Raw genomic sequence first — 69769 nt, 5'->3', positions numbered from 1 at the left:
GAGATGATGAAAAATATTAACAGTGAAAGGACAGCAAACACACAGTTATTAACAACCACACCTAAAACAAAAGCAAACCAAGAGGACAGCTAGATCAGGAGTGGAACCATAGAAATGAAGAACACATGGAGGGTTAGAAACAGGGGGGTGGGAGGAGGAGAAGGGGGGAGAAGGCACAGAAAATAGCATAGATGGTAGGTAGAAAATAGATAGGGGGAGGGCGAGAATAGTGGGGGAAATATAGAATCTAAAGATCTTGAGACACGTGGTTATAAACTAAGGGGGGGGAATGGTGAGGGAGAGAGTGTGCGGGTGGAGGGGAATGAAGGGGGGAATAAAACAACTGTAATGGTATAATCAATAAAGTATATTTTTAAAAAAACACCTTCCCCACAGACAATAATCAGGGTTCAATGATGGACTGCACACAGCATTTGATGAGCTGAAAAGGGCTTCAGCTATGTGTAAAGAAATGTCAGTGAAGGTGTGGGAGGGCCACACAGAAGTGCAGAGTCTGCGTGCAGCCCTTTGGCTCAGAAATAAGGGGGAAGAAGAGAGAGTGCAAAGGAGGCACAGAGGAAAAGGGAGGGAATGAAGGAGGGAGGGAGAGAGAGGGAGAGAGAAAGAGAGGGAGATCAGACCTTGGTCCAGATACCATCCATGGTGCTGAGGGTGCAGCAGTGAACAAAACCTAGTCGCTGTCCTGGTGGTACTGGGGAGAGGGGGAGTAGGGGAGAACAACCAGAAAAAGGGACAGGAAAAAATGAAACTACAAACCCCAGACAATGAACTTGGGCTTGTGGAAGAGACAGGTGCTGAAAACAAACCACAGAACCAAGACAGAGAAAAATGAACCAAGGTAGGAAAGGATTGGGGAGGAGCTTCAGGTGACTGTGGATCAGGAGTGGTGGTTGACGGCAAAGTGTTTCAATGGCAGACACTGGGACAGGAGATTTTTCCTTGAGAACACCCACCTCAAACTCAGAAGGGCAGCTCCCCACCCTTCCTCCCCCACAACCTGCCCTATTCTCAGAACCTGTAGCGATTGCCAGGTGTGCACATACCTGGACCACTTCAGGGAAGCACATGTATGGCACCAGAAAGACGAGCACCAGACACATGGCATTCTGGAAACTGGTCACCCCCACCTGGTTCCTGCTAACCTCCCTCTGAGCTTTCTCAGAGTGACCCTCCCCACTTTATTCCAACACCTGTGCAATAATGATGAGTTTCTGGGAAAACCAAAGGGAGGACAGAGATAGCAGTGTGACAAAACAAAGAGAGCGCCATCACTTGGGAATAAAAGCATGGTGTGTACTGCAGGCAGGACTGGCGGCTCAAAGGCTTTCCTCTCCCTTTCCTTCTTCGTGCACTGAGGTCTGCTGCTAATTCAGCAAATGTTCAAAGTCTGTGGTTCTCTGGGCACAATGTGCCAAGGGATGCACATAAGGGAGGATGTAAAGGCATCCTTGGCTTCCAAAAAGCTTGACTTCCTGGGGAAGGAAAGATAAGCATAGACAAAATCACACTCTGTTTCAAAGGGTGCTCAACCTCACTTGGCCCTGGTACCAACTTCCTGGACCTCACCTTCCCTCCTGCCACAGGTGCCATGTCAATTACTCCTGCTGCCCCTCCTCCCCTGGTCAGATTCCAGGACAATTCTGGAACCAGCTCTCCCACCTGGCCAGGTGAAACCATGAGGCTCGACCCCCAAATACCTGGGCTTTGATCCTTTGCAAAGAATGGGAATAGCAACAGAGAATCTGGAGGTCCCTAGAGAGACTTGGTGATGGCTGGAAAATGGGAATGGACAAAACTCACTTCAGTTTGCACTCAAAAGCAAAGACACTGCAAAAGAGCAGATTCAAGAACTGCTTGTGTTTTGTTGGTGACCTGCATGGGGGTGCAGGGGCAGCAGAAAGCGGAGGAGCTATGGACACTCACCAACTGAATGTTGACTTAGGTCACACTACAAGGCAAGGGAGCAGGGCCCCCTCTCTGACTTCCGCCTTGGAGCTTGCCACTGCCATTCCCCTCACCCCACAGTGACCCAGGGTTTTGAGACTTGGGGAAGCCAGCTGGGATTTTCCCAAAAGAGCCAGGAGGATGGTGAACTCTTGGAGAAAATTGATTATTAAAGCCTGGGTGTAGATGAATATTCCCCCAACTGGTGCCAGGATACCGATTACTATTCCCCTAGCTAGTACCTAGATACTGATTAATATTTCCCCAGCTACTACCTGGATACCAATCAGTATTTCCCCAGTTAGTACTTGGGCATTGACTATTGATACCCCAGATTCCCACAGGGTGTGGCATAGGCTTGGTTCCTCATCCAGTTCTAGGACCTGAACTTCCCCAGGACACAGTGGGAATCATTGTCCTCCAGAGGTGACATGGCAGAAGTTGCTGTTGAATCCTGTTGATGAGAGACCAGCGTGGGTGTTAGGCAAGGATTTCTCCCTAGGCTCCCAGCACATTAGAATGAGGTGGCCATCTAGAATCAGAGTCCTGGTGAAAGACTGAAGCCACAGGTGAGGGTCCTGCAGAGTGTGCCAAGGACCCCACAGGCAAAGGACTGTCCCCCACAGGGAGGGCAGTTGCACTGGAAGGAAAAGAGGGTTCTTTGGGCAGCACTTCCCCCAGGTGGTTCTCAGCAGCAGCATCCATGATCTGATAAGGATCCTCAAAGGGCCAGGAATCCATGCAGGGCAGCCACCAAGATGGGGGCCACCTCTGAATCTCAGGACCTCCTGGTTGGGAGTGCTATTCTGATGGAATAGCATTGGACTCCAGAAGAACCCTTGCTAAAAATCATTAGGCACAGGATCTGATTTGGTCTGATGATGTTCGGGTTTGAAGAGCCTGGTCAAGGAAGGTTGTCCAAGCAGAGGCAAGTTGGTCCCCAAGTCTTGGGGAACTTTTCTCCTCCACTCTACAGATGCTCCAGGCAGAAGGACATTGGGGGAAAGGAAGAGGAGACAGCCGGTGACCCAAAGCCCTCCTCCACTGACTCCTTGATTCCCTTGACTTTGAATGTGTTCAGTTCGCCAAAGCCAACCCTTACTCTCCCACAGGGACCCAAGCCATCCAAGTGTCCACTGTGTTGCCCTAACCATGCCCTTAATTCCAGTTTCCCAGGCCCCCAGACACCCAATGCCCTCCTCCTTGAGTGCTGGGCCCAGCCTATGTACCTGAGAAGTAAAGGCAGATCAGGAAGGAGCAGACCCAGCAGAGCCCAGCACCTACCACAGCCCTGCACCATGCTCCACTCTAGCATCTGCCTAGGCCCCAAAACAGCTAGCCCTATATCTTAGTAGTGGGGCAGGGGCAGCAAAAACAGGCGGGGCTACTGGTTGTGGGGAAAATAAATCTCCACACTCCATCCTCATTCCTAATGTGGTGTGTGTCAACAGGTGCTACTTGAATGTCCCAGGGAAGCTGGTGTTCCCACCTGGTTCCTTTTCCCCAAATCCCTACTCCTTTCTGGCCCAGTTGTCCTGACTCACAGCTTATCACTGGTTGCCAGCTCTACTCTTCCCTGGCTCCATGCACCAAGCACACCAGGACCTTCTCCTTGGGGTCTCAGCCTCTTCATTGCTGTCTCACAATAGAAGCACTTGGTTCTCTTCTCTTTCTCTTTGGGATCATTCTCTCCCAGCACCCCTTTCTCATGTGTCCACATAACATAGCTCCTTTGCCTTAATCCAAGACTTCAGGAGGCTCTGAGGTGCGGAAGTGGACCCCATTTGAGGGGCTGTCCTACATGAGACCCTGTGTCTAGAGAAACAAGTCTCATTCCCATCTTTAAGAGATAGTGGTGTGATAATTTCCTACCACTGCTGTAACAAATAAAAACAAACATGACTTACAACAACACAAATTTAGTATCTTATGATTTTGAAGATCAGAAGTCTGACACAGGCCTCAATGGGTTAAAACCAAGGTGTTGACAGGGCCAGTTCCTTTCTGGAGACTACAGGGGAGAATCCGTTTGATATATTCTCCAGCTTCTATCAATAGAAGGCACCTGCAGTCTTGGGCTCACAGTCCCTTCCTCCATGTTCAGTGGCAGAAACAGCAGGATCTCCTCAGATAGCATCATTCTCATCTCTTCTTCCTCTTCCCTTTCCACATTCAACGACCCTATGATGACATTGAGCCCATCCAAATCATCCATGATAATCTGTCTACTTGAAGGTCAGCTGAACTAAAAACCTTAAATCCATCTTCAATCTTAATTTCCTTTGCTATGTTACCTAATACATTCACAGGTTCTGGGGATTACGATGTGGACAATGTTGGGGGTTGGGGGCACCCTCCTGCCTACCACAGATATGGTCAAATGTGTCCACAGAATATGAGACACTGAGAAAGAGAGCAGTCATTTTCAACTAACAGTAGAGGAGGGTGATATAATGCTATTCTCAAATGACCACAATTTGGTCATTGTTAAGGCTGGGTGATGGGAGCATAGGAATTATTTAACTATTTTGTCTATTCTTAAATAAATTAGAAATTTTTACAACAAAAAGAGTATAAATGCCTGTATTCTTTCTGTGGCTGCCACGTCTCACCCAGAGTAGACTTTCCTGGTTGCATGAAGTCTAAATTTTACTGCTAAATTTTATCATTCTGTCCCCATCTCAGCTCCTGCTGGCCAGTTACCAGAAGAGTGAAGAACTTCTCTCTAGAATTGGCCACTGGGTGTGTTACAGAAAACAACTCAGCTGCTTTTGGGTGTATGGAGTGGAACTTTATTTACACACGAGGACCCAGAGGAGGCAGTCTCCAGATTCTGGACCCCGAGCTCAGGCAGGGGCTTGTTTATATAGTGTGGCATGCAGAAGCAATTTTGCTAAGCCTACATGGCAGAAGCAGGTTTACAGAAGCAAGAAAGCAGGGATGCTGATAGGGTCATACAATGTTCTTTTGTTCTTATTTCTTAGTTACTTAGTTGCTCACCCCTCCTTATCTTAGTGGCTCAGCAAAGGGACCATGTCCTTCTGACTTGTCTGGACTTGTCTAGGCAGGTTTCCTGCTACATCTCCCCCCTTTTGATGCTTGACAGTACTGTTAACTAGTCTAGCATCACTACAAGGCTGGCCTATATGTCTTTTGGTATCTTCTGATAATGATGCACCTGGAGGGACAGGATCTTGGCAGTTGTTCTGCAAGTTACTGTAGCTTCTAGATTCTGGATTATAGTCTGTAGTATGCAGGGGCTGAAGCTTAAACCTAAGAAAAGTATGATTAGTGGCCCAAGGCAGGGTAGTATCTACTGGAGCCAGGCCTGGGGATTTAGTCCCTAATTTTTCTATTCTAACTTTCTGTTTCTTTGGTGTGGCAGTTTATATTCTTTGATTTCTTTAACTTTCTTTGCTATGATCCCTGACTGATTTACATAGTAGCAATATTCTTCTCTTAGGAATGTACAGCCCCCCGGCCCTGGATTCAGAGCATTAATGAGGTTTCTTTCCTCATCATTTTTCTCCTTTTGTGATTTATTATTAGGGAGGGCTTCTGAGACTCCTTTCTCCTTCTGGAATTATGGACAATGGACAAAGTTCTCATCTTGTAACTACTTCTGGCTAGACATGCACATCGTCCTACCTACCCTTGGGTCAGAGGTACCCTGAAAGAGGAGGGGGTGTGCAGCACAGAGAGAGTCCTTCCTGCAAGGGGAAGGACCTTACAGGGTCCTAGTCAGTTGGCTGTCACCAGGAAGTCGCAGGCTTGGTGTCCAAAGGCTGGCGTTACTAGACTGTTGGCCTTCTGGTCAGGTCATATTCTGGAGGTGACAGATTAGGCAAGAAATTGAAAGCACAATTAAATCATAACTATTAAATGACAAAGGCAGGGACTTCAGTAAAGAATGGCTTATCTGGAGGAAGGTGTACAAGGCATGCTACACCTATCCAAGACTCTTGTGGACTGCTATACTTCACTTGGGCTGAGGGGAATACATTAGGATTTCCCTCCTTTTAGATTTCTGAGCCCTCACTATCCAAGCTATCAAAACAGAAAAGGGAAGATCTGTTCTAAAGTGAGGCCCACAGACCACCCTAACCCTTTATCAACCTAACTACTTAGTTCAATCAAACCATTGAGTCTCAGGGGGCAATGACAAAGATGGGCTCCTTAAGTGAGGCCTATATTGTAACTAATCATCCATAGGCATAGGCAGGTCATAAGCATACACCCTATGAAAACAGAAGAACATATAGGTTAATTCACACAATAATCCCCAAACCAGTCTCTGTGCCTGTGAGACTGTCTTTTGGGAAGACATTCCATTGCAAGGTCCTTCCTGCAATGACACTTAACAATGGCAATTTGATGGGTCCTTTGCACCTGTAAATTGTACATCTTTGGTGACATCACAAACCTGGTTTCAACTCTTAAATGAAAACAAATTTTCAAAACAGCTGTGCCATTCTGATGTCCAATACTGAGCATACAGATTTTCCTTGAACTATAATTTTTGTCCTTAAGATCATCCTCACTGTTATTACAGGGACTACTTTGGGTCCCGCTTTTGATTTTGACTGTTCATTTGCATAAACACACCAAGAACAGCCTGGATCACTTATGATCCTTAAATCCACTTTGCTGGAACTCACACAGGAAACCTTCAGATTGACTTCTCAGTCCGCCCCTCAGGGCACAGAAGCAGAGCCACACATCCGCCATCTGGCTTCGCCTGTACCAGTTGTTTCACTCAAATCCTTGAGCCTCCATTGTGCCTACAGGTTCCTTTTAGCCATCTTTCAGGAAGGCAACCTTCGTTCCTTCCATGGGAAGACTGGCTTGAACCGCACAACCAACCAAAGTACCAGGCTTTTCTCGTGGGCTTTCACTAGCTTCACAGGTCAATCCCAGTTCCTCTGAGCTCTCTGGTAACAACCAAAACCCATACACACCTCCTTCAGGCATGACATTCCAGTCAAAGTCCTGGTTAACAAAACCACTATTAATGACTGGTCTTATTGGTTTTATGCGAAGAAATGTTATATCATCATTCATTCCTTCAGAATGCCAAATTCTGGAGGGATCAGGTAGGGAGAAAAACACAAAGCTTGAAGGAAAAATCTTTCTCCTTCTAATACCCATCAAGATGCATCTCCATGCCTTATACCTTCTATCACTAACACCACATAATTTCTTCTCAAAACTTTCACATTTCCATTTATTTTTATAACTTCCCACAGACTTCCTGCAATATTCACAAACCTTCTATAGCCCTTTCACCTGTCCAGATTTATCCATAATTCACTTTTAATCTCTGTTCCTTTCCCACACTGAGAAGGATTGTACTTAAAGTCAGTATCTGGCAGCCAGAAGTCCCTAGCACTACAGACATCTTCTACTAAAAGTCCCTAGATTCCCAGGGACATTTTGCACCTTTTTGAAGCTTACAAACACCCTATAAATCAGATGGTCAGCCTTTGACCTCAGTTCATGACCTTCAAAACCAGAGCCACTCCTATCAGAACCAGTTACACAGAGAACCTGACTGCTGCAGTGTCCACCACACAGCAGCAGCATACAGCTCATAATCTGAAGAGAAGCCTTAGCCAGTTCTAAGATGGCGGCACCCATGCACGCAGGATTGTCCAAGGTGGCAATGCCCATGAATGCTCTGTCCTCCATGGTGGAACACTCACATGGCTCATCCATTTTACCCAAAATGGCAGCACTCAGACTCTGGTTCTGCCCACCTGCGTTGGCAGCCCTGAGGCTCTGGCTCCAGTCTCCAGAGCTAAGAAGGCCCTGGAGGCCCCCAAGGCCCCTTCCACCTGTGGGCATGGGGGCACCTCAGAACCACCCTCCACCCATTGGGGGTGGTGCGCTGAGTCTGCAGTCACCGATGCAGGTAGAGAGCAGGCTCCACCTGCCTGTGAAGGTGGGGGCCCTGTGGCTCCATTTTTGGGAGCCAAAGAGGCCCCTGCCAACCCCTGGCGCAGCAGGTGAGCAGAGCCCAGTTGCAGAGGCTACGAATCCATGGTGGAGACTTCTCCCACTTGCAGGGCAGGAAAAGCCATAGTGGGCCTCGCCTCCCGAGAAAGCAATGTCACCACGGGAGGTCTGGGGGCCCCCCTTTATTTATTCTGAGGATGGGAGGAGGTCTCCCAAAGACTAACTCATATGGGGTATAGCCTGAAGGGTTAGGGGCATCCCTAAGCCTAAGTAGTGCCAGCAGCAGCAAATCAGTCCAAGGTAGTCCAGTCTCCTGGTGGAACTTAGCTAGAGTTTCCTTGAGAGTCCGGTTCATGCACTCTACTTTTCCCAAGCTCTGGGGTCCATATGCAGTGTGCAATTTCCATGCGATTTCCATAGAGGAGCCTTGTTACCTCCTGTATTATGTTTGAGATGAAAGCCGGACCGTTGTCACTCCCAATAGTCAGGGGCAATCCGTACCTTGGGATGATTTCCCTCATCAGGGCCTGGGTGACTTCTCGGCTTTTCTCAGTCCTCATGGGGAAGGCTTCTACCCACCCAGAAAAGGTGCAGCTGAAGACTAAGAGGTACTTATACCCCCAGCTGGGTCTGACTTCAGTAAAGTCCACTTGCAAGTCCTCAAAGGGCTGCCTCCCTGAGTGCTGCATTCCTGGCTGTATCCCTGGGTGCCCTGCTGCATTGTTCCGGGCACACGTAACACACTGCCCTGCTGCAGAGGCGCAGAGCACAGCCAGGTTAGGGAAGTAAAGGTACCTTTTTAACAGGTTTTCCAGGAACGTCTTGCCCACATGAGTGAGGCTTTGGCACTGCCTCACTAGATTGCTGGCTTGCCCCTGGGGGACATATATTTTCCCATCTGGCAACTTCCAATTCTCCTCGGCAGTTTCCTGTCCTCCACCTTGTCGTGCTCACTCTGTTTTGATTTGTGCCCCTTCTTTAAGGACGCCCAGTACCCTGTCTTGGTTAGCAGTTCAAACAGCTGGCAAGGGCCCTCCCAGCACTGGTCTCGGGTTGGTGCAGCTGAAAGGAGGTCATCTATACACCGCAGTAACACTGGGTCAGTCTCTTTCTCTGTGAATGATTTTAGATCTGTGGCCAGGGCCTCTCCGAGGGTAGTGGGAGAGTTTCTGAAGCCCTGTGGCAGCTTGGTCTGGGTCTAAGCCAGCTAGGCTGAGGACTGTAGGCACCTGTAACCCTGGTCTTTGTCTCCTGAGGTGGGCTTTTCCTTTTTCCTTGTTTACTTTCCTACAGAGTATGAAGTTTCTATCTTTTCTGGAATCCTCAATTTCCCTTTCAGAGCAGATACAGAGCAAAATCTGAAACACAGAGTTCCAAAACAATACACAGGTAAAGGCATTCTCTTGCACCAATGCATCCACTGGTGCCTCACAGAGACATGCTCCTTCAGGCCCGGGCTCATGGCAGAGACATGCTGCTTTGCCTCAGGCTGATACACTCATCAGCCCCAAGTGACCCTTCCTGGGTTCCAGGTGGCAAAAGCATTCTCCCCAACTGGCTACAGTGATCCTCACTAGGTCTTACAATTCAGGTTTCTGGTCAGAAAAAGAACCACATGTGAGAAATTTGCTTTTTCCATGAAACCAGAAAACAAGTAGGTGAGGTTTCCTTTACTCCAGGTTTAAAACTTTCACATCCTTTATACATATTTCTACTTATCTAGATTTATCTATCATTCTTTCTACTCTTGGTTCCTGGTCCGGGAATGGGTCAGAGTGCTGCAGCCTTCAGTCTAACACAGTGGAAGGTCCTCCGCCCATGGTGACCCTCCCAGAATGGCACAGACAAACAAAGGAATGGGGTTTTCGGTTTCGCCTGCCTGGCCTCTCTTCTCGTGAGGTACTTGGGTCTGTCTTAGCTAAGGCTGCCCACGTAGAATCCGGGTTAAACTCCCAGCCGTTATGCCATATGACGGACTCAGGAACTGCAGGTTGGGGCCCACCCTTGATCCGTACGTTTTTCACCCGTGGAGCCACAAACACAGTCACTCACACACAAACACACAGACAAACATCCAAGAGTTTATACAGTCCCGCCCGAGTAGGACTGCCCAGGTGGGGATATGTTTCCCTTTCCAGATGGCCAATTGGCCTCCAGAGGACTTATGGCTAATTGCCTGCCTGAGAGGTGATCAGTCTCTCCTGCCACCGCAAGGGTGGGCCTGGTCTCAGGCTCTGGTCCCCAGGGCACTTACCAATCAGCCCCTTCTCAGGTCTGGATAGTTCCAGTCCGCACCCCACTTGCCTGGGTCAAAGAGCAGTCTGGAGGATGACTTCCATGGAGCCTGGGGTGTCTGGGACCCGAAATCAACGGGGCATGCACTTCCCTTTGGCCGCCAGGCTCCCTCTCAGTCACTCCCCCCGCCACCTTCACCAGAGGCAAAAAAGGCCTGCTCGCATGAGTCAGTTCCCAATCAGGGAACCAAAATATTACAGAAAACAACTCAGCCGCTTTCAGGTATATGGAGTGGAACTTTATTTACACATGAGGACCCAGAGGAGGCAGTCTCCAAATTCTGGGCCCCAGGCTCAGGCTGGGGCTTGTGTATATAGCGTGGCATGTGGAAGCGATTTTACTACTAAGCCTACGTGGCAGAAGCAGGTTTACAGAAGCAAGAAACAGGGCTGCTGATAGGGTCATACAATGTTCTTTTGTTCTTATTTCTTAGTTACTTAGTTGCTCACCCTTCCTTATCTTAGTGGCTCAGCAAAGGGACCGTGTCCTTCTGACTTGTCTGGGCGTGTCTAGGCAGGTTTCCTGTTACAGGTGGAGGGGCAGCAGACTTTCAGTGTGATATCCACCAGTTTTGCAAATGCTTTTGACCTGGACCAAACCAGAGACTAGAGGAATCCCTGCATCACAGGCTGTACCTCTCCTGCAATTGCCATCCATAGCCTTGTGGGGCCTTGATTCCTGTCACTGATGGCAGTCCAGGGACCAGATGCCAAGGGCGAGTCAACAGTGACAACAGAAACAGGACTGTTCTGGAGTCACCCCCATGTTCGCTCAACCCTACAGGTTGGCTCAGATGCCCCAGATCATTTCTGATCAATGCAACATATTTCTGCTGGTTTGGGACTGGGAATTTCAACAGTAGTCCTAAATTCGGGAGCAGATGACACCATCCCAATAGGAGGGAATGGTTATATTGTAGGGTAGGGTAAATTCCTTTGCAACCAAGCAGAGGTTGTAAGAGGTGGCATGTGCTTTGAGGTGAGGCTCTTCCCATGCGCACAAGCATGCTCCCTCTTCCCTCTTTGGGATATGAGAGCTTCCTGGGCTTCCTTGTTTCCAGGTCTGTCTCCAGGACATGGTCACATGACCTCAACCACCCTCTCCACTTTCTCTCCCCTTCCAGGGAGGCAACCCCTCTCCTCCACTACAGTGCTCTGTCCTCTCCCCTCCCACAGCTCTCACTGTAGAACCACACAGCAGAGGCAGCAAGAATGTAGAGGTGAGGGGCACTGTTGGCTGTGCTTGCCCACTGGCTGGGACACTTTCATGCAGGCCAGTGAGTCACCATGTGTGGCTGCACACCTGTCATGTTGTCATCCTCACTGTCTTTTACTCCCTCCACCCCCAACTCCCAGAACAACACCTGCCTAGACTCCTACTTAGTCACCAAGAATCTGGTCTGTCTTTATGACCTAACCTTCCCAAGTTTCCAGCTGTCCCAGAAACCCAGGAAATCCATGCGTGGGGCTCCCAGATGGGATGGTATCTAGAAGGGGAGGTAACCTAATGGCAGAGGAGAAGGAGCTTGGGTGGAGAGGGGAATAGGAGGAACCAGGTGAGTGGGGAGTGAGAAAATGGACTTCTTAGAGCAATGGCAGAGGAGAGATGTGAGAAGAGGATCTGGGAGACCAGGCAACCTCCGCTTTCAGTACAAGTAATATTCATCATTGTCCTTTGTGGGAGGACCTATAGGCATAAGAGAAATAGTGGGACCACTTATGAATGGAAATGGGGCACATGGGACCTCCAGAGGCATAGGAGAGCACCACCCAGGTCCTACGGGAACCCAGGACTCCAAGAAAGCAAAAAGTAAACTTCTAGTTTGCACAGTTTATTGAGATATCTGTCCAGAATCTAGAGAGCAAGGAGCCTGCTTTGGTCTCCTCATAGGCCCTGCACCTCCCTTTCACAGAACAACAACTAAAAGTAAGGGAAGTGGCAGCCAGGTCAGGGATTGAGATGGAGACCTTGTGAGGCAAGTGGGTGTTGGAATTCACAGAGGATGTAGGGAGCTTGAAAATGGAGGGCACGAGTGGAATGGGAGTGGGGGTGAGATCCCAGAGCAGATCTCGCTGGTTGACCAGATGACAAAGAGAGGTCAGTGAAAAGTGGTAATTATTTTCAGATGGTTTGGACAGTGCTTTATCCATCACAGGGAGAGAAGAGAAGATGACTTTCCCAGGCACTAGAGTTACTTTGGGACATTTCAGGGTTTCCCAGTCAACAATCTGAATGGGCAGGATTAGCCAATGAACTGTCTGTCATGTCTCAAAGAAATGTCAGAGAAAATTTTAGGGAGTGGATATGGGGCAGGGAGGGCACTGGAGGAAGCTGGGGTTCCACACAGCTGGAGAGAATAAGGGAAGGGATTTGGCACCCACAGTCTGGGAAGGTGAAGAAAGAAGACGAGATAAAGGGGCATGTGCCACACTGGGCAGAGGAGGAAGCAGAGCAGCTCTCTGGGGAGCGTCTCCCGTGTGTGTGTGTGTGTGTGTGTGTGTGTGTGTGTGCACATGCCACAAATGCATGCTGCGAAAGTGACTTACGAACTGTCATGTAACTGTCCCTGGGGTAGGAAGACTTTAGGGTCAGCTAGCTGGGGCCCCAGGGGATTCACCTGGGCCAGGATGTCCCGGATGGAGCGGCAGGGCATCTTTCCAGAGCTGCCACAGGGCTGGGAAACAGCTGAGGGACCAGACTGGGGAGAGCCATTGTGACCCCCATTCAATACCGAGGAAGCGACAGAAATGCAAGGGTGACCAGCAGAGCTGGACTTGCTACCACAGGGCTGAAGAATGATTTTGCTGCTGGATTGGGAGGTGGAGCTGTGGCTGAGGGAGCCTGTGCCAGGTGGGGAACAGGGCCCCTGGGAAACACTGCCACAGGGGTGGGAGTGTGACCCAGAACTGCCGGAGACACTGGGGCTGCTGTGGACTCCAGAACTGGAGAGGGAGCAGGGCCCCCTTGAGCCTAAGGAACCACCTGCACAGGGCTGCACCCCACCCGAGCCCGCTGGCTGGAACACAACAGCCGAGGAAGCGATGCTGGCACTGGAAGAGCTGTGGCTGGGGATGATGGGGTTGCTGGAGAAGTATTTTCCCTCAGAGATGGGGGCCCCAGCTGCAAAGGAGGGCACTCCTGGGGAGCCTCTGACAGGGTTATCTTTGGTGAAGTATCCCACTGGGTAGATTTTGCCCCTACTGTAAGTCATGCCTGGGGCCAGATAACTATTAGAGGAGCCACCCACCACTTCATAGCTGCCATAGGAGTCGACTACAGAGGTGATGGGGGGACAGGGCTTGCCCGAAGGGCCACCATTGCTACAGGGGGCACCCTGAACCACTCCAGGACCACCAGAGCCATGCTGCTCCACCACCACCACCACTGGCCTTTGACCCCCTGACACAGAGTGAGAGCTGGAGATGTAGGGGCTGGAGTGTGAGACAACAGGCCCCCCACTGCAGGGAGAGTCGGGGACATCTGAACTACAGGGGCGTAAGTTAGAGTTGACCCTTTGGCCACCATTGCTTGATATCCAGGAAGCTTGGGAAACAGAGGAGCTTGAGCCTCCTCCAGACGGGGAAGAGTTTATCTCGAAGTGAGAAGAACCACCATTGGTTAGTAGAGCTGGTCCAGACACTGACTGGAAGCTGCTGCCTGACTGGGAGGAACTCGAGGCACTGTGTAGACTAGAGCCAGATCCATAGGAGTAGCTGCCCTGGGAATACCCCGTCCCTGGCTTAAATAACACAGATCCTGAAGAACCACTCTGGGCAACACTGGATCCACTGGAGCCACCACTGTAGTCACTGCTGAAGCCACTCGAGCCACTGGAGATGCTGGAACCACTGGAGCCACCACTGGAGCCACCACTGGAGCCACCACTGGAGCCACCGCTGGAGCCACTGCTGGAGCCACTGGAGCCACTGCTGTAGTCATTGCTGAAGCCACTTGAGCTACTCGAGATGCTGGAACCACTGGAGCCACCACTGGAGCCACTGCTGGAGCCACTGCTGGAGCCACTGGAACCACTGGAGCCACCGCCGGAGCCACCAGAACTGGATATGAAGTTGCTGGAGCCACCCTTTCCAACAAGACAGGGGTCATTGGGGGAGGTGATACGCGTGGGGTCCTTACAGGGGTCTGAGAAGGTCCCAATGCTTTTAGCCAAAGTCCCTGGTGAGGAAAGTCATAGTTAGTAAGGGCCTGGGAGACTTGGCTTTCTCCCTCACCTTTCAGGCCCGTCTCTGTCACCTGCCACTTTGATTTCTTCTTTGATTTCTCCTTTTTTCTCCCAGACTCTCCCTGGTCTGGGAGAGTCTGGGGCAGAAAAGGGAGGGAGAGGCTGTTGTCTCTAAAAAAAAAGTGAGGTGATAGAATAAGGACATTTCCATTATTCTAGGAGGGAGAGAGGAGGAGCCAAATATCTGACAGAAAAGAAAAGGAGACTGCAAAGAGGGAGGCCCACAAGGAGGGTGCAGTAAGACAAATAGCCTACAGGACCAGCCCCAGAGACAGCAGGGCGGGGTGGGGAGACTGAGACCAGAGGTGGGCGTAGATCCCCAGGAAGGAACCCCATGAGAGATCCTGGGGCCACATGGGCTGGGAAGACACAGGCAGAACAATAGAGGGCCAAGAGAGGAAGAACAAACAACAAAAGAGACACTGAGAAAAGAGAAGGCCGGTCGGTCGTGGAGGGGCTTAAGTAGAGAGCAGGGCACTTAGGAACATGGTCAGCAGTTTCTTTGTTAGAAGCCAGGCTTAGATGAAGGATGGGAATTTTGCTCCAAGCCAATGCTGCCCTGCAGAAAAGCTGGGTGGGGGTCAGGATGTGCGGGCACCCACTGTTCAGGACCTGTTGGTACAGCCTGATGGAACACCTCGCCCTGAGCAACCCTGTTCTCCTGGCCCAGCACAGCACAGGGACACTGGATGGAACCTCCTGGGAGGGTTCTGACTGGCATCAGCTTCTCTCCCCCAGACCTGCTCCCCACCCCCACCCAACCCTCACTGTGAGCAACTGCCTCCCCTCAAGCTGCTCCTGCCTTGGCTCCCTCCTGATACAGAACCAACTCTTTCTGACTCACCTACCTCCACCATCCTCCACTGCCTCTCAACCCCTTCCAGTCCCAAGTGGTGTGCACAGAGCCACACTCTGCAAATCGCCAGCCCTCACTAAGGTTCTGTTTGCACATTTGGAGAAGCCAGGTCTGCCCTTCCTCATGGCATCACTGTGAGCACTGAATGTGACCATGGATGTGGAAGGGGCTTGAAAACATAAAGCGTGACACATTGTGATGTGTTACTGCCATTAATACTCAAGCCTGCAACCAATAGCCAGGTCTCACAATCTGTGATGACTTCATTCCTTCCCTCTTCAATAAAAAGTTCTCTGCACCCCTCCACACCAAACCCCAGCTCTTCCAGTAACCCTGGTCGGCTGTCCTCCTCTGCTCCCCCAATGCTACGCAGCCTGTCCCCATCCAGGAGCCATGCAAGGTCACCACAAGTGTCTAGTTGACACCGCTGCCTGGGGTTTTGCGTAATATGGCTTTACTCTGTATTTGTGCTCAAGCCTCAGTGTCTTCACGTGCAGACTGGGAATAACAAATCTCATTTGGTTCCTCTAAAGGTTGAAAGTGCTAGAAAACAGTATCTGGCACATAAAAGGGCTCATAACTACAAATGGTAGTTATTGTGACTACTCAATATCCAGTCTTCACCTTCTAGTACTCAGCAACAAGATTTTTATATAACCCTCTCAAATTTCCAAAGCACTGTCACGTACCTTATTTGAGATTCACAGAGAGACTGAAGCTAGGTGTTACCATTAACTCCATTGTAGAGTTTCAGAAACTGAAGCTCAGAGTTTAAGTCACTTGCCTGGGTGGCAGGGCAGTTAGAAGCAGCCCCCAGGTCCCAGTGTCAGACTGTGCAGCGGGACAGAAGTTTGGCCTTCCCCCCTAGACGTGGTGTGCCCCAGGTGTCCCCCAGCACAATCGCGCCCCCCGGCCTTCCCTCACCTAGGTCCACACCCTCCTTCCCATCCATCCTCGATCCCAGGCCACCCTCCCTGCCTCCTACCTGGCAGGAGGAGGCCAGCCAGCAACAGGGCCATCACCCCTTGCCCTCCCACACACCCCGTCCTGGGTGCCTTCGAGGAGCCCATCCTGGACTTCATGGCCTTCAGACTGCCGGCAGCTGGTGGACACACAGGCCTTTATGGCAAGGCTGGACATTCTCTGGGCAGGAGTCACTGTGGGGTGGGGAGGAGACAGGAGGGCAGTGCCCAGGGGAAGTTGGTGTGGCAGGAGGAGCTGAAGTAATCAGTTGGGGTATCTGCCTACTCAGCAGCAGAGGTGGCTGCAGTGTGAGGTACCGGTGGCCCCGGCCCTGATAGGTCTGCCCTGGATCCTCATTGCCTAACCCAGAACCTGGCACTCTGCCCCAACAGCGGCTGCCCACTCTGGCGAGGCTGCCCTCACCGCAGGTCCAGTCACGTGGCTCCCTCAGTATGTGCTGCCTGCCTTCCCTATGTTGGCCTATCAACTCCACATCCTCCGGACCAGCATTTCAACTGCCCCTCCTCACTGGTTCTCTGCTCTGCACCCACCCCACCCTCCACAACTGCCTGGTTAACCAGGTTCCCATCCACAGCCCCTGAGAATCCACCAAGTGGACCCTTATACTCTCCTCCAAGTACAACGGTCTGAACCCCACGCCTGCGCCACTTGTCACTGCCCAGGGACTCTGCCTGCCACACACTTAAACCAAGTGTTCCATCAGTGAATGAGCCTTTTCCTCTTAGAAACTGGGAATCTGCCTTCCAAACCACAGCTCCTTGACCTCTTCCTTCTGGGGCCTCTAGGGACAGCATGAGGGGAGTTGGGTATTAGGGCCTCATCCTAAGGAGAGGCCTGGGCTGGGTACCCCTGTCATAGCTGGGCCTCAATCACTCACAAGCCACTCACAGCCCCTCCCCCACAGCTGGTGACCACAACGGCTGTGGGTGAGCCAGAGCCTAATAAGGCTAATTGGGAAGGTGGTGGCCCTGACTCCCATTAGCTGGCTCCTGGGCCTGGGTGAGCAAACAGGAAGCTGCCAGCTTGAGTCTTCAGAAGGTGATGGAGGGCTGACAGAGGCCTGGGAAGCTGGAGTAGAAAGGCAGGACTGACACACCTCCAGGGATCTGCTGAAAGGAGCGGCTCTTCCCCCGCAGCATCCCCTCCCTGCTGCTTTAGCCTTGGCCACACCCCAGCTACTTAATTGCTCACTGGTATTGCAAGAGTATCAGTATCGAAGGGCGGTGCCTGAGATTCAGGTGCCGAAGCTCTCTGGTGCTCCCCCACGCCCACCGGACCTCTCCCTGCTGCCCTCACCCAGACCCTGGTTCCACATCCCCAGTCTCCTTACAAGGCTCCCTGGAGCCCTCCTGGTCTCCCATCCTCTGTCTCCTGCCTGACTCTCCCTGCAGGCCCACACTGCCCATAGGACCTTCTGTGATGATGGAAATGCTCTCTGTCTGGCTAGAAGCCACTAGCCTCCTGTGGCTACTGAGCACTTGGGATGGACTTAATATAACCAACCAAAAGAACTGAACTTTTAACTTTACCTAATTTACATTAATTAGACTGTAAAGATCCACATGCAGCTAGTGACTTCCATCTAGTCTAGTCCCTGACTTTCGGCCAGCACCAGGAAATGGGAATGGGAGGGAAGCCCCAAGGGGGCTACACCAGAGGGGTCATAGGACAGCCTCCTCTAAAGAGGATTGACTGGTGAGGGGGGGCTCCCTTTATAATCAGATGACCTGGCTCAAGTCTCAGCTATGGATGTTCATAGCAGTGTTATCTACAATAGCCAAGTGCTGGAAGCAACCTAAGTGCCCATCAGTAAATGAGTGGATCAAAAAACTATGGTATATCTACACAATGGGATACTATGCAGCAGAAAGAAAGAAGGAGCTCCTAACCTTTGCAACAGCATGGATGGAACTGGAGAACATTATGCTAAGTGAACATTATGCCAGGCAGTGAAAGACAAATACCATAGGATCATAATAATGTGTTCCTTTAACTGGAATATAATCAACAAAAGAAAAAAGCAAACAAAATATAACCAGAGACAGACTTCCACCAAGATGGAGGCATAGGTGGAAACACTGTGCCTTCTCCCACAACCAAGTTTGAATACAACAAACGTTTGGAGAACAAAGACACAGCCTAAGAACAGAAAATTGAAATTACGGAAGTCTGACAACAACTAACCTTTCAACCTGGACGGTAAGAGGGGTGGAGCCAGCAGTGGAGCAGGGTTGGGCAGGACAGATCCTGCGAACTAGGCACGCAAGTGGTCCAGACCCCGTCAGGGGGTGGGGCAGACTGACCGCAGTCGCACATTCGCGCACAGTGAGACGGACCACGCAGGCCCCAGGGGGCCAGGGCTGACGGCGGTGGCACACTGGCATGCAGTGGGACGAAACGCGCAGGCCCCGGTGACAGTGGCAGCTGCTGCACCTGTGGGGGCTGAGGCGGGAGGTGACAGACAAGATGCCATTGCTCCTCTTTGACCCCGCCCCCATGTACAGCGTCACAACCCAGCAACTGAGTTGCCCTGCTCTGGTGAACACCTAGGGCTCCGATCCTGCTACGGAACAGGCACGAACAGGCACAAACAGCCCAAAAGATGACACAAGAAGAACTCAAAGTCCCAGAGCCGATAACTCTCAGTGACCAAGAAATTGCCAGCCTCTCAGAAGCACAGTTCAAGACACTGTTTATCAGGATGCTCACAGAACTGGTTGATTATAGTCACAAATTAGAGGAACATATGAAGGCTAAACTAATTGAAATGAAGGGAGATGTCCAGGAAACCAATAGGGATGGAAAGGAAACTGGGACTCAAATCAATGGAATGGACCAGAAGGAAGAACAAAGCATCCAACCAGAAAGAAATGAAGAAATAAGAATTCAAAACAATGAGGAGAGGCTTAGGGACCTCCAGGACATCTTTAAACGTTTCAACATCCAGATTATAGGGGTACCAGAAGGGGGAAAGAAACAGCCACAAGTGGAAAACTTATTTGAACAAATAATAAAGGAGAAATTCCCCAATCTGGCAAAGGAAATAGACTTCCAGGAAATCCAGGAAGCTCAGAGAGTGCCAAAGAAGTTGGACCCAAGAAGGAACACACCAAGGCACATCATAATTACATTAGCCAAGACTAAAATGAAGGAGAGAATCCTAGAAGCAGCAAGGGATAAGGGGACAGTCACCTACAAAGGAGTACCCATCAGACTGTCAGCGGATTTCTCAAAAGAGACCTTACAGGCAAGAAGGGGCTGGAAAGAAGTATTCCAAGTCATGAAATCCAAAGACCTACAGCCAAGATTGCTTTATCCAGCAAAACTTTCATTTAGAATGGAAGGACAGATAAAGTGCTTCTCAGATAAGGTCAAGTTCAAGGAGTTCATCATCACCAAGCCCTTATTATATGAAATGCTAAAGGGACTTATATAAGAAAAAGAAGATGAAAAATATGAACAGTGAAAGGACAGCAAACACACAGTTATTAACAACCACACCTAAAACAAAAGCAAACCAAGAGGACAGCTAGATCAGGAGTGGAACCATAGAAATGAAGAACACATGGAGGGTTAGAAACAGGGGGGTGGGAGGGGGAGAAGGGGGGAGAAGGCACAGAAAATAGCATAGATGGTAGGTAGAAAATAGATAGGGGGGAGGGCGAGAATAGTGGGGGAAATATAGAATCTAAAGAACTTGAGACACGTGGTTATAAACTAAGGGGGGGAGAATGGTGGAGGAGGGAGTGTGCGGGTGGAGGGGAATGAAGGGGGGAATAGAACAACTGTAATGGTATAATCAATAAAATATATTTTTAAAAAAATATATATATATATATATATATATATATATAACCAGAGACATTGAAATTAAGAACACTCTAACAGTGACCAGAGGGGAGGGAGGAGGGCACAATTCGAGGAAGGGTTTTCAGGAACTACTGTGAAGGACACATGGACAAAGCCAAGGGGGTGGGGGTGGAAGCAAGGGAGGGAGGTGGGATTGGCTTGGGTGGGGGGGGAGTGGTGAGGGGAAAATGCAGACAACTGTACTTAAACAAAAATAAAATAATTTTTGAAAAAAGGAGTCTCAGCTATTGGCAACTCACCAAACTTTTCTGTCAGTGTCCTAATCTGTCAAATGAGAATATTTTAGATCATGCCTGCCTTTCAGAGTTTTGTGAATATCAAAAGGAAAAGTATCAGAAAGATTAAATGGAACAAGGGGCGCAGACATTCAGCAAGGGAGTCGCAGTGTCCAGTCTGCATCCTCACCGTGGGGAAGCTCACTCCACAGCCCTGGGCTCTGTCCAGAGTCTCGGCCCCACTGAGCCAGCCCAGTCTCCTCTGTTCCCTACACTGCACACTGGGTGCTGTTGAAAATGACATTGCTCCTTTCTTGTCAGCTGCACTGTGCCCCTCCTGGCCATGCCTGGGTGTCAGGCCCCACTGGGTGTCTCCAGGCAGAGAAGGGTGGGGCATGGGAGTAGGGAGGGGAGTACCCAAGAGAAGAGACAGGCAAGAAGCCTTGCGGATGGGGAGGCAGGGAGGAACAGTGGGGCCTACAAGGTGTTCCTTTCTAACACAAACAGGTGTCAGCATTTGCCTTGTTTTCTTCTCCCATTCCTCCCAGCATGGTCAGACCTTGGCCAGGACAGCCAGTGCTGGAGGAGGCAGTCTCTGTGGGCCTCTCGCCAGATCTCCAGCCACCCACACGACCTGGTGTGCAGCCACATTCCTCCTCCCACACTGTCCTCCTGTGTACTCTGCCCACCTCTTTCTACCCTATCAGCCACCTGCCCTGGGCGCTGCACTCTGCTGTGTCCCTGGTGTTCACCATTAGCCCCTCTCAACTCAGTGTGGAGAGAGGGGGCAGGTACCTGGCTTCAGAGGGGGCAGGACTTTCCCAGAGCACTGAAGAGTGAAGAGAAGGGCAGGGAGCAGGCAGCTGAGACTTGGTCTGATGGTGCTGAAGGCATATCCGGAAGGAGCTCTGGTTTGGGTCGGCGTGGGAAGCTTGTGCAGAGGAGCAGTGGGTGGAGGGTGGAAAGGCTGCGCCCAGCACTGTAGGTGGTCTGTGACACCAGGCTGGAGGCGGGCTGAGGCTCTCTGAGCAGGGGCAGCATGGTCACCGAGGTGGAAGGGGAGAACCACCACGTCCTGATTTTGACCGTGGGCCAGACATTGTCCCAAGTGCCGCACAGGTGCCCTGGGATTTGACCCTCACAGCTGCCCTACATGGTGTTTTTCTCCCTGTTTTCATAGATGAGGAAATGGAGTCTAAATTGTTTGCCCAGACCAGCTGGAAACAAGCAAAAGAGTTTGGAAAGGACTCAAAACCAAGCCTATGAGACTCCAAAGCCCATGTAGGTCCCATCCCCCTGCACGCGGACCCCGTGCTGGAAACTAGGAGCCGTGGTCCACAGATACACTCTGGAGATTCCTCAGACTCTGTGAGAACATGTGCAAAATTCCTTGCATGTCATCAAAGGCTCGAAGGTTAAGTGAAAAAGTCAACATTATGTGCGGTCCCCATTCAGGCTTTTCTTCTCTGTGTTCTGTCCAGGGGCTGGAAGGCCAAACAGAAGTTCTAGAATAAGCATTTCATGCAGAGTCCTTGGCAGACCCAAGGCTTAGGCCTAAGACAGAGTAAAAGGGAGTGACAAAAATAAGAAGAGAATAAGGCTGAAAGAGGAGCTTATTTTGTGGTGGGGAGAAATGGAGAGGCACCGGAGGCACTCTGAGACCCGCGACCTGTGAGTCCAACCCCTCCTCTCTCCCCTCCTCTCTGCTCTGCACCAGCAAAGGCAACTTCCCTCCTCTGCTTCCCATGACAGTACCACTAGCTGGGGTGACTCAGCTCCCCTACAATCACTGTTTCCTCCATCCCATGGAAGCTGACACTCCTGTCCACTCCCAGGTGTAGCAGGAGTGGGTGACCTCTCCACCTTGTCCCTGCTGTGACCAAGAGTCAGGAGAGAATGCCTTTGTACACAGGATTTCCTACCAGGTCTGTGCTGGGTGGACCCTTCTTAGCCCAGGTGTGCCCAGATGACTGACTAAACTCACCTGCGTTAGTCTCTCCCTCTCTGCCTGCTCTGTGGTTCTTCTCTGTGTAGATGACCAAGGTCAGAATTGACATCCAGTCTGGCTTGACTCCTCTGTCCTCTCTTCTCAAACAGACTCTGTAGCACATTATCTATGCAGCCCCCACACAGCCTCAAAATGTGACAGAAACCAATGGCCCTGGACTATAGGGTTCATGGCAGTGGGCAAAGTGTGTGGCTGTTGACTGAACTCCAAGCACTTAGACACAGAAGGCACTTGGTGACTTTTTTGAAACAAAAGAATGAATGGGCATGTCTAGGCCACCCTTCCCTTTCCATCTTATTCTGGAACACATCTTCCTGTGATTTCCTCACCCTAGTCCCTCCAACCTCATCATGCAAAGTCCACTGTAGGTGCAAGGTGAGATACACCATGGCCAATGTATCCAGGCAGGTGGGTGGGGCAGCAGACACATGAACTTGGCTCTGACATAAAACCATTCACCCATGCTCTCTTGTGGGCCCTCTGTCCCACCCTCATAGCTATGGGTGATATCCCATCTTCTCTCCATGAAATACTCTTATCTCTGAGAGGGAACACACATCCATTAATGAGAAGCAGAGTTCACGTGGCCAAGATGAAGAAGTCCTAAGCTTCCCCAGTGTTGGGAGGAGGGAGGACAGTGCTGTGTACTTCCAGAATCCTGGGTAATGTTGTTATGGAATCCCACCGGGGTTAGTGTGTCACCATAACTGAGAACCGCTGCTCTGGTGTGGTCTCTACTCAGCTCTCCTCTCTTCCTCCTCCCCTCTGCTTCCAGTTTCTCATTCTGTCCTCTAGAACTGACCTCCTGGAACTTGGCCTGCTTGGCCTCCATCGTTGCTCTTCCTGTGCCCTGTCCTAACCCCCTTACAGCCCCACTGGCACCCTCCACAGGACCCAGGGCCCTGCAACTGGGACATAGGAGTAAGGACTGGGGTCAGAGGACTGGGGGCAGGGCTGGTGGCATCTTCAAACAATGAATCCTGGAGAGGAAGAATTGGGGAGGTGAGATGGGGGCTGTACCCACCAGGCTTCCCATCGTCGCCCCCCACCCAAACCTTTCTGCAAGCAGCAGGGAATCAGCTGAGTGATTGTCATGCTCCTTGGGCCCAAGATCTCATTGCTCTGTTTAAGTCACATCTGATATGGCCACCAGCCCTCTTGTCTTGTGAGGAGGTGAATACAGAGGCTGTGATTAGCCCTCAGAGTAACAATAATATTTTTCCCATTCCCTGTTCCATGGACCCAGCACAGGAAACCAGTGCTCATCATCTGCTCATTACACTCACCAGTTAGTCATTCTTTCCACTGGGCTATTAATGCTTTTAGTTGTTATTGGTCACCCAGAATTAAGGACTTAGCTCCCTCCCCAGTGCTGAGGACTGAGTAGGGGAGGGTGAGAGGGATACCAGGGTGCAGTCTGAATATGTTTTCAGAAGCTGGAAGGACCTATGCCAGGAGGGTATCCTGGCGGGTGTGGCCCTCAAAGCTTCCAGGGAGGGATAGCTTGGGCCCAGTCTCTCTCCTTCTTCTATCCTGTATAAATCCTCTGGCTGAGAACCCCTCAAGGGCAGGGAGCTTCTCCTGCCCCTGTGTGTCCTGGCACCAGCACAGATGGTGGACACATGGAACCCTGCTGGCGAGGCTGAGTGCCCAGCCTGAGAGGGAGCAACACTGACTCCTCACCAGGGTGCCTCTGTCAGCTCATCACAAACATGAGCACAGGTGGCACTCTATCTCTAAACCAGCGCCTTCGCTGGGCAGATGCTGGCTCAGGGGGCTAAGGCGCCACCTACTCCCAGTGTGGGGCTTTCCTGGAATCAGGCTGCTTTCCTCTTCTCCTGGATGGCCCACTACCTCATTTGGTTCAGTGCTCTCTGCCTGTCATATCCTCAGAGGCTCTCCCTGACTTTCCCATTTAAAATTGCAGCCCATTCCCACAGGGACCATCATTTCCTCCTTCCTCTAACAGTTTTTTCTCATAGCACTCCTCAGGACATGGCATTCGGTTACCTACTGGCCCTGCTCTCTGTGACTTAGTGCTGTACCCACAGCTCTAGAGCATGGACTGGCTCCTGGGAAGAACATGGTAGTCAGTAAAAGAAAGAATAAATAATGAATGTGCACACCACTGGGCCAGGGAGCCTGTGCCAGACTTTTCCTGAGGGCCCTGGAGACTGCCTCACCTCAACTCTTGTGCCTGACTCACCATAGAGGGGTCACCTTAGTGACTGAAGGGCTTTGGTAGGGCCTGACAGAGGTAGGGGATGGTAAGGTTAAAGTCAAAGAACAAGAAGGGAGTCTCTGGACCGCCCTCTGGTGGTAGACTCTGGAAAATACAAGAGGAATTTAGGTCCTCAGCATTACCTGGGGATTTAGAAACTATTAAATACCCTGAGTGCTGGCCAAGATGGAGGCATAGGTAGAAACCCTTCACTTCCTCCCACAACCAAAAGGAGAATAACAACCAATCTAAAATCAGAAAACAACCAGAAGTGCCAGAAAATCAAACTGCATGGAACTCCAACAACCAAGGAATTAAAGAAACAGCCAACCAGACCAACCAGACTGGTAAGACAGTGGACAGAGAGAACCTACAGCAAGGCGGTGGACCCCACGGGCAGGGCTGGCTGAATGGGAAACCGGGACTCAGAGCTGACTGTGGACTACAGCAGTTGCGGTGGGAGAAACTCCCAACCTCACATGAAAGTTCGTTGGAAAGTGGGCTAGAGACCAGCAGGCGAGCTGCACTGTTCCCTCTCTGGCCCCTCCCCCACAGGCAGTGCCAAAGCACAGCAAAGAGGGTTTCCCTTCCCTGGTGAAAACCTAAGGCCCCTCCCCCTCACAACTTGATAAGTGCACCGAGGCAAAGAAATGGGGCCAAAATGAAAGAACAGAGCAAAACTTCAGAAAAAGAGCTAAGTGATGAGGAAATAGCTAACCTATCTGATGGGGAGTTCAAAGCCCTGGTAATCAAAATGCTCATTAAGCTTGGATGAAAATGAAAGAACAAATGAAAGATACCCAAAATAAAATAAAGCAAAAATATTCAGGGAACCAACAGTGGCAGGAAGGAAACCAGGATCCAAACCAATGATTTGGAACAAAAGGAAAAAATAAACATCCAACTGGAACAGAATGAAGAAACAAAAATCCCAAGAAAATGAAGAGAGGCTGAGGAATCTGTGGGACAAACTGAAACATTTCAACATCTGAATCATAGGGGTTCCAGAAGGAGAAGAACAACAGCAAGAAATTGAAAATTTATTTGAACAGATAATGAAGGAAAGCTTCCCCAATCTGGCAAAGGAAATAGACTTCCAGGAAGTTCAGGAAGCCCAGAGTCCCAAAGAAGTTGGACCCAAAGAGGAATACACAAAGGCACATCATCATTAAGTTACCCAAGACTAAAGATAAAGAGAGAATCTTAAAGCAGCAAGAGGAAAGGAGAAAGTCACCTACAAAGAATTCCCATAAGGCTATCAGCTGATTTCTAAAAAGAAACCTTACAGGCAAGAGGGGGCTGGAAAGAAATATCCCAAGTCATGAAAGGCAAGAACCTACATCCAAGATTACTCTATCCAGCAAAGCTTTCATTTAGAATGGAAGGGCAGATAAAGTGCTCCCCAGATAAAGTCAAGTTCAAGGAGTTCATCATCACCAAGCCCTTATTATATGAAATGTTAAAGGGACTTACGTAAGAAAAAGAAGATAAAAATATGAACAGTAAAATGAGAACAAACTCACAACTATCAACAAATGAACCTAAAAAAAAGAAAAACAATGAAAACAAGAACTAAGCAAACAACTAGAATAGGAACAGAATCAGAGAAATAGACATCACATGGAGGGTTTTCAGTGGGAAAAGAGAAGGAAGGAAAGGATACAGAGCAGAAGAAGCATAATTGGTAGGCATAAAATAGATGGGGAGAGGTCAAAAATGGTAAAGGAAACAGAGAACTCAAAGAACTTATATGTACAACCTACGGACACGAACTAAGGAGTGGGAGGAATGCTGGAGGGTTGGGGGGTGCAGGGTGGAGGGGGGATAAAGGGGATGAAATTGGGGAAACTGTAATAGCATGATCAATAAAATATACTTAAAAATAAGAAAAGAAAATTCCCTGAAGTCACAGAGAACAAATGGCAAAGTATGGACAAAGACTCTGGTCCCTGTCTGTTGCTCTCACCTCTATGCTGTCATCTGTCCCCATCACGGGAGTTAAGATTGTGCTACAAAAGGCAGAGCTAAGGGGTGATATGCTTTGAGGACATTGGGGGAAAAAACAGATGATGAATTTGATTTATCTTAAGTGTTTTGAGCTAGTGCCAGGCACCTGGTGGGCACTTCATTAAAGATTAGAGGGGGAAAAAGTACAGTTGGAGAGATTAGGTTTATAGCAAAGTCTTTGCTTACATGAATTTGAAACATAATTGGCACAGTTAGGACTTCCTTCCTTGGCTCCTGCCTCTGGGTGCACCTCTAATTCAACTTTTACCACTTTTATTGCCATGATTTACATGTTTGCTTCCTCCCTACACACAGATCTCCTGGAGGGCAGGGAGGACTGAAACTGCTTTCCAGACAGTCGCCGTCACCTACCACCCCACATAGTAAATGCCTAATGCGTTATTGTCATGAGGAGCAGCTAGATGAACACAGGAGTGGTTTGGGATTCCCCCACCAGAGACCTTCAAAGAGCAGACAACCATGACTTCTGTCTATTGTGCTCATCTGCCCAAAGACTGAGGGCTGTGCCCCAAGCTTTCTCAAGCTAACTCACTTCCATAATTAGAATATGCCATGTTACTCAGTCTACACTCTTTTTTCTTTCACTGGCCAACATTCTGACTCCATGTTCAAGGTTCTGAGCTATTGTTCCCTAATCTTCGGTCCTGTTCTATCATTTAATCCCAGGACTCCCTGTTGACATAAGATGCAGCAGTGTCCCCAGCACGTTCCATCCTTCCTGGGGTCAGCCACAGCAGAGGGAGGAGTGAGCACTGTCTGACCTGAATGGACAAATCACAGTGGGTCCCAGATGCTATTCCTCCACACCATCCAGTCCCACTCAGTCTCCTCCCAGTTAATAAACAGCACATCTGTGTGCCAATCTGAGGCCTATAGATAGGTATTAAAATCTTGTGGGTTTGTATCTATTGAGATAGATATTACATCATGTCTTCCCCTTTCCTCTCCCATTATTCACCCACCTGTTGTGTGAAACTGGGAAGAACTGGTTTATAACCAAGGAGTCTGGCACATGGTCTTGATACTGGCCCTTGTGCTAAGTCTTGGACAGGTGGTCGCCTTTCTCAGGAGTAGCTTCCTCATCTGTGAAGTGGGCTAGTAATTTTATTTACTAAACAGCTTCTGGGACAAGTCCTAGGAGAGAAGTAAGGCATACAAACACAAACAAGACGGTCCTACCCTCAAGAAGCTCATACTTTACAAGAGGAGAAAGTCATGGAAACAAACATAATATTGTGGAAATTAAGTAAAACAGTAGGAGCCCTAAATCCTTTCCTGAGCACATCAGGGACTCAGTTCCTTTCACTTTCTTTCTCCTTTAAGAACTTTTCTGTTCTTTTCATTCCCAATGAACTGCATGTTACTGGCTTGGGAGTTTGCTGAAGGTCAAGTTGAGGAGTTCAGACTTCCTTCTTTCCTGCGTGGATGAAAAAGCGGTGCTGTAATAACTCATAGATTCCTAACTGGGGACATCATGGTGGGTAGTCATGCCAGCCTATTGTTCCTGAGCATGTAGGTTAACACACTTTGAAATGTCAGAAATAATAACCCTCAAAGTAACCACCCTCAAGACAGAATAATCTTAACTATCCTGTAATCCAATCCCTGCCTTGCTCTCTCCCACCCTCATGTAATCTTTCTTATGTTCCCTCCTTAATTCCAAATGCATAAAACAAGCTACAAACTGTTAGTCTTGGAAGACTTTGAGATCTTGTTCCTGCCATATGTTGTCAGTTTGTCTAAATAAACTCCTATAAATAATAATAATTATTATTATTATTCCTCTTCTCTCTCTCTCTTTTGGCTTACAAAGTTGCCTTTTTTTGTTTTCTTACTGCCTCACACAGCACCAGGGTCACCCCTCCCAGAAATAGGATATTTCAGGAGATAAATACTTATTTGGCCCCCTGCTCATCAGTAGGGGAATTAATAAAAATAACAATGACTTGATCAGTAATAAAATATCCCCTATGACCCTCCAGTACACAGTTAGTTAAAGCTTTGAGAAAAAGAACTCCCTCTTTCTGGGAGAGGCCAAAGTGTGCTTGGAGATCCTCTAGTGGACCTGTGGGGCACCCATCTCAACCAAGTCGCCTTTATAAATACCCCACCCCCCATCCCATCCCTGTCTAGGGATTATTTCCTCAGGATGGATTAGATGACAATGTCAGTTTGTAACTGGGAAATTGTAACCCACCCACCATTCTTTTGACATTGTTTCTGTAAATGCTAACTCTGACTAATATGTAGCTTGTAGTTAAACAGCATGTTTATATAGAATCCTAGGAATTAAGTTCAGAAGATACAGACTTCAACCTTCAGTCAACCCAGCTCTGGGATATTTGCTGACCTTCAACCATAAAACTGGAATGATGTAAAACCAGGATGACAAAAACCAGGATGAGGCACAACAGACCATCGTTTGACCAGTTTCCGGGTCTTTATTGGAATGGATTGTGCTGATCTGCACATAGAGAACTTTTCAACTCTTTCCCCTTGATCTCTTTGTTCTGCTTTCCCTCTGCCTCCCTATAAAAACATTTGTCTTAACCAAGATGTCAAGATAGGCTTTAAGACAGGAGTCCCTCATCTTCTCAGGTAGCCGGCTGGGACTTGAATAAACTAATTTCCTTTTCCTTGGCGCCTGTCTCAAAGTTTGGCTTTTGTTGCAGCAGGGGCCAGACCTGCATTCAGCTACAAGTTGGCTCACAGAGCCCCTCTCTGTTCCCAACCCCATCAAACTCCTCCCCAGAAAGAAAGAACTCAGGGGTGTGTTCCCCCGGTTCTCTCTCCCCTACTCTCTCCTCTTCTTCATCACACCTTCTCTGAGTGGCTTTCCCTTCCTTCCAGTACTGTCACCTCCTCCTCCATTTCTTTTGTCCCCACTTGCTTCTCTCACCTCCTACACCCACATCCTCCTGCTTCTCTCATCCTTCCTTCTGCAGCAGAGCCTGTCCTTCCCACCCTGACCTGAAGCAGAGACTGGGACTCACTGGGGGCTAGACAGTACACAGGCCAGACCTAAAACTGCTCTCTGAGACCCAGCCCTTTTTCATCCCTCATTTCAACTCTTGCTTATAAACCTCCTGAGACTTGGCACTGGACACAAGAGTTTTGGCTCAGTCATCCCTGAACACCAGGACAGAGGGTCCCTCAGGGCAGAAGGGGGACCAGTCTACTCCCAGCAGCTAGGACAGGGTGGGCAGGGAGTAAAGGAGATAGATGGGTTGAGGTTTGGGAGTCATTTTCCCATGTCCTTGGGAACCCAGACCAGTCTCCCAGTCATTGCCCAGTCCAGATGTTGCAGGTGGAGATGGGGTCCAGGCTCTTGGTGGTTGCAAACAAAGAACTGGACTGGCCACACAGATACTGTAAAGCAAAGCAAGTGGGAAATTTATCAAGGAAAGTATACTTCTCAAGACATGGCAGTGGGCCATCCCCGGCCAGGGAATGTCTCCTTTCTATTGAAGAGTCACAGAATCCATAGGGTTTTTACCTAAGCTTCTACACATGCAATTTCCACAATTCTTCTTGATTGCCTACTCAGGGAGGAAACCACCAATACTAATTATTACAAGGTGTCACAAAGCAATTTTTAGAAATCAGGGTGCTGGCTGATGACAGCTGCTGTGCTCCAGGGTTTCCTATTCTATCTCCTACCTCACAGGCTCTCCCTCAGTCTGAATTTCCATGTGTCCTGGGTCAACTGGAGTGTGGCTCTGCTCAGGTTCTTTGAGGTACCTGAGAACAAAGAACCTGAGGAGTGCCATACTCCAGTTGGATGTTCCAGATGGGCCCTTCCGGAGGCGTCAAGGGGAACATTATGATTCTGAGGCTAGGGGGAGCCTCCAAGGCCATTCTGAAACCTGTATCAAGGAGGCTTCAGGACTCAGAGGTCCCTGGGGGCAGGACACAGACTTGCTAGGCAGAAACATCCAAAGTTCCCTCTTCATGGGATCTGCAGTCCCATTGCTACCCATTGAGGCTGGGTGCCATGAAGCCTCCGAGAAGCTGTAGGACTGCTGCAGGCCAGAGCCAAGGGCACCTCAGCCCTTCTCTTCAGGAGTCTGTTGGGGGACAGTGTGGAGGGGCTGGACCCCGAGGCACAACAGACCACAACAAATGAACCACAGCCAGCCACCAGCATGGACATGCTGAGGGCCCTGGTCCCAAGTAAGCAGAGGAAAATTTTTGTTTCTTCCATTCCACACTTCCCTGCTGATACAGAGATCTGGTCAGATCACTGGGGAGGAATAGGGATAGCCTGTAGGAGGAGGGTGCCCAAGGCTATAGCAAGCAGTCTAGGAGAGGATTGGCTGAGAAGCCAAGCACCTGCAAAGCACGTGGAATTATGGGCCAGAAGATTTAAAATAAAAGGAGGGCAGCCCTGGCTGGTGTAGCTCAGTGGATTAAGCACGGGCCTGCGAACTAAGGGATCACGGTTTGATTCCCAGTCAGGGCACATGCCTGGGTTGCAGGCCAGTCCCCAGGGGGGACACACGAGAGGCAACCACACATTGATAGAAAGAAATTGAGAGAAACCACACATTTCTCTCCCTCTCTTATTCCCTTCTCCTCTAAAGATAAATGAATAAAATTTTTAAAAAATTATATTTAAAATAAAAAAGAAAATAAAAGGAGGGCAGAGACTGGCTCTCTGGCTCGCTACCTCAAAGATGCCTGAATGATCATGCTGCAGCTGCCCGTGTTTCCCACGGGATGATGTTTTTGGATGGATTTTAGGCAGGAGAAAGAACTCCGGGCACAGCCTAAGATCCGGCTGGTCTGGCAGAGGGTGGCAAGGTTATTCTTCTCTGGGTGTTCTGGAGGGGACAGACTCTAAGGCAGAAAAGTCTGCCATTCTTTCAAAATTGTGTGGCTTTTGTATCTTATGTTGTTTTAGTTTGTAAACTAATCCTATAGAAATAAGATCATTGAAAACTAACAGGGAGAATGATAGGAGAACTCAGGAGTTAAAGATATTAGCATTAATTGGTAGGCTTAAGTGACTAATGCATGTGGAAAGCTGTTATTCCAAAGCTGTGTAGTTTTAGAATAAAGGCTCATTTCCTTTATCATGAAAACTTTGCCTCCAGAATTTTGCATAGAAGCTGGCAGCAGGCACCAAGGCCCCAGTTGCTGTTTGGTAAGACTGCCACAGTATGTGCTGATGAAAGTGTGTTCCTCCCTCCCCTGGGCACAGCTCTGTCAGAGGAGCTCCTGAGTCTGGCACCCAGGCCTTCCCTGACTTCCCCCAATCCACCTGTCCAACAATGTCTCCATCTTCATATTATAAACACTTCACTCTAACCATTTCAATCTACTCTTTCCCAAACTCACCATTCATTCATGAATCAATTCAGCCATTCATCACCTACATGATGGTTAATTTTCTGTTCACTTGGCTGGGCTGTGAGATACCCAGAGAGCTGGTAAAACACTCTTTCTGGGTGTGTCTGTGATTAACATTTAAATTGGTGACTGAGTAAAGAAGATGTGCCCTCACCACTGTGGGTGGGTGTCACCCAGTCTCAGGGTTGAATAGAACGTGATGATGGGGAAAGGATGAATTTACTCTCCTTGTGAGCTGGGGTGTCTGCCTTCGCCTGCTCCTGGACTTTGGCACTCTTGACCTCTCTTCAAAGACTGAGACCTACACTGTCTGCTCCCCTGGTTCAGACTCAAACTGCATTACTCTGCACTGAATTTGCTTGGTGTCCAGCCTGCAGATGACAGGTTGTGACTCCAGAGTCTTGAGCCAATTTCTATATTCTATTGGTTCTGTTTCTCTGGAGAACTGTGACAAATACAATGTATTAAGTGTCCACGAAGGCCCAGGCACTGTATTTTGTGTAAGGGGTATACAGATGAATAAAGAGTTGGGAAAATGTAGTTAAGTAAAACCAGAGACATTGACAAAGAACAGACCTGAGTTCAAAGTGATAGGGGAACTCAAAGAGTTGAAGATTTTAGCCTTAGTTGATAGGCTTAAGTGACTAATGCTTGTGGAAAGCTGTTATTCCCGAAATTAGAATGCTCAATCACGAGACTCCAGGAGGTCGATGAGCAATTCAACCTTTGTACCCCAGGCGGTCTGCAGGCAATGGAGATGTGGTCTACGCCATTGTCTTCCAGGGAGGGAATGCTCCTGATGCAGATAAAGAACTGTTGATCAACAGATAAAGAAGTACTAGGAAAATGACCACCAGACTGCAACTCTTATCCAATTAACCCTTTTTCTAAACCCCTTACCTACCTTTCTGAATAAAGTGCCCATAAAAAGCCAATATGTGTCTCTACTTACTGGTTCTGGTAGTAATCGGCAGCACAAACACCAACCTTTTCAGTTTCAAAACCCCACTTTTGTCCCCTGTGTGACCTTGCATGACTATACCTCTCCCTGGTCTCTTTTTCTCTCTTCTTCAAAATGGCAATAACAGTGGAGTCATTGTGCAAATTCAGTGAGCGCTGAATCTGTAGGGCATTTGACAACAGTGGTCACGCAGCACACAGGCAGTAAAAAGGAAAAGTAACTACTACACCAAAATGAGATTGAGACCCCCTGACTTTATTCATCCTTGGGTGTGATTGGCACTAATTGGATTTATTCTAGCTCCCTGAGTGGGGAGTAAAAGTATAAATCATTTATTTACTCCTAAGGGTGATTGGTTAGGGAAGATAGAATTTTAAATTTTACCGGTAGATGGCTGTGAACTGCTTCAACCTTTAACCCTCTGTCTCAGTTTCTGTATTCTTCTTGTCCTCACTTACTTCTAGCCTGTCTCAGGAATATGGATCTGAAAGGAAAGGATGATTTTGCCCAGCAAAATTTTGCAGAGAGCAACCTGGGCTCTGAGAACTAAGGTATTGATGTCCTCATATTTGTCAGTCCATTTAGAGTGGGGTGGGGGCAGGCTTGAGTATATGGGAGACATATTTCCAGGTGCTTCCAGAACTCCCTGTCCCTGGCAAAGTCTCAGCAGCTGGCAAAAGTGACAGCACACTGGGAGTAAGTAGGCACCCAAACCAAATGGTGAGAGGTCAGAGAAGAAATGTGCAGAACTGCCTCTGTCCCCCAAGGCTCGAAGGGGTGGACTGCCAGGAAATGAATCACAGTCCCCAGGCACAGCTGCACCTAGAATGCAGTAGCCATTGCAGGAGTGAAGGCCAGTGGGAGCATATTCATCACTGAAGAGAAATCTGATTGGCAGGTGAGAGGAAGGCCGCTCTAGGCAGCTGGGAACAGCACACATGAGAGCAGAGCTGGGGATGGCCCATGCACTCATGCGCGCACACACACACACACACACACACACACACACACATTGTGGTGGGTCCGGAGGGGACTGCCCCCCATCCCCTCTGCCCCTTCCAGGCAGTCCTGCCTGACAGCTTGTCCTCCTGCTGCTTCCTCCTCCTGGAAGACTCCCCAGACTGTTCCAGCTTCCTCCCCTTGACTCTCATCAGAATTCACATGTCGACTTCCAAGACTATCACTTTGGTGTTTCCTCATGTAATCATTTAACTGTATACATCCCTACTATGTGTGACATTATTATTTAAATTTGCATGTAAATCCTGTCTAACTCAGTTTAATTTTAAGCTTCCTGAGAGTGAGAACTGTATGATTTTACTTTTTATACTCTCCCGGGGCTCCCCGCATTAATGGACAAATTAATAGTATAAGATAATAACTGAATGAATGATGAACCCAGACCACTTCATGGCCTATTAAATTCTTATGTATTCCAAGATTTTTTCTAAACTCTAAACTTATAGGTTTTCTTTTTCTTTCAAAGTAGTCACTTACAGATTTTGGTGAGAGTTATCATATAAACAAACTGGGTCCTAGGGAATGAATTTTGAGGTCTCAAACCCTAAATTACTTTTTTTTAGTATAGGAAAATAGGTTTATCCTTTTTTCTGTATTCGTTGCTCCTCAAATTTTGATGAACTACATTTTATTTTTTTAAATATATTTTATTAATTATGCTATTACAGTTATCCCATTACTTCTCCCCTTTATTCCCTTCTGAACTGTACCCTCCCTCCCACCATCATTCCCCCACCTTAGTTCATGTCCATGTTCATACATTCATAAAAGTTCTTTGGCTTCTCCATTTCCTATACTATTCTTAACCTCCCCCTATCTATTTTCTACCTACCATTTATGCTACTTATTCTCTGTACCTTTTCCCCCATCCTCCTCCTACCCCTTCCGTGCTGATAACTCTCCTTGTGATCTCCATTTTTGACTCTGTTCCTGTTCTAGTTGTTTCCTTAGTTTCCTTTTTGTTTGTTTGTTTTTTTTTAGGTTCATTTGTTGACAGTTGTGAGTCTGTTGTCATTTTGCTGTTCATAGTTTTGATATTCTTCTTTTTCTTAGATAAGTCCCTTTAACATTTCCTATAAGAGCTTGGTGATGATAAACTCCTTCAACTTCACCTTATCTGGGAAGCACTTTATCTGCCCTTCCATTCTAAATGATAGCTTTGCTGGTTAGAGAAATCTCGGATGTAGGTCCTTGCCTTTCTTGCCACTTTGAATACTTCTTTCTAGCCCCTTCTTGCCTGCAAGGTTTCTTTTGAGAAATCAGCTGAAAGTCTTATGGGAACTCCTTTGTGAGTAACTGTCTCCTTTCGTCTGGCTTCTTTTAAGAGTCTCTCCTTATCTTTAATCTTGGGTAATGTAACTATGATGTGCCTTGGTATGTGCTTCCTTGGGTCCAATTTCTTTGGGACTCTCTGAGCTTCCTGGACTTACTGGAAGTATATTTCTTTTGACAGATTGAGGAAGTTTTCCTTCATTATGTTTTCAAAGTTTAAGTTTTCAATTCCTTGCTCTTCCTCTTCTCCTTCTGGCACCCCTATGATTCAGATGTTGGAACACTTAAAGTTGCCCCAGAGGTTCCTAAGCCTCTCTTCATTTTTCTGAATTCTAGTTTCTTCATTCTGTTCTGGTTGAATGTTTATTTCTTCCTTCTGCTCCAAACTGTTTATCTGAGTACTCGTTTCCTTCCCTTCACTCTTACTTCCCTGTACATTTTCCTTTCACTTTTCATAGTCTTCACTTTTCCCTCTATTTTGTGACCATACTCAAACATTTCTGTGAGTGTCCTGATTACTAGTCCTGATAGGTTGGCTATCTCTTGATTGCTTAGTTCTATTTTTGGAGCTTTGATCATATTTCTTTTGTTTTGGCACTCCTGTTATGTAGTAAGGGGCAGTCTTAGGTATTCACCAGGGCAGGGCAACCCACCTCGCTGCTTGGTGGTGCTGTCTGCGAAGGAAGAGTCAGAGAAGGAACAATGCTGCTGGCTTGGCTCTCACCTCTTTCAGTCACTTCCCCTGATACTCACAAGTGAACTGGGTCCTTCTGGTGCTAATTCCTGGGTGGATGAGTTTGTGTGCATTCTAGGGCCTCATGGATCCCTCCAAGACTCTCCTGTGAGACTGAGAGTTTGTCCTGACACAACCCCCACAGATTTTTACAGCCAGTGATTTGGAGGCTTTATTTCCCCACGTTGGAACCCTGGGTTGCATGGTCCATCTCACTCCCCAGTTGTTCCTCCCAATATCCGCACATGAATATGGGACCCCCAGTCTGCCAGCTGCCACCTTGCTAGGTGTCTTCTCCATACCAGTTGCCCGTCTCCACTCCTTCTACCAGTCTGGATGAATGTTTCTTTTCTTTAACTTCTTGGTTGTCAGACTTCTATATTGTTCAATTTCCTAGCAGTTCTGGTTGTTTTTCATTTTTAAATTGGTTGTTGTCCTTCTTTTGGCTGTGTAAGAAGCAAAGCCTTTATACCTATGCCTCCACCTTAGCCATATTAAGCTTCTTTCATGAATGTACAGGCCATTTATATTTTTCTTTGAACTACCTCCTTTGTTCATTTTCTGACTAGACTGCTGACTCCCCTTACCAATTTCTAGGCACACATTATATAGCTGGGATAGTAGTCTTTTCCTGTGCTATGAGCTATATTCTTCCCTATTTTGTCATTTATCCTTTTATTTTTCTTTTATCATTCCTAAGTTTAGTATTGTAAAGTCAACATACCAATCTTTTTTTTAGTGGCTCTGGACTTTGATTCATATGCAAAGACCTTCTCCATTCGAAGGTGCAAAGAATTTGCCCAGGTTTTCTTCCATTATCTTTACGGTTTCATTTCTCAACATGTTGATGGTAACCTTCCTAACTCCCCTACCAGCTTAAGACTCCTTTGTCCTTCTTCTAAGCACTTCTCCCAATTGCAAGTAATTACTTAGGATTAAATCCATGTTGAATGTGTGTTCCCCCTAGGCTGTCAGCTACACTCAGAAGGGCAGGGATTCACTGATGCACTCAGCAGAGGCCTGGCTCCTACCTTAGGGATGGAAGAGTAAGTTCCCCAGGCCACCTTAGGACCACTTTTCCCAAGAGCTCCCAGATGAATTGGGTACCCAGAGTGAAACAGAAAAACAGACTACTTTCTACTAGTAGCAAGGGGAAGGAGGCTTCAGGTAGTGAGTCCTAAGAACAAGAGCAATCTGAGGCCCTGGCTGGTGTGGCTCAGTGGATTGAGTGCCGGCCTGCAAACCAAAGGGTCACCAGTTTGATTCCCAGTCAGGGCACACACTTGGGTTGCAAACCAAGTCCCCAGGAGGGTTATGCAAGAGGCAACCACATATTGATGTTTCTCTCCCTCTCTTTCTCCTTCCCTTCCCTTCTCTCTAAAAATAAATTTTAAAATCTTTAAAACAACAAACAAAAAAAAAAGAGCAATCTGAGTAGGACCAAAATACTAAGGTCTCCCTCCATTCAGGTCATGTTTTCTTTGCCTTCTCCCAAAATTTTCTCATCACTCCACTGCTCATGGGGGGCTTTCCTTCAACATGTGCCCTCTGCAGGGAAGCCACTGCCCAGTTCCCCACCGTGAAGCCAAGCCCTTTCTACTGCCACATTCACCTGTTCCTTGTGCAGCCTCTGAACTTCCTCCAGCTGCCGCTGGCTCTCCTCTTCCAGGTTCTTCCGGACAACCTCAGCCCCAGTCAAGGCAGCACGCAGGCCCTCAGCCTCAGCTCGACCAGCCTTCTCTGCCCGTGCCAGAGCCTCTAGCTCCACAGCCTGGGCCTCCAGCCTCATCTTCTGCTGCAGTGAAGTCTCCCGCAGAACCCGGACCTCCTCCTCGAACCGCCGCAGCTCCTGCAGCTGCCGAGAGATTAGCTCAGCCTGCTGGCTCAAGGCTTGTGACCCCTGTAGCTCCACGGACCTTGAAAGACAGGTTAGCACAGGTAAGACCTATCTCTGGTACTGGTAAGGTGGCCATGGGCATGATAGAGGCAGAGATAAAGTTGGGCCATGGGGATCTCTGTATTTCCATCACCAATGTCATTCCTCAAGGCTCCACTAATCATATTAGGCCTGGTGTCTCGTGTCTGGAATCACACAACCTAAACACTGGCTGAGATCATGAAGCATGGCTCTCTAGAGAGCTAGGTATAGACTGATGTCTTAACAGCAAATGTGCAAATCATTAGGCTACACATTCTAAAATGAGGAAGTTAGAAGTATATGCAGAGACTTCCAAATCTGATTTAAGGGCAAGAAGTTGAGAAGCGGAGAAAGAAAGCTCATGGCTTCCAGTATACAGCAAGGCCAGGTACTAGAGGAACGCATTTACACAGTGTTAGGTATACTATATGAGGTGTCTGGGAGGACATTGCCTCAATAAATTACATAGTTCCAACCTTTAGAGAACAGTCTACTTACTAGTGTCACATAAAGTTTAAAGCAGCTTATAACACAGCTCTTGGCACAGCTCCTTTAGCTCCCCCACTGAGGCCCAGAACCATTGGATTTTTAAAGGAGGGAACTGTAGCCTACATAAAGTAATTGACTGGCCAAAGCACCTGTAGTTGGCAGCCAAACTAGAAACAGTCCCTGTCTCCTGACACCTGCTCCAGTGCTCCCCTTCTGTCATCACGTTCTTTCCTCTTTGATGGAGTCCAGGGCAAATCCATTCACAATCCCACTCTAGAGCACAATGACATGCCACTACGTCAGGGAAAAGACACACAGGAAACACCAAGAATAAGAAGTTTTACAGACAACATATCAACAAATAGCACAGCCAGCACCAACAGCACGTACACAGAATGAGTCCACACTAGTACAGCACATGATTCTAGTGTGAATGTCTTCATCTTGCCTTGTTATGATCAGCCTGTCTCTTCCCTTAGGATTTTAAATTCCTTGATATCAGGATTTCTCCTATTTGTTTTTGTTTTTTTAATCCCCATCCCTAGAGCCTAGCATGCTCTTATTATCTTTTATGCATTGTACCAATAGTTACTATGGAAAAATGAATGAACTATGGGACTATGGTATGAAATAAGGTAGGGAATCTATTCCAGTAAAGAAGGGTCACTGGCAAGCAAGCCTGAGAAAACAGTGACAGTGGACTCTACCTGCCTCTCTGCCCTGGTTGCTGCCCATTGCCAGAAACATCCTGTTCCCACATGATCACTTGAGGTCTTTGGTTGTTGGGCCGCCTCTCTGAGACTTCATGATGGGCCAGGGGTTGGACCAGAGGAATGTCTAAGACCCAGTTGGGAGCCATTCTTGGCAAGGTTGGAAGGGGCCGAGCTTGGAAGTGGGATGGGGGAATGAGCCCAGTAGAACCTGAGGAATTACAAGGAAAACATTGGTCACTTTCCCAGTGAGAGAAAATCACCAGTCCCCCTGCCATGTCCCACTGACCTGAAGGTTGAAACATCTCCACATTATCTGAAGTCTCTAGATTCTGTGTCCAGCCATCTATGTTCCCCTGGACAACAGGAGAAACAAGGGCACTGCAATTCCATTTTCAGGTCACATTCCAAAGAGAAAGCCCCTAAAGTTAACAAAGTCATAATCCTCAAATAACAAGCCCACCGGATTCTAAATTCTTCTTTTCCTACTTCCAGAAAGAAGTAGTAAAAACCCAAATATCACTTGCTTGACCCAACCTGGCTCCTGATAGAACCATGGCAATAACCATGAGGTGGGAGGGAATTTACTGAGACAGGCTGAGAGGGCGCTGTTAGGCTTTACTCCAACGTGTCTGGGCAACGCATTACCCTCCTCTTCAAGTTTCTAGTCTCTGCCATTCCTGGTCACAGGTAAGAAAAGAGATACGCAGTATCTAGAGTCTCTAGATAGCAAGTCTCTATCAAGCAAGTCTCTAGAGTCCCCTTTATATCTTGGGGAAGCCCATCTACACACCACCCAGCCAGGATCCCTGGGTCACTCCTTACTAAACCACTGGCCCAAGACCTTGCCCCAGATGGACAAGGTCCCATGTCGGGCAGGACGGCTGCCCTAGGACCCTTGGGAATCCAGGAAGCAGAAAAGCCAGCTTCCTGCCATCTCTTCCAAACCCCTCCAGCAACTTCCTCTCAGTTTCTGTCTACTATCTGTTCAGCTTCCATTCCTGTCACCCATATCCCTCTCTCCAGTAGGCTCTTCAAGGTCCCCACTCTTCCACCCAAATTCACCTATCTCCCCCAGTCTGGGATCCCTCTCCCGCTACAACCTAATCTGCTTTTTTCTCCGAAGGCATTACTCTGCTCTCTCACTGTCACCCTCATCTCGGCTCAACAGGAAGCACTCGCCTCCGCGCACTCAAGCGGTTCTCAACCCTCCACTCCCAGGACAGACTCTGAGCTCTAAAGCTGTTCGGACCACCTCGTCAATTCCTTCGCCTGGCCCCATCCCCTCTTCCACTATGAACCCCGGAACCCACTCCTGAACCCCTTCTAAGCCCCTTCCCGCCCCAACCGGCGCCTCCCAAATGACCTCTTACCGAGCATGAGAGCCCCCTTGGCCCTTTGGTCACACCCCTTACACCTCGCAGCAGGCGGGTCTCCGCCCCTAACTGCGCTTTCGCAGAGCGGCCCCGGTGGCGGGCGTCTCCAAAGCCAGGTTTCACCCCGGAAGGGGGAGGGGGGAAGAGGTGCACGCAGGCGCAGTAGCGTCCAAAGCCGGACCCAGTTATTGCATTGGTATCTCCGCGCCCTGGCGGCCCCTCCCAACTCCAGGAACCCGGGAAAACTTGTTAACTAATCAGAAAAGGTGGAAAGCGGGACATGGAGGGCCCTGGCCAATAGAACGGAGGAGGCCACAAGGCCTGGCCAATCAGAAACGGCATAGGGTTAGCCGGCTCGAAGGTAAGACCCGGGAATTCCGAAGGCGGGGTCGGGACTGCTCGCGCGCGCAGGGCATGCCCCTTCCTGGTCCGAATTACTGGCTGTCAAACAGCCGCAGAGCGCCGGCCCCGGCCGGAGCCCGAGGGTCGCAGACGCCGCACAGGCCAGCGCTATTTGAAGAGACCACTCCGAGACTGCACCACGCGGTAGACCCGACACTGGGCTGGGTGGGCAGGGAGAAGGCTAGATTTTTCTTCCACGGTCTCAGGGAGCTTTTTTATCCCATTCGAAGAAGCTGGGCAGCTGGGAGTTAGGTCTTTTTTGGAGAACATAGGGACCCGTTTGCACTTCCTTTTGGGGGGGGGTGACAGTGGAGTCAATTCTCACTGGGGTTCAAGCTAACTAGTTATGAGGGGTTGGTCGCAAGAGCGAGGCGTGGGCGTGCAGGAGGGTTGGCTACTCTATTTGGATAAGCGTGTCTGCCAGGAAGAAACTTTTCTCCGAATTACATTGAGATGACAAGTTGGTCTTGCACGGAAGTAAGAGCTCCCCCCATATACAACTAGCTTGCAGTTCCCCAGAAGCTGCCTAATGGTATGTTTCCTTGCACAGATTGAAGTCTCCTGGAATACTTTTCGGCCTGAGGTTCCGATTCATCCAAGGTGCCATAGGACGTGTTTGTTTTTGCACTGCCCCAGAACCTTACCCAAATTTTTCAGCTTTGAAGCGTCTTGACAGCCAATTTTGCATCGCGTGCCTAGGATCCTTGAACACTGAATTTGCACTGCCCCGGGACTGTGCTTCAAAATAGAAATTGCACAAAGCATAGCTCAAGTTTGCACCAGAAAGTGAACGTAGGCCACCGTACATGGCTCAGGAGTGGGAAAGGTGATGAATCCCTGAAGTGGAAGAGGTGGTGTGGAGTGGGCACCGCCCATGCTGCCCTGCTTCCAGCTGCTGAGAATAGGGGGCAACGGGGGCGGTGACCTCTACACTTTCCACCCTCCAGGCGGGGCTGGCTGTACCTACCGCTTGGGCCGCAGGGCCGACCTGTGTGATGTGGCCCTGCGGCCCCAACAGGAGCCTGGCCTCATCTCTGGAGTCCATGCGGAGCTGCACGCTGAGCGCCAGGGTGAGGACTGGAGAGTCAGCCTGGAGGATCGCAGCAGCCAAGGTGAGCAGCAAGCAGCAGTTTGGGGCCTGCCTATCAGGTTTGATGTACAGGGTGGTCTGGACCTCGGTCTTTCCACCGGTATGGATGGTGTCAGCTCTCTGAAACTCTTTCTGGTCCCCGTTTAACTCATACAGGGGCTGGGAGGTGGTTCCATAGCCTGGGGCAGCATCAGGGAAATATCAGTGGGGATGTTCTGTGGCCATTGGGGAACCCAAGCTCAGACCTGACAGTTTTCAAACTTCTTGAGGAACCTTGTTACTATTAGGATATGTTGAATCAGGTCTCAATGATGTGGACATGACCTCCCTGATGCAGTGGTCATTGCCAGCCTTAGGCCTGTCACTTCACTTCTCTCCGTCTTTCTCCTTTTAGGTAATATGGAAGACTTTATAAGGTCTGTTTGGGAAGTGTGGGGATTAGATAACTATAGTTACTGGTATTCACTTAGTGCGTCCTGGTGAACCAAGCACTGTTTTAAATGCATTGAATGTCCCCACTTTACAGACAAGGAAAATGAAGCACAAAAAAGTTAACTTGTTCAGGGTCACAGAGCTAGTAAGTGGTAGAGTCAAGAGTGGAACCCAGAGTCTGAACTATGCTGAGTTGGAGCTGGATTAGTGAGCATTACTGAGAACCAGACCTCAGAAGACTGGAGAATGGATCTATTCCCTCCATATGTCTATCCTGTGGGAAGGCATAAACATCACATCTGATATCACCTGAAGGACTTAGATATGAACATTTGATGACAGGTGTCATGTTTTTACATTCCCCAGAAAATCAGTCAGGGCTGGATTCCTCCACTCCTAACTGATCATTTGCTTTTGTCATTCCTGTATTGTATGTCTGGTGCCCCACTATCAACAGGGACTTTAGTCAACAATGTCCGACTCCCAAGAGGTCACAGGCTGGAATTGAGTGATGGTGACCTTCTGACCTTTGGCCCAGAAGGGCCCCCAGGAACCAGCCCCTCGGAGTTCTACTTCATGTTTCAGCAAGTCCGAGTAAAACCTCAAGATTTTGCTGCCATTACCATCCCACGGTCTATGGAAGGAGGAGGAATTGGAACTGGTTTCCGGCCCATTCTGCCCCCTCAGGGGGCTCCACAGCGCCCCCTCCTCACCCTGTCTCCTGCACCAAAAGCCACACTGATCCTCAACTCTATAGGCAGCCTCAGCAAGCTCCAGCCCCAGCCTCTCACCTTCTCCAGGAGTGGAGCACAGAGCCTGCCTGCTCGCACTCCCCCTGGGGAAAGGGGGATCACCCCTTCTGCCCCAAACCCAAGAAATAGGAGGAAATCTGCTCACCGAGTGCTGACAGAATTGGATGATGAGAGCGAGTCTCCTGAGAGCCCCCCACGGGTCCTTAGAGAGCCCAGGAAGAAACTCTGTGTAGAGAAGACCCCACTGACACCCAGTGGGTAAGTGGAGATGGGTGTCTCAATTTCACTGCCTATTGATTCTTTTAGAACCTCAGGTTGGGAGGTGGCCCCCTGCTGGTAATGGAGATGGGTGGTGGACAGCAAGAATGATGGCTTGGGTTAGAGCTACTAACCAGGTTCACCATGAGTCAGATCAATCTGTCTGGGTTTACTTTATTGTTCAGGTAAAGCTGTAGGCTTCTCTGACAGGTTTTCAGTGACCCTGGCTTTTGTCACTCTTCAGAAATCAACTTTGGCATCCTCTGAAGCACCTAGTGAGCACCCACATGACTCTCCCTGCTGTTGGGGGAGGGGAGCCCTGTGCAGCCCCTTGCTGCCTATCCCAAGACAGTGGCCTGGGTTCAGTATGATGGATGTGACATCTGGCTCCATATGGCCCGTGTTGGCTACAGCATCCAGGCTGTCTGGGAGGCTGACTTCAGGTGCCCAGGGTGTCACATGGGTGTCCAGACCCAAGGCTCACCAAGGGGCCAGATGACAGAGCTAGTACCTCCAGTCCATGGGGGGACACAGTGGAATGCCAGCAGGTCTAATAAGTGCCTCCTTCTTCTCTTGCCTCCCCAGGAGGGAATGACTACAGGGCAGGGGTCCATTACTATGGATTCAAGGTCTGGAACAGGCCCTCATGGCAAAGGTGACAGAAGAGATGGTTTCCTGCCAAAGATAATGCTGCCCTCAGGAAGTTGCCAGTGAGTTAGAAATTCCTACTATTCCAAGTCATAGGTCCTGTCATGTACCCTAGAAAATCTGTGATCTGAGCACTCATCAGCTGCAGAGACCATCCATTCCTGGGAATATGTAAGCCCCAGAGCCAAACAAGTGAGTTCTCAACTTGGATGGCGCCACCTAAGGCATTCTGGGCACAGCCCCCAAACTGTAATCCTACCACTTGGCCATGTTTGTGGCCTGGCTTTTCAGAGGTTTGCTTTCATTTCCAAATAAAGAATGAGTCTTCTGCTCCCTGCTTTCCATTTCTTGGGAAAATGGACTTGGAAAGGTTTGTAAAATGTGAACTCTTAGGGGAAGGGGAAATGAACAGAAAAGGCAGAGAAATACAAAGCTGCTTTGTATTTAAAGCTGCTTAAAGCTGCTCACTGAAAAAAATGCAAATATATGTGGTGAGTTGGAGGTGGGAGATGGGAAAAAAGGAATTAATGGGTAATTAATGATTCTAGTTTAAAAGAAAACATCCACTGCCCTTAAAATTAGGTGGTTGGGGTGTGGCCAGTTTCATGTAGATGGCAGAACGTTGACAGGTTTCACCAGTACAGGCCTACCTCCAAGACACTGTGGGTTCAGTTCCAGACCACTGCAAAATGAGGCATAAACTTTTTACTGGTGGAGGGTCTTGGCTTCAATTTGAAAAGACCCATCTGTAGCCCCGGATGGTTTAGCTCAATGGATTGAGTGCAGGCTGTGAACCAAAGGGTTGCCGGTTTGATTCCCAGTGAGGGCACATGCCTGGGTTGCAGGCCAGGTCCCCAGTAGGAGGAGTGCAATAAGCAACCACACATTGATGTTTATCTCCCTCTCTTCCTCCCCTCTAAAAATAATAAAATATTTTTAAAAAGAAAGAAAATACAAGATGGAGAGTGTCTAGTTGGGGCTCTATGCAGAAGAAAATAAGTATCTAAAGACTTAATTTCTTAGGATAACACCACTGAGGCCATCCAAAGTAGTGTGAGGAAAGCAATAAGCCAGCTCCTACTAGGGAATGGGCTACATAGTAGCAACATCTGTGGGTGAAAATAAGTTGTTTAACTCAAGTTCCCTGGGATCTCGTGTCACAAGTTTTGAAGAACTAGCTCATGCCTCTAAGGTCCTCTACAAATAAATTTAGTTCCAGTCCCAGCTCTCCCTGACACTCCGTGATGTAAGGAGGTTTGGCACTTTGGCTTCAGAGTCATTTGGGTCTGAGAGAAGTTACTATCAACTACTTGGGTATCTGCACACCCTTTCAGTAACTAGACGATAAACCAAAGTATCCATCTACTGTGTCCCAGGGCTTCTTTATTTAAGATCAAAGTGATAAAAATGATGTGGGGATTAAAATCAAGAGCATCAATGAACTTCACCATCCCTCCAACCAGTTTCTTAAACTCCCTGCCCCCACACCCTTTGTGTTCCCAATTCCGTAGTGAAGAAAGAACTTAATCCCAAAGCCCTGGAACAACTCTCAGGATTCTTTCCCTTGCTCTTCCTCCTGTGGTAAGAAGGCAGGCACCTCAGTTTGAATGCATGGGAGAGCCCAGAGCAGTGACAGACACAGAGGGAAAGGCTTCACCCTCAGGGAAAGGGACTGAGGAGTACAGCGTAGTGAAGTGAGGGCCCACATAGCCTGGGGTACCAAAATGGGGCCCTGGTGCCAAAGGAAAGGATACGGGTCCCCCTGAGAAAGGAGGCCCAGAAGCCTCAAAATCCTCTCGTTGAGAATAGTCACTGCTTGATCGTTTGCCCTTCTGGCGACGGTTGCAGAACCACACTCGGACCACCTAGAAGTGGAAGACACAAGGGAGAGTGGCTCAAAAACTCCAGGAGGTGGGTCGTTTGGCCCAAACCCAACAGATCCAGAGTAATTAGAAGGCAGGAGCCAGAGCTAGTGCAAGGGGGTGTGGCCTTGGGAGTACTCCAGGACTAGAACGGCACTCACATCCTTCTCCAGCCCAAGTTGCTGGGCGATGTGGCTGATCTGCTGCAGGGTAGGCTTCGGGCACTGCAGGAACATGTTCTCCAGGTTGCCCCTCACTCGGTTCTCAATACTCGTTCGCTTTCTCTTCCGGGCCTGCACAAGGGTCTCTGCTTTGCATATCTGGGCAGGTAGAGAGCGGGTGACAAGACAGGAGAGCAGGCTTCAAATCAGCTGAGCAATAGCAGCACTAGGAGGTCAGTGACTCGAGCAAATTGCTAAGGAGCACTGATAGTATGTGTCACCAGAGTCGGGTGGTATGAGAAAGAAGGGTTCTGCAAGGAAGAGCAGTTTAGACCAGCAGCTCTGCACCTTGTCCCAGCAGCACTGAGGAATCACCCTCCACCTGTGGAGGGATACTTTCACCAAGAAGCAGAGCTGCCAGCGAGGGATGGAAGCAATGGACATGGGGCTGAGTCACAACAGTCTCCTGTGAATCCCACCCGCCCTCACCTCCTGCAGATTCTCATTGTTATCAGCTTCCTCCACCCACTTCTGCAGCAGGGGCCGCAGCTTACACATGTTCTTCAAACTGAGCTGCAGAGCCTCAAAGCGGCAGATGGTTGTTTGGCTGAACACCTTCCCTGAGGAAGTCAGTTGAAAGAGAACAAGGTGAGGTAGCAGGCCGAGCCCTCACGACCCCAAGACCCAGGTGTCACCATTCTTCTCACCCTCATAAGGTCCCACTTCTTCCCAGAGAGAGTAAAGGTCCAAGTGCCTTTCCCCCTTCCTCTTTACCTTCTTCATGCCTGAGGGTAGAGCGTGCCCCTGGAACAATATCCCCTCACTCCCTTGGTAGAAAAAGCCCAGGTTCAGGAATATTCTTTCCAGGGGAGAAGTGGTCCCTGTGTCCTATGGGTCAGAACATGCTGAGGGGGACCCACCAAAGAGAACGCCCAGAGTGAGCCCCACGTCGGCCTGGGTATATCCCAGGGTGATCCTCTTCTGCTTCAGGAGCTTGGCAAATTGCTCAAGGTCTTTCTGCAGAGCTCTCATGTCCTAAGACAGCATTGAAAAAGGCAGAGAAGTCTAAGAACACAAACACACCAACTGTTGGCCACCCCCTTCCCATCTGTGTCCCAAGGAGTGGTCTTTGGGAGTATCTCTGCATCCAGGCTGCCCACCAAACACCTGAAACAACCTATCTCCAAACGCCATTCACCCCAGAAAGCAACAAATCTATAGCTGTGGAGCACCGTGCACAACAGGAAAACCCTTGTCAGGTCACAAAGGGAGCTCCTGCTGGTCAGCTCATTTAATACAAAAGCTTTTGGACAGGACAGCCCTAGAGAAATAAAGAGTACCATGTCTGATTCTCATTTCAATATACTCACTCTCCCAGCTTACTTGCAGGGTCCAGACTATGGCCTGGCATGTACACACACAAACACACCACAAAAAGTTACAGGTGTCATAAGATATGAACAAAGTGCTTTGTGTATAGTTAGTGCTCAGTTATTTAAAAAGCTAATTATCTGGGTTTTTTTTTTCTCAACCTTTTTGCAATATGGAAGCCACCTCATTGATTAATTCAACAGGTTTATTCAATACCTCTATAAGCCAGTGGCTACACAAAGTAGACAATAAGCCCTGGCCTGGGTGGGTGGAGATAGAAAAGGGTATGGGGGAAATAAATGGTAATAAAAAATATACTATAATTTTTTTAAATCCTAAGAAAAATAGAAATAAATGTCCTGACCTCATGAAGCTTCCATTTTAATGTGGAGGAAGGTAATTACTATCCACTGTGTGGATCATGAAAAGTGAAAAGCATGAAAAATGAAACAGTAGAGGATTACAGAGTACTGCAGGGTAGGATATTACAGGGAAGGTGACAATTTAAATAAGCTGGGGGTGGTGAATTTGAGCAAAGGAAAAAGTCAAGTGTAAGTGTCTCAGGGTGGCAGATAAGGTGGGCAGGTGCAAGGCCAGCGTGGCTGGAGCTGGGTGAGTGGGCTGAGGGAAGGAAAGGCAGGGAGCTATGAAATCAGAAGAGCAAGCAGGGCAGACCCTGCAGATGTTGCAGTGAGTGAAATGATGTGACTCTCATATTTTAAGGTATTCACTCTAGTTGACATAGTGACAAGAGACTAAGGAGGAAATGAGGGTATAATCAGGGAGAGAACTACAGTTATCCAGACAGATAGTAGTGGCTAGAACTACGGTGGTAAGTATTGACTTGAGGGGTGTGTTCAAAGATAGTGGTTGTTTCCAAAGGTGCGGAAGTAGGGAGATCAAGGAATGAGGGTGCCTGGTTTGGGCCTTGAGCTAGTAGGTGAGGTACAGTGACTCAGAGAGCCATCCCAGCAGGAGATGGAGAATTCAGCAATCAAGTCTATGAACAAAGTCCCCGAGCCTACAGAGTGGATGAGAGGAAGGAAGGTAAATAGAACACAGGTGGAGGACTGAGCCCTGGGGCACTCCAGTGAAGGCCCAGGGGACCAGAAGAGTTCGGCCTTTTTGTGATCCTGGAAGGCTTCTGGTAAGTATTTCAAGGGTAATCAATCACATCAAGTTCACATAGGCTAACTTTTATTCCCAACTTCTGCTCAGCCAATGTTTCAAACCCATACATGTCCTCAGCTGTCCCCACCAGGGCTTTCCCAATCCTATTTTGGGGATTTGAAATAAGGTAAACCCCAGTTCAAATCCTAGCTTTGTCATTTAGCAGTTAAGACCCGTGAAATAGGCTAATAATAATACCTCCCTAGGAGATTTTGTGGCAGGTAATGAAATGATGTAGAAATTGAGCACACAGCCAGGCGCTTAGGAAATGGACCGCAATCGGCAGCCATTATTATTCAAGGCTCAGAAACGGCTTCAGGAGAAGCAAAAGAGTCGAGTCGAGGGCTCGCAGGTCAGCTGGAACCACTCACACCTCCTCTGCAGGCTTAGTACTTGATCTCTAATTGCTTACACTTGTCTCTTCAGTGGCCTGGAACCTATACATCCTTAATAGTCCCCAGCAGGGCTGGACATGGAAATAAGTCTTCAGTCCCTCAGCAAACCCTACATTTGGGGAACAGTCTGCAGATGTTCCACTCTTCCACTTTCCTCCCCATTCATCACTTAAGGAATTCGGCTGCACTCAGTACTTCCAACTCTCTAGGAGAGGGTTCTGGGCATACACTCGCACAATGGTCACTCACACCGGAGGCAGAGGCCAAGGGGAGACCAGCCTTGAACTTGAGGGGAGGTAAAGCCACTCCACTGTCCACACATAGCCCAAACAGGAGATTCCATCAGAAACAAGTCACACCCTCGAATTTCAGGAACAATAACCCCAGGTTAAGCACCGTGTTTACCCTGAGGCCACGCTTACCCAGAGGCCAAGATCTTGGGTCTGCTACGAATCAAATTATCAAGAAGGGCTCGAGGTGGGAGAAGGGGATCAAACTCTAAGCTGGGTCTCAGTGACCTCACCCTGGTCAGGCTCAGAAAGTGGAAGGGACATACTTGACAACGAAGGCCAGGCAGGAAGAAAGGCCAGCCTGGGCCAGCTCCTGACTCCCCAAGCTACCCCTCCCCCCCCCCACCCTCCCTTCATTCTCTCAGAACTCTGGCCCCAGTTCCCTTGGCCCTGCTCTCAGGACGGCGATTTCCGCACACCTCCCCGTGCCCGGGACTGCCCCTTCAGCCCCGTCTCTTGGGTTCCAGGCCTAGGCAGCTGCAGCCACCGCTTCCCCTTCTGGCCTCCCCTTCCCCCTCAGCCACCTCCCAGTCACACTGCACCTCACTCGCCTCCTCCTCGGGGGTTGGCTCCAGCTTCTCTTTGTCCAGCTTCACCACCCCAGGCAGGGCAGCGCAGGGCTCGGGGGAGGCCCCCTCGGAGTTGCTCTCCACCCCAGCTCCCGCCTCGACCTCGGGCTGGGGGTTCTCCAGGCTTCCTTGGGGCGCCAGCCCCACTCCAGCCTGAGGTCCACAGTAGGCCATACCCCCACAGAACTCATACGGCGTGGGGCACGGGGGAATCCCCCACATCTCAGCCCCAGGGCCAAGCCCCGGCCCAATTCCCGACCCGCCAGGAGGTCCCTGGAAGCTCAGCCAGGCCCGAGGGTCAACCCAGCCTGGCTCCGACCCTCCTGGCCCATCGCCTCCACCACCCGGTGGGGGTGAGAAGGCAAAGTCGGAAGCCAGGTGTCCCGCCATGGTAAGGACGGCACCCCAAGCCGGGGGCCTGGTGAAAGGAAGGCTCTCCAAGGCACTGCTCAACACCTCTCCCCCTCCCCAATCCCACCCACTAGCCTTGACCTCTGGCCCCGCCCCCTGGATGGGGGGAGGAAAGGGCGGTGGGGGTGGGAGAAACTGAGGCGGATTGTGTTTGCCTGCTGGTCGTAGTGCTGTCGGTGGAAGGGGTGTGCCTGGGAGCCCCAATTAGGCCACTCTCCTGGCCCAGCCCCAAAGACCCTGGCTGCAGGTCCCCCATGCCCACGTTCTCTTCCAACTCCTTGCCGGGCTTCCCCGCCCTCCCTCCAGCTCTGCATACCTCAAAGCTCTCTGGGATCCCTCCATGCATTCTCCATGTTCTTCAGGAGCCCAGGTGCTTGGCCCCTCTCAAAAGACCTTGGCACAATCTCCTCACTGGGGCCCAACTCCTCAAACATCTATTGTGTGTGCACCAAGTACTGCTGGGGCTACCCCTCAATTCCTCATCAGCCACTTGATGCCCTTCCCCACCCCCAGTCCAGGGACCCAGGCATTCTTCGGTTACCCCAAAGCTGTGGAGGCCCAGTGCACATTGTGAATTTCACTCTCTCTCCCCAGCAGACTGCCACACAAGGCCTCTCTTCCATACCCCCAGGCTTCCGCTCCACAGCCCCTTACCTCCCGGACTCAGGGACTAACCCCCACTTACCCTTCTAGGGGCCAGGCTCTGGAGTGACTGGGCCTGAGTTCCTCAACCTTTGTCCAGACAGAGGGATTAGACAGCCCCTCACGGGGCCCACACTGTGGAACCCAGAGACCAGGTTCCCTGCCCCTCCTTCAAGGATCCAAATATCTAGTACCTAGCTGGCTGTTCTCCCTCCCCCACAGGCCCAGCCCAAGCCTCCAGCCCTAGCCTGGGTGGAGAAAGCCAAGGAGGGAGGAGGGAGAAAAATATCTGACTTCAGGTTCAAAGAAGTTTGGGAGGGACTGGGGGAAGGGGACAAGACAATGGCCTTGGCTGGACAATCCGGGTCCCCAGAGGGGGCAGCTCCAACCCTAAACAAGTGCTCAAACCTTGAATGGGCCTGGATAGCTCCCCTGGGGACAGCTTCCTGCTCCCCAACCCCCTAGCCCCAGTCCCCTCACACAGAATCCCCCTCAGAGTGGCTAAAAGAGCTCCAGAAGCCCACTCCAAATCCTCCTCAAAGACCGAGCCTCCAACCTGCCCCCGCTGGGACCTAGGTATCCTGCCTGCTTCCTCTGGTGGTCTCTGGAGTGAAGCCTGACATCTACCCCACCCCACCCCCGCTTGGTTTAGGGGGACTTGGAGGTTAGATGCGAAGGAGGTGAGAGTAGTTTGGGGAGGTGGTGCAGGAAGCCTGCCCCAAAGCTCCCTTCGGGTCTATTTTTCTGGGCTTGTCCTGAGGGTTCACACTGCCCACCTAGTATATAATTCTGTTTACGAGAGAATAGCCCTCAGAGTGCCTGTCTGAGAGGGAAGGATGAAGTTTGTCAGCTCCCAAAACTTGCCTTCAATGGAGGCCCGGGGGTGAATAGGGGGGTGCCCCCCGCCAGCTTCAGTGTGGAAGGCCAGAATCCTGAGCCTGGGACACTCACTTCTGCTGACTTCAGGCATCTCTTCATTCCAGCCCTGTCTGGAGTTGTTGGCTGGGGTCATTGGCCAGGGTCTGCCTTCTGAGGGGCTAGAGATCCCGGGAGAGCCATCCTGACTGGGCAGCTGTCTTCATCTTGGAGATAGCTGTGAGGTTTCTCAGCACATTATCTTCCTCTGAGTCTATGTCCATCTGTATGTGCCTTTTAGACAATGAACTGTATTTATGCATTTCAACACTTCCCAAAGGACTGATGAGAGAGCTATAGGGAAGTGGGTCCAGAGTTATATTTACCTCTAAGCCACTAACTGCCCAAAAGGATAGGTCTAGGGGCCTGGTCGGGGGTGGAGAGAGTGCTTTGGAGCGAGAGGGGCCCCTCCCCAGCCATCTCCCCAAACCCCAAGACAAAGCCCTCACAGCACCTTTGTCTTTCCTGCATCTGTCTGCCAAGGAGATGGCTTCTCTGAGGAGAGGGAGAAGGCCTAGGACACGCCAAAACCCTCTGTACCCAGGCTCCTCAGCTTGCTGATTTCTAGGATCCCAGAAAACCCTCTTTCCAGGCCAGTCCGGTTCCCCACTCAACACCACCCTTTTGTTTTTAGATAACAGTCTGTAGCTGCTCTACATGGTATGTTTCTAGCCTGGAAAACAGGCTTTTTCCAGAGAGTGAGCCGTTGGAGGGGTGGGTCCCCGGTACTTGACTGGCTTATGGCCAGACATCTGAGCAGGATCATCCCTGTGCTTGCCTGGAGCCTGACCCAGAACCATAATGATAAGTTAAGGTTGTCTGGAGTTCTAGCTGGCCCTCCAGCAATGCTCTGTGCTGACAAGGCAGAGCTGTGCTCCACTCCCCTTCCCACCCTCCAGTGAGGCCTGCAGGGTAGGCGGCTTCACTTCTACTAAGGGCTCCTGTAGGTCCCACCCAATGCTGCGGGTCTGGAGGAGACTGGAAGCAGGGCTGAATTGTCAGACCTGGTTCTCCTGGCTCTCCTGCTCTTAAAGTCACTAAAAAAAACTTAAACCCTGAAGCCAGTGTGGGCTTGGGCTCACAGACTCTCCACATACACTTCACTGCAGTGCAGAGTCCAGGCCCTTCACAGAGACAAATTCGAGTCTGTGTGGTTGCAGGGCAGCCAGGAGGGGCACTGAGGTCACACTCCCAGGTGTGACAGCTGCATGCTGCACAGGAGTGGAGGTGGCCTTGATGCTGTCAGCCATCCACCCCTTGCTGGGGTGTAGGGATGCTGTCTGGTTGTAAAAAACAGCTGAAAGGGCTTAGATGAGGACCAACAGAGATTTGTTCTATACCAGGGTAGCAAACCACTTATTCTGCCTTCTGGGTTCTGTCAACCTGAAGGCAGAAGAGAGGGTAAAAATGATGATTAAGGAAAGAAGGGTCAGGCTATGGACCCCACAGAGGGTTTCATTTGATGTGAACCTCAGGAAGGAATTGATCTTCTGAGATATATTCCCCATGGTTAATGTAAGGCCCACATTTTGTAAATAACAAGAACCTAGTGGCCATCTGTTGACAGGGGCTCCTCACATTCCAGGAAAAACCTCAGACTGAACTCTCCACACTATGCCCTGCTGTTCACAGAGCCTGAGACAAATATGCTGGGAAACCCTGGTCATCTTTCTACCAATAGACTGGAATTGCCCCATTCGATTAGAACTATATCCTCATTTGCATCTATACCAACCAATCGGAACAGTCCAATTTGGAAACCTCATTTACATGAAACAGACCAAAATGGGAACTGTGAGCAAGAAGATCCTGTATAAAAGGTGGCCTCCCCTTTGTCTTGGAGTGCAGTATAGAGTGGAGTGCTATATGAATCTGTTTTTCAGAGATGCAGCTCTTTTTCTCAAATAAATGACTTTATTCCCTATCACAGCCTAGGATTAATTTTGGCCAATAAGGGCTTGCCCACTTTGGGTGATTATTTTCTTTTATTTCAATTTACATATATTCCACTACTTCCTGTAAACCAGAGCCCCTCTTCTCAACAGTTGACCCATGAAATCTGCAAAGTTAAGTGTTCTTTTCTTAATTCCAGATACACTACCTCAAATAGAGGTAGCTTACAGCTCTTTGGTTGCCCCCTATGGGAAGATACAGGCAAGAGGTGTGGTGGGGAAGCCAGAAGGGGAGAAGAGGTCAGGAATAAATCCAGGGTCTGTAGAGCTGGTTTCTAGGCCCGCCTCTGACTCCTTAGCTGATGTACCTCCCTCTCCTGCACCTCACTTTCCTCACCTAATCAAGAGGAACTAGACTAAGCAAACCCTCAATTTCCTTCTAGCCCACACGTAAAATTATTGCCCATTCCCGTGCACTGTCTTGCCTGCCCTTAGCTCTTACTTGGCATAAGAATATAGATTCTCTGTACAGAGAAATTGGGTTTGGATGGATAGGAAAGGAGGGACCCAGGGACAGTCTGCATAGGCCTCCCTGCACCCCCTCCAGCCTCCAAGCAGCTTTCCCAGGAAATCTGGCAGGTTTCCCCCTCAACTTTGGTTAAGATATGTATGAGAGGCTTGGCAGGCCAGTTTTGATTTGGCTTTCAGCGGTTGGGAGCTTACATGAAACACACTTCAGGAGGTAAAACTTCTCATGGAAAACAGAGAGGTATATATTGAGGAAGAGACCACCCAGGCCAAAGGCAAGAGAGTAACAGAAATGCTAACTTACTCCCTCCTCTTTCACATGCCATCTGTTGCTCTCCACATTGCCACTCTGAGGCCTCAGCCTCCCAGAGAGACACCAGATGGTCCTTCAGGTCAATTCCAGCTCTACAGTTCTGAACATACCAGCTGTCCTGCCCTTCTCCCACTTCTTCCAGAGTAAGGTGCCTGCCTACAGCTCCCCCTCCCCCACCTTTCTCTGTGTCACAGGTGGGCACAAGTAACCAGGTTCTTGGTGATCATGGACAAAGAATTGAACCAAACACACAGAGAGTTTATAGCATAGAAAGAGATTCGTTAAGGGGTAATACACTTCACAGAACATGGGAGCAGGCCAACTCTGAGCAGAGATTGACCTCAGGGGCTGGAGGGATTCTGTTCTTATAGGGCAGATCCTTCCTGGCTAGTTTTGGTGGGCTTCTATTGCACATGTACAAGTAGTTGTATTACTTTAAACCTACTGTGCATGTGGTCTCCCATGATTTTCCTTGATTGGCCACTGGGGAAGGGGGGCACACAATGTTAACTTATTATAATGCTATTATAATGAAGCAGGGGTCATGTAGCATCTTCTACACAGGTGCTAGTCACCATGATTCAGCACTTTTCCAGAAAGTGGGAACAACCGGTCTTAGAACAGGGTCTCTGTCCTATATTGATGTACTTTATCTTAGTCCTTGGTCACCTCTGGAGTTTTCCCCTTCCTATCTCCTGCCTCACCTGGGCCGCTCTGGCTGCTCACCTAAGGTCCTGCAGAGACCCAGCATTGGCCTGCTGCACCAGACAAGAGAGCCTCTGTGCATTTTAAAGGGCATCTCAGTGGACTGCTGGCTCTGAGAAGTCCCACCCTCCTGGAGTCAAGTGGCTAAGGTCCCAGGGACTAGGGTTCAGGAGTGGCCCATCACTGAACTAGGCGAACTGGACTATGGAGGACAGAAGTCAAAGGCCTCACATGTTGGGATAGTTTTCCTCCAGGGGCTTTGTTGAGAGTCACATGCTCTGAGGGGCTACCTGGACAGGAAGGAGACCTAAAGACTTCCTAGACCAGGGAGACTTGCGAACTGCATAACCTCTCACATGTAGTGGCTGCCACCCATGCATCATTCACACTGCCTTCCACAGTGACTATTGGTCAGAACTGAGTATGCTGAGATCCTAAGCCCTGGCTTAGAACTTGAACACCAAGTGGAGAAAGGACTGATCAAATGTGTGTGAGAGAAGACAACACAATGACTGGACTGGTCAGCTACAGAGGTATGCTCACAGGGGACACAGGAAATGTGAAGGAGTTTGTGGGGCTGGCTGAGAGGCCTGCTGTCCCATCTGCCCCACAGTGTCCTCAGCCCTTCCTCCTTCCCTGCTCCTGTCCTCGAGAGGGTGGACGCAGCTCTTGGACATGAAGGATTGCTCCTCTCCCTTCTTATCTGCAGTTCCACTGGCTACTCTGCTTCCTCTGAAATGCACAGAACACTGTGTTGACTCTGAAGAACTCCAAAGTTAAAGGAGAGCAAAACAGTGGTCTTCTCCAGCTCTATTTCCACCACTTCCCAAAATGCCTGGAATTCCCTTTCCAGCTGATAAACCCTTACTTATTCTCCAGGCATAGGTACCTTCTCTGTCATGCACACCACCAATAGTCCTGCTGTGCCCCAACCTCTATCCCTAGCCCCAGGTGGCACCCCACTGCATTCCCAGCTTGTGTTGCTCATGTCACACTTATGATACTAACCTACCACACTGAGTCCTTCTGAAGGCAGGGACCCATGTGTTGTGCCCCGCACAGCATCATGTTTAAATCCTAGGTATAAAGGCCACTACTGGCCATACTGCCCATAGCAAATGTAACTGAAACTCTCTAAGCCTCACTTTCCCCACCTGGGGATAAAAGATAATAGTAGTCCTTATTTCACAAGTAAATATCAAAATGAGATAATGCAGGCCAGTGTTAATGCAATACATGCAAGTTAAGAATTCAAAACTAGTAGCTGCTCTGTAATGTTGATTATTGGTAATAGCACAACGAACAGCATGTACTATACCCTCAAATGTTTGCTAGATGAAAAGAAAGTGTAGGTTAGACATATTCTTTCTTTGGGACCCTGACCAGGTGTCCAGGATTCCTGTACCTACTGGTGCTGGTGAGGAGGTGGCTGTGTCAAAAAAAAGGCCAGTGATTTCCCAGACCCTGGATTTGAAAAGGTTGGATATAATTTTTTTTTTCACCTGCAGAGAAAGCTTCAGAGCCAAGAATGACGGGGACTCTCTAGTCCTGTTTCCTGCCTAGGGAAAGAGTGGAGTCTTAGACTTACATTCTAGCCTTTCCAATTCCCAATACCCAATATCCAGTCCATTTGGCACTACTGGGTACATAACAGGGTCTGGTGTCAGGGATGAAATGTGCCAAATGGAAGAAGGAGATAATATCAAAATCTCAGTGGACAGTGCCATATCTAGAGTGCTTAGCTCAGTGGCCAGCACCAGGCTTTATAAACGTTTGTTGAACAATAATAAGTGAATAACTCTGTATCTGAGTCCCAACCCTGGCCCCCATCACTGTGGCCCTGGAAGTTCTTTTCCACGATGCTCCTTAGGGTGATGACAAGACTCTGACTTTCAGTCTGAGGATAGCTTCTCCCAAGCCCCTGGGTGCCTGGGCGGGGACCAGGGACCAGGGTGCCCAATGCTGGTCATTCAAGTAGCCTAGGAACTCACAAGGACTGTCCTGAGCTGGGCTGGGAAAGAGCAATGCAGTCACAGCACAGAGAAAGGGCTGTTGAGGGGGAAAGAAATGGTGGGAAAGGATTATCTCTAATAGATGGTCCCACAAGGCTCCTGTGAGCAAAGGGTTTAGGGCACTGAAAGAGTGGGTAAGGAGAATGTGGAGTGGACAGTGAGAAAGAAAACTCTTGCTTCCCTGCAGGATCTCATCCAGGCTCATTGTTTTAAATAGTGATGACTTTGAGTCTCTAAATCCCTGCAGTCATACCAGTGCATCCAAACAGCTGTGGGCCACCTTGACCTAATGCCCTACATCACCTCACACCCAACATACCAAACCAAGCATATCCTCTTAGCCCCCCAGTATAGAACCTGATCCTCACCCTACAATCCTGGCAAATTCTATAACCATCAATCTACCCACTTACTCAAGTTGGTACTGGGTTGTGGTGTGGCAATTGCCTTGATGCCACAGTGACTACAAGCCTTCTGGCATAGTACCCAGTACCCCACAGGCCACAGAACAAAAAGGCTCCCAGACCAAATTAAGATGCTTGAATCACATGGTTTATTCAATAAATGTAAAATGCACAGCGAGGAGCAAGGTAAAAGCAATAGGGGAGGCTAACACATTTAGGACTGGGCACAAATTGGGTGGGTGGGGAGTCACACAGCCTGAGTTCTGGGTTATGCAACGGGCATTTGTCTGGTCAAACTGAGGCCTCCTGAGTACTGAGTGCCTCAGATGTCTCCTGGTATTTAGTGGCTACTTGGTTCTTCCCTCCCTTTCTACTTCTGTTAAAAAAAAAATAGGACCTACTCACCAATGCCTAACGTGTTGCACTCACTTATCTGCATGGAATTCGAATGAGTTCTACCCATCCCACCTGCTTTCTTTTTCTACATCAAAATTGGCTATTCCCAGTCTGCGAGTGTGGTTCACGTGGGTGCTCATCTCCAGTGCTACCTATCTGAGCACCTCCTGGTATCAAACAACTGCCAAGTCCTGCCATTTTTACCTCCTGTTTCTCAAATCTGGATATTCCTCTCTATTAGTATAGCACGGCTTCTGGCAGGTCTCCCTCCCTCCAGTCTTACCCACTGACAATCTGTCCTCCTCAGTGTCAGAGTGACCTACCTGGAAACACATATCTGTTTGCATAAACTCTGCTGCTGCATCAAGGATTCCCTTTTGTCATCAGGATGACTTCCAAGCTCCTTCAGGCTAAAGAAGCCTCCTCAAAGGCCAACTTCTCCACCCTCATGTCCCCACTCCCTGCCTTCACCCCTCTGTCTCAGAGAAGAACTGTACCTGCTGCTGCATGTCCCAGTGTCTTCCTGAGATTGTCCACCCTCAAGGGAAAATCCTCTCTTGTGCTCCATCTGCTTTAAACCTTTCCCCAGCCTCACACTACCCATCATGCTGCTGCACCCTTCATTTCAGAGATGACCTCTGACTCCCTCAGCGTGGTGGGCTAACCCACAGCACACTGTACTCCCTGGCAGGCCATTCTTTTCTTGTTCAAATTGTATTCCTCAGCCTCCCTTGGATCTCTTGATCGTTCCCTTCTACCCAGCAGGGAAATCCTCCCCTGAATCCCAGCTCCTGAAAGATGGAAAAAGGCACAGTGCCAGGCTCCCCAAGCTTGCCAGAGTCTATGAATGACCTTGGCCTTTCCTCTCCAGAGCCTGGGGTTTGGATGGGGCCCAAGAATCTATTCCTAACAAGCCCCTCATTGATAATTCTTAGGAGATGTACTATAAAATAAGGAAATATGCCTATCTTAGAGGATTAGAGGAATATCCCCAAGCACCTAGTAGGTATTGCAAAACATATTTTTAATCAAATATTGCTGCCATCATTGGCTACATTTCTCAGAAATGTCTTCCTTTAGACCCACTCACTACTCCTCTTTCCAAACAAGCTGGAACAAATTGTCCTTTACTACCTTAGCCCCTACTCACTTTCAATTAACAAAATATTTTACTTGATTAAAAAAAGTAACATCAACCATCTCAGAACAATATTAGGAAGGAAGTGATAGGCTCTCCCACACCTTTCTCCCTGGGAAAACCACTGCTGTCAGCTTGGTGAACGAGCCTCCTGATTACTTTTCCTCCTGATCACTTTTCGTGATTATAGTACTGGCTTTTTGAAACAAAAACTGAGATTGTACTTTTATGTAGTTTTTTTTCACTTAGCAAATATGTGTCTCTTCAAATCTTGCTTTTTCCTCCATCTCAGCACAATGCTGATATGGCTGAGGTAACCAGCCACTTCCTAACTGCTAACTCCACCAACACTTCAGCCTTTATCTGATGTGATCTCAGCAGCAGATGACCCCTGATTTCTTTCTCTCTCTCCTCAGCCTCCCTTTGCTCATTTTACAGTAATGCTTGGAGAAACCACTCATCTCTGGACTTCTCCCCTTACTCCTCAGCTCCCGGTGTCCCTCCTTCACGCAGCTGCTCAAGTGATCTTTCCAAACACAAGTCAGATAATTTTACTGCCCTGCTCGAGGTCCTTCCCTGAGGCCCTCCCTACTATCTTCAAAAACACAACTTCTTGTCCTGGCTCCTGTGGGAAATGAGGAAATGCCTAGGTTTTGGAATCAAAGACTAAAAAAAGTAACATCCCTCCCTCACCAACATACCAGCAGTGTGGATTTAGGGAAATCACATAACTTCTAAGCCTCCCTCTCACAACGGCATCCTGAGAAAATAAGATCTACCATGGAGGGATATGGCTAAGGTTCAACAGTTTAATGTTAGTAAAATACCCAGAAAGCAGTGGCAGAGATGAATGCTCTAACAATCCATGTGCTCTGATTCAGCCTGTGCCTTCCCATCCCACTCAGGTTTTCACAATAACCTATTCCCACAAGCCCAGTCTCGCTGTCCAGTGGTTGGGAGTGCCCTCTCCCTGCTCTGTTTTTCTACCTAAGTCCCTGCTTATCTTTCCACACTGAATGTCAGCAACCTCCCTTCAACTCTTTCTGAACCTCCAGAGGTAGAATTCACCCCTCCTCTGGGAAGCCCCAAGATCCTGCCGGTTGTGCTGACAGCAACTGTGACATTCTATTGCACTAATCCACTCAAATAGTTTCCTACCAGACTAACACCCTTTAAGGTCAGATCTTATTCATCTTTGTGCCCCTCACACCAAGCAGGAAGTGTTAATCAGTGAGTGGGGGTGTGAGGGTTTGCAAAAATCAATTTGATATAAAATATTTTCTCTGTTCCTCTCCTGCGATGCTGCAGGACAAAGTGTGGAAGAGAAGGTTGGGGATACTCTACTTGTGGGAGGCAGCCAGTCTCAAAGGAAACCAGAGCCCCAGGACGGGTCTGTTTTCTTTCAGCCTTGGCAACCCTCATCCCTCCTGCTCTCCGTGGCGGGGCTCCGGAATGTGGTCACAAGGCGCGGTTTGGGGGAGGCGGAAGTTGCGGTGAAGAGGAGGGGTCTACACATTTGGGCCCTCCCCAAACGTGGAGTTCGCGTGAGGTACGTCACACCTCCGGGGGTAGGGCTGGAGTCTCTGGCCTCAATTTCCCTGGAGGGCTAGCATCTCTCTGCGGGGCTGGGAGGCAATCAGCAAACCTGAAGGCGGAGTGGGCCCTGCACACTCGGCCTCCTGCACTCACTGGCCGGGCTCCGGGAAAGAGTGGCCCCAGCAAACACAGCAGCGAGAGAAGGGGCGGTGGACTCGCGCGAGGGAGCTGGAGTCGGGGTCGCATCTCCTCTGGGACTACATCGGGATCCCAGGCCAGCGGCCCGGCTTGGTCCAGGCGACGCATATATAGGAGAGGGTCCCATTGGGAGAATGGCCGCTGGAGAGGCGGGACTTTCCCCTTTCCTTGAATCTCATTGGACTAAATCTGTTTCAGCCCTGCAATCTGACCTTCCTTGGCGGAGGCCCTTGCTGTGTTCTTGTTGGCTGGTTGTGGATCTGGCTTTGAGTTGTTCTTCTTCTGTAGCGGTGGGTTTGATGATGTGTTTTCATAATCACATAATGAAAATGAAAGACCCACACTCACAATTAAATATTGTTTTTTAAAAATCTATTTTCGTGTCTGATTTTCTAGCCTCTGATGGGCCCCAATTTCCATTTTCAGTCACAGGATGATTTGAGGATGCATCAGATTGTTCTGATTCTATTTTGTTTTTTTCTAAACTTATGGTAAAATACATAGAATATACAATTTACCATTTTAACCATTTTTCAGTGTACCACCCCGTGGCATTAAGTACATTCACATTGTTGTGCAACTATCACCAATAAGCTTTTGATGTGTATGAAATTTAGATTACAGAAGTAGTACATACTTGTTATGGACAGGTGAACCATCCAAAAATGTATAAAAATTAACAAATGCACTCTATATCCACCAACAGGAGGTAGCCATCAGAATGCTTTGCTGTGTACCCTAGTGCACATTTGTCTGAGGACTATACAAACAGATATTTACAAATCTGAGACATTTATATTTTGCTCTCACAAAGTTAGTATGCTATTTATAATTCTCTGCAACTCATAAACACCCCTCTGTGCATATAAGTTAAACTCCCTTTTAGTAACTGTCAGGATGGGCAGGGTAGGACAAACTGGCAGCTGAACTACAACCAGGAAAAGATGTGAGGTCAAACCAGAGAGCCGAAAGGGCCGGCTTTGTCACAACGGATATCCGCATAGCAACCTGAGCCCAAGGAAAGCCACCAATGATACATTGCCGCTTTGTTCAAAGGAGACCAATCCCCAGCTCCCACGAAGAGAGCCAACCAAAATAAAACCCTACCATATTCCCTGCTTGGACGCGACTTTCCTGGCTCCAATTTGCCGATGGGAGGACCTCGCCCGGGTGCGCAAATCCCAATAAAGCTCTATACTGCCTAACTTTGTGGCTGATTGGCATTTCTTCCTTGGTGGAGCCTAAGAAAACCTTTCAGTAACTGCATAGTAATCCATAGTGTGTATGAATCAGTCTCTTCAGTCTTTTCACTTTTGATAGACATTTGGGTTCTTTCCAGTTCAACAATACAAATGAAACTATAGTAAACATGCTTACATATTCCTATCCTCCAGTTCTTATTTCTATAGGGGATATTTCCCAATGTGGACGGCCGGGTCAAGGGGTGCTGGATATTTTCCTTGGTACTGTCAGACTACATTTATTAATAGTGGAAGCAGTTTCCAGTCTCCACGATTTTCTCGTGATTGCCCATTTTCCTGTGTCTTTACCAGCTGTAGATGTTATAGCCAATCAGTTGAGACATCATTCATGGATTTGCAGGCCTTTTGGATTTGTAACTTAACCTTTAAAGAGGTTGAAGTGCCAAATTCATCTCTGTCTCAAGGAGATTTCAGCTCCCTTGTTTAGGAGGGTCGGTGTTGCTTCATCCCTGCACAGTCTGGCTGTGGCCATGATGTTCATGGGGAACACCATGGAATGCAGCCAAGGGCCGTGAGAGGTTTGGAAGAAGGCTGGACGTAGAAGTCTGTGTAGAAAATGGTGACCAGCAGAACCTAAGTGTCCTGGGCCAAAGTCCTTGGGATCAGTCTCTCCACCCTACTTGTCTTCCTTGTTTTGGAATGAGTTTGCCCATTCCTCCAGAAGAGTAAAAATAATTCAGTCAGCAGGACTTTGTTTTTCGGTGTCTAGACTTGCATTTCAATACAGAGAGTTCTGGAAGCTTCCATGCCCTGTGTGTCAGCTCTGTCTAGGTCCCCTTCTCTGAATTACTCCTATCCTCCCTCCAGGGGCCATGATACCTAGTTTTCACACAGAAGATTATTTCCATCTGTTCCAGTGTCTTTGTTCCCAGCTAGACAGTAAAGTCCTGGAGCTGGGGCCATCTCACTCATTTTGTTATCCCCAAAGCAAGCACAGACCTTGGCACACAATAGGCGCTCAATTGTGAAATGAATGGACTGGTGTGGGGAAAGGTTAATGAGTAAGTCAGAGACCCCAGGAAAGGGAGGGCACAAGGAGGGGAAAGGCAACTTCTTGTTTTTCCTCTCCTATTCTTCTAGTCACTGTGGGGAGCGGAGAGGAGGGGTGCTTGGTGGATCAGAGGGGAGATTCCAGTTGTCTGATGAGAGCATGGGGTTAGGGGAAGAGGGAGCCTCTCTGCTATTTGAGTATAGATTCACTCTCCCTGGAAAGCACTGTCTCCGGTCTCAAGACCCATTCAGAATTTCACCCTTCTTAGGAGTTGTCATGAACAAGGGAGCATCCACAGAGGAATTACTCACACACAATTGTGTCCACAGTGCCAAGTTTATTAGGAAAGATCCCCCCAGTAAGCCAATAGGGTTACACGCAGGTTACAAACAGAAAGGGGAGCTTACACAACAGAGCCAGGCAGAGCAAGCACCCAGCACCAGATCCTGAGGTGGTTTGCACAGATGGAAAGGTGGGTGTCAGTCTCAAGCCACCCACCTTGTTGGCTACAGTGGCAGCATGCATCCCGGGGAGTGAGTGTCCTGTTGGCTCTGAACATGACCCATAGTGTTATCGAACCCAACCATTACGGGGGTGTCCTACTGCTCACTGCCTACCAGGCAAATCTCCAAAGACAGAGTTTGGAGGAAAAGAAAGGAATCTTTTATTTAAAGCCAAGTTGCTACCTAAAATATCTGGGTAACAAAAGTAAGGGAAAGAAAAATTCAGAGTATGAAATAAAAAATAGCTATTTAAATATTTGTCATTAAACCACTACATAGGTTCAAGAACTGAAAGTAACAAAAGAGCAAAAATCTGTTCACAGTGCTATTATCACCAAGGTCTTTGGAAATAATGGCAGGTTTCTGTCTCAAAGCCCATCTCCTCTAAGACACCAAAGAAAAATCACCATGTCACCCTCTGCCAGTTCAGTTTATGGTGGTGCCTGGAACCTCTTTTCCTACCCAAAAGTATCACAAATGCGAGTGGCTTAGCTGGTCTCCAGCCACTGTCTAGCTCCAGGCATCAGAGTCTGTGTCCTGAGGCCTCTGCTCACAGACCTGTACTGGCCACCATTGGGCAGGCCCACTGGTGACCATCTCATCTCCCCAGCCTTTCCATGTCAGGGCTCCAGGAAGATTCAGGGGAGGTAAAGAACCAACTGACTTTTCACTTCCCCACATGCTCTGTTTCAAAAGTCCTCTCCCAGGATCCCATGCATGCCAAAAGCCAGTGGGAAGGTCCAGCTTTCCAAGTAATGAGGGCCACTATCAGCCATATTTGCCTTTTCCCCTCTTCCAGGCTCCATGTTTAGCAAGTGGGCAAAGTCTCCAGTTACCCACCCCCCCCCCGCACAGCTCAAACCCCTCCCCCATGTCTAGGGGCATGTGTTCCCCCTTGCCCCTGTCACAGTGATACAGACAAGCTCAATGTCAAATGGTGGGAGCTCTGAGTTCTTACAGCCCACATTGGGCGGCGGCCCCACTCATATCCACATCCAGATGGAGTCCTTATCCCAGTATCTGATTTGTGGTTTTAGGTGCTGTGACTCCTCCCAAGGACATTCCTGTTAGACCCTATTACCTCAGTCTTGGGCGTACTGCCACTTGACCTAGCTGTCATGGCTGATGGTGACTTCATATTGGATTGCCAAAAGGTGTCCAAAAAGTCCTGTACAGGAGTTCTGAGGTGGGATATGGAAACAGGGCAGACTTGGGGGCAGGAGTCCTGGGCATCAATCCAGCTTTGCTCCTAGGTGACTTTGCAGACTGTTACTTAAATTCTAACTCTTAGTTACAGATCTCTGAAATAAAGGTTTCTCCTCATAGAAACATTGTAAGATTAAGGAGATACTAATATAAAGTTCCTGGCAAATAGTATATATTACAAATAAGCAAGCTATTTCCCTCACCAGTCCCACCTTTGTCCAAATCCTTAATACCTTCTCTGGCCACACCGATCTCTCTCTTTTCTGAAATCACGCAGGTCACAAATGTTGGCTTGCTGATAGATACAATCTTAATACTTATCCTATGGTTGTTTGACACTTCACTCTTTTCTCTAAAACAAAATGTATAGGTACCAGATACCAGGGTCTCTGAGCTCTCCTTTTCTCTTCCCTCTGGCCTAGCATGGGTCTTGGCAGGGGTTTCAGTCCCCAGTTATGAAACACCTACAAAAGCTGCTTATGTAGCATCCCCATTCTATCCTTTGAGGCTTCAGCACCATATAGTTGGTATGTGATAGAGGGAAAGGAAGCTGGGTAGGGTTCAAAAAGAGGCTCATCTCAGAGCTTAAAAAGAAATGAATGGTGTGCTTATAGCAGTGATTTTTCAATACTTTTTTAAAACCTCATGACACATATAAACTGATTACTAAAATTCTTAGGCACACCAAAAAATATATTTTTTGCCAGTCTGACAAAATGATAGGTACAATTTTGATTCATTCATACTGGATGGCTGATACTGTGTTGGCTGTTATCATTTTTTTAATTTGAAAATCTAAGAGAAAAGAGGTCAGTGTTCCTGACTAAATAGTCAAGTTTTTCATGTTTTAAACATTCTTGTGGCACATCGGTTGAAAATTGCTGCCTTATAGAAAAAATGCAATAGAATATTTGACTTTCAGACTATTAAAACTTGGAGTGGTCCCTAACTCCAAAGAGTCTATAGTAGAAGGGAGATCAATAAACGTGTTTGTTAAATTTATTTATTTTTAAAAAGCTTAAGATTTTACTTATTTATTTTTAGAGAGAGGGAAAGGGAGGTAGAAAGAGAGAGAGAGAAACGTCAATGTGTGGTTGCCTGTTGCATGCCCCCCGCCCGCCCCCCCCCCACCCCCGTGACCTGGCCCGGAACCCAGGCCTAGGCCCTGACTGGGAATCGAACCAACGATCCTTTGGTTCACAGGCTCTCAATCCACTGAGTCATGTCAGCCAGGGCTATTTTTTTTAAATTTTATCTGTTGATTTTAGAGAGAGAGAAAAAGGAAGAGAGAGAGAGAGAGAGAGAGATCAATTCATTGTTCCACTTATCTATGCATTCATTGTTTTTTTCTTGTATGTGCCTTGACAAGGAATTGAAACTCAACTTTAGCATATTGAGACAACTCTGTAACCAACTGAGGTACCTGGCCAAGGTGAGATAGTTAAATGCTTTTAAAAATACACAATAATTCAAGGTTACATTCTTAAAAATATAAATAAGCCACACACAAAAATGAAAACTCTTCAGGATTCTTATTTACATAACCAGCTCCTTATTATGGAATTTTGGTTGTTTTGGTTTTGCCTTCACAATGCTGTGATGGATATCTTCATACATCTTGCCTCCAAAGATCTTATTTTTATTATTAATATTGAAAATTATTTATTATAAACATTTTATTTTTTGTTTTTATAAAATATTTTTATTTTATTAGAACAAAAATGTTATTAGAGTTTATGTTATTAGAGTTATTCCAATTTTTCCCCTTTTTCTCCCCCTCTGCCCAGTACCCCCCTTCTCTCCAGCAAGACGCCCCCTTAGTTCATGTCCATGGGTCGTGCATGTAAGTTCTTCGGCTTCTCCATTTCCTATGCTCTTCTTAACTTTCCCCTAATTACCACTAATTATGCTTCTTTTTAAAAAAAATATTTTATTTATTTTTAGAGGGGGGAGGGAGGGAGAAAGACAGGGAGAGAAACTTCAACGTGTGGTTGTCTCTTGCACACCCCTTACTGCAGACCTGGCCTGCAACCCAGGCATGTGACCTAGACTGGGAATCAAACTGGCAACCCTTTGGTTCCCAGGCTGGCACTCGATCCACTGAGTCACACCAGCTAGGATCAATCACGCTTCTTAACCCCTGCACCATTTCCCCATTCTCCTCCTTACCCCTTTCAGCTGATAATCCCACAAATAATCCCCACTTCCATGATTCTGTCCCAGTTCTGAGTGTTTGCTTAGTTGGTTTTCTTTATTATTTTAAAAAAAATTTTTAGATTCAGTTGTTGATAGTTGTGAATTTGTTGCACTTTTAATGTTCATGGGTTTTTTAAAGATTTTACTTATCTATCTTTAGAGGTGAAGGGAAGGGGAGAGGGAGAGAAATATCAATGTATGGTTGCCTCTCGTGAGTCCCCTTCTGGGAACTGGCCTGAAACCCAGGCATGTGCCCTGACTGGGAATCGAACCTCAATCGTGTGGTTCGTAGGCCCGCACTCAATCCACTGAGCTACACCAGCCAGGGCTTAATGTTCGTGGTTTTGATCTTCTTTTTCTTAAATAAGTCCCTTTAAATTTTTATATAATAATGGCTTGGTGATGATGAACTCTTTTAGCTTTACCTTGTCTGGGAAGCACTTTGTCTGCCCTTCCATTCTAAGTGATTGCTTTGCTGGACAGAGTAATCTAGGTTGTAGGTCCTTGCTTTTCATCACTTCGAATACGTCTTGCCAGTTCCTTCTAACCTGCAAAGTTTCTTTTGAGAAATCAGCTTATATATAGTCTTATAGGAACTACTTTGTATGTAAACTATTTGCTTTTCTCTTGCTGCTTTTAAGATTCTCTCTTTATCTTTAACCTTTGGCATTTTAATTATGATGTGTCTTGGTGTATTCCTCTTTGTATCTAACTTGTTTGGGACTCTGTGCTTTCTGGATTTGTATGTCTATTTCCTTCACCAAATTAAGGAAGATTTCTTTCATTATTTTTTCAAATAAGTTTTCAATTTATCGCTCTTCCTCTTCTTCTGGCACCTCTATGATTCAGATGTTGCATGTTTAGAGGTGTCTCCAGAGGTTCCTAAGCCTCTCCTCATTTTTCTAAATTCTTGTTTCTTCTTTTTGTTCTGCTGGAATGTTTATCTCTTCCTTATGTTCCAAATCATTGGTTTGAATTCTAGCCTTCTTTTCTTCTCTATTGGTTTCCTATGTATTATTCTCTCTTTCACTTAATGTAACCTCCATTTCTTCCTTTTTTTTTTTTTGCCATACTCAAGAAGTTCTCTGAGTATCCTGATAACCAGTGTTTTGAACTCTGCATCTGATAGGTTGACCATCTCCATTTCGCTTAGTTCTTTTTCTGGAGTTTTGTCCTGTTCTTTCATTTGGGCCCTATTTCTTTGTCTCCTCAATTCAGCATCCTCCCATGTTTGTTTCTGTGTATTAGGTAGAGCTGCTTTTACTCCCTGTCTTAGCATGGCCTATGTCAAAGAGGCACCCGTAAATTTTGTGGGGCAGAGCCTTAGTTACTTGCCATGGTCAGGCACCCATTCCACTGCTTTGTGCCTGTGTGAGGATTCAGGGAGGGGACAGTGCCACTTCTTGGCTTCTGGCAGTTCGCCCAGTGTTCGCTCTGTTTCCAGTCACTTAACCCCCTTTCCATGTGTGACTGGCGCCCTTCCAGATGCTGCCCCAGTGGTAGATCCCAGAGTGAGTGGGCTTGTGTACGTTCTAAGACCATGCTGGCTTTTTAAGTGGTGAAAATCTGACAATTTCTTCTGTCACCCTACCCCCCACTGTTTTTTACACCCAGAGATGACAAGGATCTACTGCCTTGGACTGTACAGTCTGGCCTGGAGTTGGCATCACCCACTCCAAAGGTATCCCTCCCATCATTCTGGCCATTGCTGCTGCTGCTGCTGCCTTTCCACACCATGAAGCTGCCTCTTCACCCATCGCTGCAACTCTGTGCCTCCTACCTGTCTGGATGAATGTGTCTTCTTTAAATCCTTGGTTGTTGGACTTTCATACAGCTCGATTTTTCTGATGGTTCTGGGTGTTATTAGTTTTGAGAACTGGTTGTAATTCTTTATACGATTGTATGAGGAGGGAAGCATGTCTACCTATACCTCCAACTTGACCAGAAGTCTATCATAAACATTTTTAAATTGAGGTTATAATTTTAATATAGTGAAATGAATAAATCTTTAGTGATTTCATAGATACATTTTAATGAATACCTACAGCTATGTCACCCATACCCCCATCATAGAATCTTTCCTTCACCCTAGAAAGTTTCTTTTGCTTCATTTCATTCACACACACCCCTCCCCACGAAACAACCACTGATCTGATGACTCTCACTATAGAATAGTTTTGCCTCTTTTAAAACTTCATAAATGCACTCATTGGGCCTTCTTTGTGCCTGGGTTTTCATGTGATATTAATATCTATGTGATCTATCACAAAGGAGAGGGGATCACCAGAGGGAGTGAGGGGTGCTGGATGGAGTCAAGGGGGAAAAATTGGGACAACTGTAATAGCACAATCAATTCTTAATAAATAAATAATTTTGAAAAGAAAAAATCATATGATTATGTCCATTAATGCAGCAAGATCATTTGACATGACACAACATCCATTTATGAGTAAAACTCTCAATAACATGGGTATAGAAGAAAAGTACCTTAAATAATAAAGGCTATTATTGACAAGCCATCAGCTAGCATCATACTCAATGGTGAAAACCTGGAAGCTTTTCTTTTGAGATCAAAAGAAGGATAGGTGTGAGCCAGGGATCTAAGGACAGAGGATCAGTGCATCCTTTCCTGGCTCCAAAGTTCAAACCT

General features: G+C 48.4%; 5 protein-coding genes across 5 annotated transcripts; 1 reads left to right on the top strand and 4 right to left on the bottom strand.

Annotated features, from left to right (window-relative positions):
- Positions 1-1959: 1959 nt before the first annotated feature.
- On the bottom strand, positions 1960-4180 carry CUNH6orf15 (chromosome unknown C6orf15 homolog). Its single transcript, XM_037046889.1, is given in 3 exon segments — positions 1960-2811; positions 2814-3194; positions 4049-4180. Coding segments are annotated over 3 exon segments (1365 nt in total).
- Positions 4181-12684: 8504 nt separating this feature from the next.
- On the bottom strand, positions 12685-16408 carry CDSN (corneodesmosin). Its single transcript, XM_037046813.1, has 2 exons — positions 16300-16408; positions 12685-14391 (listed from the first exon to the last, which is right to left on the bottom strand). Exons 1-2 carry the CDS (start codon positions 16394-16396, stop codon positions 12758-12760), a joined length of 1731 nt encoding a protein of 576 aa, XP_036902708.1. The 5' UTR covers positions 16397-16408; the 3' UTR covers positions 12685-12757.
- Positions 16409-37427: 21019 nt separating this feature from the next.
- Positions 37428-40613, bottom strand: CCHCR1 (coiled-coil alpha-helical rod protein 1). Its single transcript, XM_037046812.1, has 4 exons — positions 40469-40613; positions 39385-39451; positions 39093-39306; positions 37428-37894 (listed from the first exon to the last, which is right to left on the bottom strand). The coding sequence occupies exons 2-4, from the start codon at positions 39398-39400 to the stop codon at positions 37513-37515; spliced, it is 612 nt and encodes a 203-aa protein (XP_036902707.1). The 5' UTR covers positions 39401-39451; positions 40469-40613; the 3' UTR covers positions 37428-37512.
- Positions 40614-40809: 196 nt separating this feature from the next.
- TCF19 (transcription factor 19) lies at positions 40810-44386 on the top strand. The gene is made up of 4 exons (XM_037046811.1): positions 40810-41017; positions 41424-41985; positions 42853-43405; positions 43991-44386. Exons 2-4 carry the CDS (start codon positions 41748-41750, stop codon positions 43998-44000), a joined length of 801 nt encoding a protein of 266 aa, XP_036902706.1. The 5' UTR covers positions 40810-41017; positions 41424-41747; the 3' UTR covers positions 44001-44386.
- A 1037-nt stretch (positions 44387-45423) lies between these two features.
- POU5F1 (POU class 5 homeobox 1) lies at positions 45424-50261 on the bottom strand. Its single transcript, XM_037046810.1, has 5 exons — positions 49845-50261; positions 46997-47111; positions 46566-46696; positions 46077-46235; positions 45424-45918 (listed from the first exon to the last, which is right to left on the bottom strand). Exons 1-5 carry the CDS (start codon positions 50259-50261, stop codon positions 45652-45654), a joined length of 1089 nt encoding a protein of 362 aa, XP_036902705.1. The 3' UTR covers positions 45424-45651.
- Between the last annotated feature and the right edge of the window lie 19508 nt (positions 50262-69769).

The sequence above is a fragment of the Sturnira hondurensis genome, unplaced genomic scaffold (assembly GCF_014824575.4).
Source record: "Sturnira hondurensis isolate 20B ecotype Veracruz unplaced genomic scaffold, ASM1482457v3 Scaffold0005309, whole genome shotgun sequence".
In the NCBI taxonomy this organism is placed as follows: Eukaryota; Metazoa; Chordata; class Mammalia; order Chiroptera; family Phyllostomidae; genus Sturnira; species Sturnira hondurensis.
The sequence above is the reverse complement of the archived record's forward strand: the minus strand, read 5'-3'. Positions and strand labels throughout refer to the sequence as shown.

Excerpts from the sequence above, each read along its gene's own strand:
- CDSN (XM_037046813.1), bottom strand. The coding sequence starts at position 16,396 with ATGAAGTCCAGGATGGGCTCCTCGAAGGCACCCAGGACGGGGTGTGTG. Across the intron at positions 14,392-16,299 it reads GGCTGGCCTCCTCCTGCCAG|GGACTTTGGCTAAAAGCATT; the intron begins GTAGGAGGCAGG and ends TTTCCTCACCAG.
- CCHCR1 (XM_037046812.1), bottom strand. Across the intron at positions 37,895-39,092 it reads CAACCAGGGCAGAGAGGCAG|GTCCGTGGAGCTACAGGGGT; the intron begins GTAGAGTCCACT and ends CTGTCTTTCAAG.
- TCF19 (XM_037046811.1), top strand. The coding sequence starts at position 41,748 with ATGCTGCCCTGCTTCCAGCTGCTGAGAATAGGGGGCAACGGGGGCGGT. Across the intron at positions 41,986-42,852 it reads GGAGGATCGCAGCAGCCAAG|GGACTTTAGTCAACAATGTC; the intron begins GTGAGCAGCAAG and ends CACTATCAACAG.
- POU5F1 (XM_037046810.1), bottom strand. The coding sequence starts at position 50,261 with ATGGCGGGACACCTGGCTTCCGACTTTGCCTTCTCACCCCCACCGGGT. Across the intron at positions 47,112-49,844 it reads CCGAGGAGGAGGCGAGTGAG|GACATGAGAGCTCTGCAGAA; the intron begins GTGCAGTGTGAC and ends ATGCTGTCTTAG. Across the intron at positions 45,919-46,076 it reads AACTTGGGCTGGAGAAGGAT|GTGGTCCGAGTGTGGTTCTG; the intron begins GTGAGTGCCGTT and ends TTCCACTTCTAG.